At 42.7% G+C, this 57824-nt stretch overlaps 2 protein-coding genes across 3 annotated transcripts; both read left to right on the forward strand.

Moving 5' to 3' along the window:
* The first annotated feature begins 2849 nt into the window (after positions 1-2849).
* Positions 2850-19022, forward strand: LOC141110395 (phospholipase A2 inhibitor NAI-like). Its single transcript, XM_073601725.1, has 5 exons — positions 2850-3001; positions 6368-6484; positions 8341-8484; positions 15972-16124; positions 17612-19022. Exons 1-5 carry the CDS (start codon positions 2953-2955, stop codon positions 17770-17772), a joined length of 624 nt encoding a protein of 207 aa, XP_073457826.1. The 5' UTR covers positions 2850-2952; the 3' UTR covers positions 17773-19022.
* A 2214-nt stretch (positions 19023-21236) lies between these two features.
* LOC141110396 (uncharacterized) lies at positions 21237-41939 on the forward strand. 2 transcript variants are annotated; one of them, XM_073601726.1, is made up of 6 exons: positions 21237-21679; positions 24614-24703; positions 31564-31680; positions 34456-34599; positions 37005-37157; positions 40872-41939. In XM_073601726.1, the coding sequence occupies exons 2-6, from the start codon at positions 24616-24618 to the stop codon at positions 40982-40984; spliced, it is 615 nt and encodes a 204-aa protein (XP_073457827.1). In that variant the 5' UTR covers positions 21237-21679; positions 24614-24615; the 3' UTR covers positions 40985-41939. The 2 variants fall into 2 exon arrangements, with proteins under 2 accessions (XP_073457827.1, XP_073457828.1); XM_073601727.1 differs by lacking the exons at positions 21237-21679; positions 24614-24703 and adding an exon at positions 26802-26971.
* Positions 41940-57824: the final 15885 nt, after the last annotated feature.

Consider the following 57824-nt stretch of genomic DNA (forward strand, 5'->3'; position numbering starts at 1 on the left):
CTACACTGCACTGCATGCACCAAGTTATATATATTGTATTTGGATGTTGTGTCTTTTGGATTTATAAACTTCTGTCTCAGTGTATTACTGGGCTTGAAATACACAGTCACGTAATTTTGTTACAGATCCTTCTGAGTTCTTATTCCCCCCTCTGTTTCATGGTTCTGTGTTTGTGCTTGGCCTTGTGGATGTTTAAACTAAAGTCCAGTCTGGGTAGCCACAAACTTTCAAAGCAGAATGGCACCAGCTTTTGTTGTGTGCCTTCCAGCACTGTCTACCCTACATGGCACTGGGAGGGACTAGCGGTGACCCCTTGGGTTTTAAATGGGAGGTACAAGAGGGGGTTCCTTTTTATCCTGACACAATAGTGCAACATTCTAACTTTTCAGCTCCAATATGTTTGGCTCAGTCAACTATCCTGGGCGTTTTCATGGTTTGGACAAATTTTTTATCTCACCTACATGTACCTGCCATCTGGTTGTCCCCCTGGCGTCTTTGTGGGTTCCATTCCCACAGCTCACAGGATAAACATTCTTGGTGTTCACTAGTTGAAAACATTGCCATGTGTAATTAATTTATTCAAGCTGATTTCTACTCAGATGTGCATCTACTCCTGATGAAGTGAACTGAAATTCAAGAAACATGTCAAGTTTTAGGATGCATTTTTCTATTGGTATTAGTATTGGTACTTATAACATTATTGTATAAAATATACTATCATGTAATTTTTACTCATTGGCTTGGCATTACATTATATAATTGTATTATTTATTACTTATGTAGTGAGATTCATTTGAGTATGTAGCGAGATTCAAATGAGTGTTCATTTAAGAATAAATCTGTATCTACGTGTACTATGTTGCTGTTGCACCTCATTTAAAGTCCCAAAAAGGACCGACCTTTGTTTTTATAGATATGCGTTTGCAGGGATGGAGACACACCACTGGGTGCACTTGACCACAGTTTACTTATTTCCTGTAGACCCCTCTTTAACATGTAACAAGAAGAAGGGTAATTTATTAAATTTATTATTCTGTACCTCTTCCTGTGTAAAATTATGTTTTTGTCTACTGAGTTTATATATTCACTTAAAGCTCTTATTTCCTATGTTCTAATGTCAGCCCATGTATCATCCACATGCTTGAACCAATTACTTGGTGTTATTCCCCTAAAAGAGTTCAAGTCCTTCTATACCACCCCCATGTAGAGGGTAGCTGCAATGGGAGATATGGGTGATCCCATAGCACAGCCAAGGAATCATCTAATTATCCTTTTACTTGAAAAAGTTGGTGGAACGAAGGTCCAGCATGGAACCTATTTGATCTGGTTTGAGTTATGTTCATCTGTCAAGAGTCTTATCTTGAACCAGATGTTTCCTTACAGTCTTAGTAGCCTTTGTAATTTGTATACAAGTAGAAAGGGGTGTGACATCATAGGACACCATTGTCTGCTGGCTGGAACTTCAATCGATATACCTTATTGACCAATTCTTTAGAGTTTTGAATATGGTGTACCATGTTGCCAACTAAGGGTGATTGGATAATAGCCAGATACTTAGCAATGTTGTATGTAACAAAGTTAACAAAGATGCTACTGTCATTCGGGCTTAAAACTAGAGCATAGTGTTTTCATAACTTTTACACTTCCCATTCTGTTCTTCAAAAAAAATCTGCATCGAACTAGATACATTCCATGGTCATTGGATTAAGGTGTCTTTGCTATATTTGTGCATATAAATCCTGGGGTATGTCCTTGACACTCATTAGATTTGAAGAAGTGGCTTGGATAAGCGTTGAAACGTCAATATTACAGGTTCATTGCAATGTAAGTTACTGCTACTAGCTATACCATGATTTGAAAAAATGAGAACCTTCACAAACATATTGGCAATTTTGGGGTGTATACCTTGAAACTGGTGCAGGAATATGAGAAAACAGCAAAAAAACTTGCAGATTACAGGGGCTCCCTACATTTCAGCCTCAGGTGTCAACATCATGGACTTACCCCTATCAGTGTTCACTTGGTTTCCGCAGTAAAGTTCATGGGGTCCATACAATTTTACAAAGAGCACTAAAAATACTGCTAAATGAATTGGTGAGACAGACTCATTTCACTATTGATGCTTTGAGACAGAACGTTGAAGACATTAAACGGTCTTTGACCTGAAAACTATCTGCTGAAATCCTAGTGGTTACATTTACAGAACAAGCCCAACTCTAAGGCAAAGGAAAGAGAGTTCAACAAATTCACCAACAGGCTACTATAGACCAGCAATAACAAGAGAACAGAGGAGGAAGGGGAAGGATGATAGCGGGACACCTCAAAGAAATATGGAAAAGTGGGTAAAGAACCTTTTAGTCAGAAAGCTTATTTAACCATAGAAGGAAGTTTTAGCCAAGGGAATTAAATTTTCTGTGGCACCCCGACGTGTCTCTGTAGTGGATATCATTTCAGCTACAGAATCTTCCATCCAACCACCTATCAGCAGAAGAGACTATGGGTCTTGGCAGTCTTGTCCAATGCCAAGGCACCTCTTTCCAAGAGAAAGTCCAGGTGAATGTGGCTAATTTCTCTAGCTTCATTTTGCTCCAATTTTTTATAGATTTGAGTATACATTGGGTTAATTTAGAAGAACCAGAGGAAAGAAAAGTGCCTGCGGGATTCCTCATAATAATAATACAAACAGAAGCCCAATTGCAGGACCAGTAATAACGTCTTGTAATTTTGGCAGCACCCGCTCTTTTCTCCAAAGCTAGCTCACAATGTTTCTTTACTGAAGGTGTCTAAAGTCAAGTATATGAAGTCTCGCCAAGAGGAGCATGGTGTGATGCAGGAACAGATAACAGTCCCTCCCATTCTCTTTCCCATGTATAAGAATGCTGAGAGTCACCATAACTTGAGAGAAGAGAGAGAAAATAGAGGTGGACGGATACTTGAGACTATTGACCGACAATGCAGCTTCTAATAGTGTCCTTCTTCTGGTTCATAATATGCACCAGTGGTAAGCATATTTGTCCTATCTATCTATCTATCTATCTATCTATCTATCTATCTATCTATCTATCTATCTATCTATCTATCTATCTATCTATCTATCTATCTATCTATCTATCTATCTATCTATCTATCTATCTATTTATCTTTCTAATTTTTCCTTCTCAGTTTTTTCTTCTTCTCTTGCCCCCTCCTGTCTCTGTCTTTTTTATCCCTCTTTTTTCTCTTCAGCTGTCTTTCTATCATTCTCTCCATCCATATTGTGTCTATTTATATTTCCATCCCTCTTTATATATTTTTGGAAGTTTGGATATAAACTGGTGTGTGTTATACATTCTTAATTATTTGTATAACATATTTAATAAACCAAATTCATTTTAACATTGCCAAAGAAAGTGGGTAAGAGGATAGAGGAGGTGTTCAGAATGTAGAAGCTAATGCCCTGCACACACGGTCGGATTTTCCGATGGAAAGAGCGCGATCGGATTGTGTAGTCGGAAATTCCGATCGTGCGTGGGCTCCATCGGACTTTTTCCGTCAGAATTTCCAACACACAAAGTTTGAGAGCAGGATATGAAATTTTCCGTCAACAAAATCCGATCATTCAAATTCTGATCGTGTGTACACAAACCCGACGCACAAAGTGCCACGCATGCTCAGAATAAATTAGGAGACGAAAGCTATTGGCTACTGCCCCGTTTATAGTCCCAACGTACGTGTTTTACGTCACCGCGTTCAGAACGATCGGATTTTCCGACAGCTTTGTGCGGCCGTGTGTATGCAAGACAAGTTTGGCCCAAAATCCGTTGGAAAAAATACGATGGATTTTGTTGTCAGAATGTCCGATCAATGTCCGATTGTGTGTACAGGGCATAAGGATGTTAGGATTGAGAGTTATGCACTAATAGAATTTAATTCTAAAATTTTTGTTTTAGGAACATTTGTTTGATATTATAATTGTTAGTGGGGGTCAAATCAACATTTGTTTTTGACCACAATGAGAAGGAAATTTGAAGGAGAAGGATAGAAATTTTTTTTCTAGCAAATTAATTTAAATTAGGAAAGCCAATTCATTTTAAAATGTAATGTTAAAAGTAAACGCAATTTTGACCGATCGTGTGTGGGCTTCCCCGGACTTTCAGCGGACTTTTCCAGCCGCAAATCTGACGGACTTTAGATTTGAAACATGCTTCAAATCTTTACGTCGTAACTCCGCCAGACCTAGAAATCCGCTCGTCTGTGTGCTAGTCCGACGGACAAAAACCCACGCTAGGGCAGCTATTGGCTACTGGCTATCAACTTCCTTATTTTAGTCTGGTGTACGTCATCACGTACGAATCCGTCTGACTTTTGTGTGATCGTATGTAGGCAAGTCCATTCGTTAGAAAGTCTGCCGCAAGTCCGCCAAAAGTCCGCCAAAAGTCCGCCGAAAGTCCGTCGAGAGTCCGTCGAAAGTTTGTCGGACTTTTGTAGACGAAAAGTCCGACTGTGTGTACGCGGCATTATTATACCAACATGTGAAATTTGAACAGCCTTTGTAAATTGATAAAAAAGATTATGCACACTTTTGCATTACCTTCGGTACAGCCTTCAGTACATGTTTTCTCCTTCATATATAAAATCTTTCTTTTTGCAAATAAATATTTACTTCTTGAATTTGTAAGACAGGTTGTTGAGCACCTCCAGTTTGCATTTATAAAAGCTTCTTTCTTGTATCATATACTAGAACAAAACCAAAATGCAGTGTTCCCCACGCACACGTTCAAGAAAACCGCCTGTTTGGTGATGCTGGGTGCTGTAATGACCATAGGCTGGAAACCGTGGATAATCAAAGTAAAGAAATGTCAGCAGCACACCAAGGATTCCTCGAAAGGGTCCAAAGCTTTATTCCGTGATCACATGATCAAATATACAACAGCGTTTCGGAGCCACGCAGGGCCCCTTCGTCAGGCGTGTGACCCTTTTCGACGATTCCTTGGTGTGCTGATGACATTTCTTCACATATACAGTAAAACCTTGGTTTAAGACTAACTTGGTTTGGGAGCGTTTTGCAAGACAAGCAACATTTTTTAATAAATTTTGACTTGATATACAAGCGATGTCTTGATATACCCTGTTTCCCCGAAAATAAGACCTAGTGTGATTGTCTGTGATGGCTGCAATATAAGCCCTACCCCCAAATAAGCCCTAGTTAAAGTCCTTGTAGGTCTTATTTTCAGGGTAGGGCTTATTTTTTGGGGAAACAGGGTAGGGCTTATTTGGGGGGTAGGGCTTATATTGCAGCCATCACCGACAACCACGCTAGGTCTTATTTTCGGGGAAACAGGGTACAAGTAGCGTCATGTCAGAACTGAGTATAAAAGAGAAGAGAGGCACTTCCAAGTGAAGCATTATGGTTACATTTAATGAAGGTACAACATTTAGCAACATATTGTTACACTTATGCCGTGTACACACGGGAGGACTTTTTGACCGGACTGGTCCGACAGACCGAATCCGGCGGACAATCCAACCGTGTGTGGGCTCCATCGGACCTTCAGCGGACTTTTTCTGTCGAAAGTCTGACGTACTTTAGATTTGGAACATGCTTCAAATCTTTACGTCGTAACTCCGCCGGACCCAGAAATCCGCTCGTCTGTATGCTAGTCCGACGGACAAAAACCGACGCTAGGGCAGCTATTGGCTACTTCCTTATTTTGGTCCGGTCGTACGTCATCACGTACGAATCCGTCGGACTTTGATGTGATCGTGTGTAGGCAAATCCGTTCGTTAAAAAGTCCGTCAAAAGTCCGCCAGAAAGTCTGTCTGACCAGTCCGGTCGAAAAGTCCGCTCGTGTGTACGCGGCATTAGAGGCTCCTCTCTTCTCTTTTATGCTCTGGAGCTCCTGCTGGATTTTACTTCTAATCCCCCTTTTGGAGGATTCCATTTGTGGATGGACATTTTATGGTTACACAACCGATCACATTGCTATAATCTTTTTATATGGACTATAAACTAAAGGACCTATGAATAAATGGTTGTGGAATGAATCATATGAGTTTCCATTATTCCTTTGGGGAAATTTGCTTTGATATACAAGTGCTTTGGATTACAAGCATGTTTCTGGAACGAATTATACTCATAATCCAAGGTTTAACTGTACTAGAACAACACGTGACGCATATATATGTGTATTGCTGTAGTAAAGGGGTTAATTCATCCCCTGGAAAAATAACATTTAATATTTGTGGCCAGATCAGATCTAATGTGTATGTGACTGGTAAAGACACAGCCGCGCACACATTTCGGTCTCTCCGATTTTCTCATTGTCTCTGTTCATCCCCATCATCCTATATTATTTATAGTGATCTCTTCCTCTTTGTGTCCCAATAGAAGCCCTGAAATGCAAAAGCTGCTTAGATCGATACTCGCATCTCTGCGCATCTGAAGAGACCATAGATTGCAGCGAAAGCGAAGGGTGTGGTGCAGCGTCTGGCTTTTTTCAGATAGGTAAGTGCCAGTATATTATGTTTTTTTATATACTCTGTTTAAATTTTTTTTTTTTCCAATGGAAAGTGAATTTCATTGTATACAGTGTCATTTCAAGGAGGATACTCTATATGGTGAATTAAATGCCAGAGATCCTATTTGTTATCTGCCCCTTTGGGTATAAACACATCTAATCCACAGAATTCGGGGCTCTAAAACGGCTTAACCAGTTGCCGACCGCCGTACGCCGATATACGTCGGCACAATGGCAGCGGTGGGCAAATGGGCGTACATGTACGTCCCCTTTAAGAGCCGGGGATAGCATGCGCGCGCCCGCACGCCGCGTTCAGCGTGACCGTGCCCGCGGGACCAGCGGACTCGAAGTCCGCCGGTCTCCTGGCAATTGTGTCATGGAGCCTCAGAACGGGGAAGTGCCTAGGTAAACAAGGCATTTCCCCGTTTTGCCTTGTGTCATGACAGAGATCACTACTCTCTGTCATCGAGAGCAGCGATCGCTGTCATGTGACTAATAGCCCATCCCCCCCTCTCAGTTATGCCCTGTACACACGGTCGGATTTTCAGACGGAAAAAGTGCGATCGGATTGTGTTGTCGGAAATTCCGATCGTGTGTGGGCTCCATCGGACTTTTTCCGTCGGAATTTCCGACACACAAAGTTTGAGAGCCGGATATAAAATTTTCCCGACAACAAAATCCGATCGTTTAAGTTCCGATCGTGTGTAGACAAATCCGACGCACAAAGTGCCACGCATGCTCAGAATAAATGAAGAGACGAAAGCTATTGGCTACTGCCCCGTTTATAGTCCCAACGTACGTGTTTTATGTCACCGCGTTCAGAACGATCGGATTTTCCGGCAACTTTGTGCGACCGTGTGTATGCAAGACAAGTTTGAGCCAACATCTTTCGGAAAAAATCCGGTGGATTTTGTTGTCGGAATGTCCAAACAATGTCCGATCGTGAGTACGGGGCATTAGAATCACTCCCTAGGACACAATTAACCCTTCATCGCCCCTAGTGGTTAACCCCTTCACTGCCAGTGTCATTTACACAGTAATCAATGCATTTTTATAGCACTGATTGCTGTATACATGACAATGGTCCCAAAATAGAGTCAAAAATGTCCGATGTGTTTTTTTTTTGAGAAATGTATAAATTTGAAAGCGAACTGATATAGTAATTATAACCTTAATGAACATCAAAGGCTAAATGTGTATTCAGAGTGACTGTATTTTGTGTATGTATATGTGTTTTGTTTGTATAAAATTGAAGAAAAGAAAAAAAAAAAATGTCCGATGTGTCTGCCATAATTTCGCAGTCCCGATAAAAATCGCAGATCGCCGCCATTACTAATAAAAAAAGAAGAATAATAAAAATGCCATGGTTACAAACCTTTTTTGTAAACGCTATAACTTTTGCGCAAACCAATCAATATACTCTTATTGCGATTTTTTTTTTACTAAAAATATGGAGAAGAATACATATCGGCCTAAACTTAGGAAAAAAATATTTTTTTAATATATTTTTGGGGGATATTTATTATAGCAAAAAGTAAAAAATAATGCGTTTTTTTTCAAAATCGTCGCTCTTTTTTTGTTTATCGCGCAAAAATTAAAAACTGCAGAGGTGATCAAATACCACCAGAAGAAAGCTGTATTTGTGGGGAAAAAAAGGACGTCAATTTTGTTCAAGTGCAACGTCGCACGACTGCGCAATTGTCAGTTAAAGCGACGCAGTGCCGAATCGCAAAAAGTGCTCTGGTCAGGTAGGGGAGCTCCAGTCTCTTCAGTGAAAATTAAAAGTCAGCAGTTACAAAAACTGTCATGGCATTAACAGAAGTCCCTTGTCTCATTACTCCAGGGTTGGAAAGGACAAATTTTTTTTACAAAGGCTGCCGGTTTCCCATAGAATGCAATTCCTGGTTGTGCATTTCCATGAATGGTACCTATCTACAGTCCTACATCACGTGCTGCGATGGGGAGATGTGCGACCTGGATTATTATAGTAAGTAATGTGAGCTGGAGCAGAACCAATAAAAGGTCAGGGCCACCTAGATTTTGATGTGCCCATCACTCCATCTTTGATTTGTTTTGGTTGACGTTTAACCTCAACCTAACCCTGAACCCTAAACTTTGCCTAAACTCCTATACCTAACACTTAAAGTGTTTATTACCCCAACACTTTATATTCCTTATATGTGTACCATATACTTTTATGAGAAAGTCTCCTGTTCTCCTTGTATTGTTTCCTTTATATGAAATCCCTGGTGTTCCTCCCATTCCCTCTGCTTTCCTAGGTAAAACTGACTACACTAAATAGGAGAGCACAATGTGGTCAGTTCTCTAGCTATGCTGGGAACTCAGTGTGCTCTCCTCCAATGATCAGACTTGTCCTGACCACGCCCCCGCTGCACAGCCATTCCCTGGAAAGCCCAGTATTCTGCTGCTTCCCCTGCCTTTCATTTCTAATTTAGACTGAATGGGTTGCTTTACAAGGTGATTGTTTACAATCACTTTAAAGCTGAACTCCAGGAATGATCTGTATTGCATACTTTCATTGGTCCAGTGTACTGTTTAAGTAAGTCTAATATACAGAGTGCAGGAGTCAGGAGTATGTTGTGTACAGACTACTAAACAGAGTGCAGAGGTCAAGAGTATGTTATGTACAGACTAATGTACAGAGAGGAGAGGTCAGGGGTATGTTATGTGCAGTCTACCAGTGTGCAGAGGTAAGGAGTATACTATTTGCAGTCTACCAAATAGGACGCAGAGGTCCGGAGTATGCTATGTACAGTCTACCGTACAGAGATCAGGAGTATGCTATGTACAGTCTATCATACAGAGGTCAGGGGTATGCTATGTACAGTCTACTATACAGAGGTCAGAGTTCAGGAGTATGCTATGTACAGTCTACCATACAGAGGTCAGAGTTCAGGAGTATGCTATGTACAGTCTACTATACAGAGGGGTCAGAGGTCAGGAATATGCTATGTACAGTCTACCATACTGAGGTCAGGAGTATGCTATGTACAGTCTACCATACAGAGGGCAGAGGTCAGGAGTATGCTATGTACAGTCTACCAAACAGGGTGCAGAGGTCATGAGTATGCTATGTACAATGTACCATACAGAGAGCAGAGGTCAGGAGTATGCTATGTACAGTCCACTGTACAGAGGTCAGAGGTCAAGTGTATGCTATGTACAGTCTACCATACAGAGGGCAGAGAGCAGGAACATTCTATGTAAAATTTACCATACAGAGTGCAGAGGTCAGGGTATGCTATGTACAGTGTACCATACAGAGGGCAGAGGTTAGGAGTATGCTATGTACAGTGTACCATACAGAGGGCAGAGGTCAGGAGTATGCTATGTACAGTGTAAACTACAGAGGGCAGAGGTCAGGAGTATGCTATGTACAGTGTACCATACAGAGGGCAGAGGTCAGGAGTATGCAATGTACAGTGTACCATACAGAGGGCAGATGTCAGGGGTATGCTATGTACAGTATAACATACAGAGGGCAGATGTCAGGGGTATGCTATGTACAGTGTAGTATAGTGGTCAGTGTAGTGTAGTGGACAGTGTAGTATAGTGGTCAGTGTAGTGTAGTGGACAGTGTAGTATAGTGGACAGTGTAGTGTAGTGGACAGTGTAGTATAGTGGACAGTGTAGTATAGTGGTCAGTGTAGTGGACAGTATAGTATAGTGGTCAGTGTAGTGTAGTGGACAGTGTAGTGTAGTGGACAGTGTAGTATAGTGGTCAGTGTAGTGTAGTGGACAGTGTAGTATAGTGGACAGTGTAGTGTAGTGGTCAGTGTAGTATAGTGTACAGTGTAGTATAGTGGACAGTGTAGTGTAGTGGATAGTGCAGTATAGTGGTCAGTGTAGTGTAGTGGACAGTGTAGTATAGTGGACAGTGTAGTGGTCAGTGTAGTATAGTGTACAGTGTAGTATAGTGGTCAGTGTAGTGGACAGTATAGTATAGTGGACAGTGTAGTGTAGTGGACAGTGTAGTATAGTGGACAGTGTAGTATAGTGGTCAGTGTAGTGGACAGTATAGTATAGTGGACAGTGTAGTGTAGTGGACAGTATAGTATAGTGGTCAGTGTAGTGTAGTGGACAGTGTAGTGTAGTGGACAGTGTAGTATAGTGGTCAGTGTAGTGTAGTGGACAGTGTAGTGTAGTGGACAGTATAGTATAGTGGACGGTGTTGTATAGTGGTCAGTGTAGTGTAGTGGACAGTATAGTGGTCAGTGTAGTGTAGTGGTCAGTGTAGTGTAGTGGACAGTATAGTATAGTGGACGGTGTAGTATAGTGGTCAGTGTAGTGTAGTGGACAGTATAGTGGTCAGTGTAGTGTAGTTGGCAGTATATTGGTCAGTGTAGTGTAGTGGACAGTATATTGGTCAGTGTAGTATAGTGGACAGTATAGTATTGTAGTCAGTGTAGTGGTCAGTGTAGTATAGCGGTCAGTGTAGTGGTCAGTATAGTGGACAGTGTAGTGGTCAGTATAGTGGACAGTGTAGTGTAGTGGTCAGTATAGTGGACAGTATAGTGTAGTGGACAGTATAGTGGTTAGTGTAGTGGTCAGTATAGTGTAATGGACAGTATAGTGGTCAGTGTAGTATAGTGGTCAGTGTAGTATAGTGGTCAGTGTAGTGTAGTGGACAGTATAGTGGTCAGTGTGGTGTGGACAGTATAGTGGTCAGTGTAGTGGACAGTGCAGTGATCAGTGTAGTGTAGTGGACATTATAGTGGACAGTGTAGTGTAGTGGTCAGTGTAGTGTAGTGGACAGTGTAATGGTCAGTGTAGTGTAGTGGACAGTATAGTGGACAGTGTAGTGTAGTGGACAGTATAGGGGACAGTGTAGTGTAGTGGACAGTATAGTGGAGAGTGTAGTGTAGTGGACAGTATAGTGGAGAGTGTAGTGTAGTGGACAGTATAGTGGACAGTGTAGTGTAGTGGTCAGTGTAGTGTAGTCGTCAGTGTAGTGTAGTGGACGGTGTAGTGGTCAGTGTAGTGTAATGGTCACTGTAGTGGACAGTATAGTGGACAGTGTAGTGGTCAGTGTAGCGTAGTGGTCAGTGTAGTGTAGTGGACAGTATAGTGGTCAGTGTAGTGGACAGGATAGTGGACAGTGTAGTGATCAGTGTAGTGTAGTGGTCAGTGTAGTGTAGTGGTCAGTGCAGTGTAGTGGTCAGTGTAGTGTAGTAGACAGTATAGTGGTCAGTGTATTGGACAGTATAGTGGTCAGTGTAGTTCTCAGTGTAGTGGACAGTATAGTATAGTAGTCAGTGTAGTGTTTAATTGTCAGTAAAGGAATCAGGTTGGTCAGTGTTGAAATCAAGTAGGTTAGTTTAGTGGTCAGTATAGGAATCAGGTAGATCAATACTATTTGAAGGGACTCAGGGAGTGCTAAAAGTCCGCAGGTTAGGGGGCGGAAATTACTTGCCTTGCCCCGGGTGCTGACAACCGACGCTACGCCACTGGTACAGTGTACCATACAGAGGGCAGAGGTCAGGAGTATGCTATGTAAACTGTACCATACAGAGGGCAGAGGTCAGGAGTAGGGATGAGCCGAACACCCCCCGGTTCGGTTCGCACCAGAACCTGCGAACGGACCGAAAATTTGCACGAACTTTAGAACCCCATTGATGTCTATGGGACTCGAACGTTCAAAATCAAAAGTGCTCATTTTAAAGGCTAATTTGCATGGTATTGTCCTAAAAAGGGTTTGGGGACCCGGGTCCTACCCCAGGGGACATGTATCAATGCAAAAAAAACTTTTAAAAACTGCCTTTTTTTCGGGAGCAGTGATTTTAATGATGCTTAAAGTTAAAAAAAAAAAAGTGAAATATTCCTTTAAATATCGTACCTGGGGGGTGTCTATAGTATGCCTGTAAAGTGACGCGTGTTTGCCGTGTTTAGAACAGTCCCTGCACCAAATGTCATTTTTAAAGGAAAAAAAGTCATTTAAAAACTGCTTGCGGCTTTAATGTAATGTCGGGTCCCGGCAATATGAATGAAAATCAGTGAGACAAACGGCATGGGTACCCCCCCAGTCCACTACCAGGCCCTTTGGGTCTTGTATGGATATTAAGGGGAACCCCGCACCCAAATTAAAAAAGGAAACAGCAGTATACAGGCTCTGTACTCTGAACAGCAGTATACAGGCGGTGCAAACAAGACAGGGACTGTAGGTTTGTTGTTAAGTAGAATCTGTTTGTAATTTTGAACTGGTACATTTTTAACGTGTTTAGCTCCAGCCAAAAAAACTTTTTTAAGCTTTTTGGAAAACGTAGGGAAGGGTTATCACCCCTGTGACATTTGTTTTGCTGTCTGTGCTCCTCTTCAGAAGATTTCACCTCATTTTTTGTCCCAATGACAAATGTTTTTTGAAAATTTGGGTTTTTTTGTGAAACAAGGATTGGTGATAAAGCATCAGTGGAAAGGAGAAACGTTTTTCCCATATTAACTCTTACAGGAGAGAATTTCCCTTCCTAGGGGTAGATTTCATCTCACTTCCTGTTGTCTCCTTCCGTTTGCAAGTAGGAGTCGTTTGTAAGTTAGATGTTTGAAAGTAGGGGCCTGCTCTATATACTCTGCAGAAATTGGGGCCTTAGGTGTTGTTGTGGCCACAACACTGTAAGCCCTCACAGGGCCCTGCTGTGAAATATTGGATCAAGAATTGTAATTACATGCCCCTGTTGAACAGGGGCTGAAAAATTGGGCCTTAGGCACTGGTGCTGGTGCCACAACACTGCAACCCCTCACAGACACTCTAGTTGGAACGCAGAAACGAGCCCTGCTGCAAAGTATTGCACCAAAAATTGTAATTACACGCCCCTGTTAAACACTGTGCAGAGGTCGCACTACACTAACTTGTAGTTTTAGCTGAACACTGTGAGCAGGACGCACTACACTAACTTGTAGTTTTAGCTGAACACTGTGAGGAGGACGCACTACACTAACTTGTAGTTTTAGCTGAACACTGTGAGCAGGACGCACTACACTAACTTGTAGTTTTAACTGAACACTGTGAGCAGGACGCACTACACACTAACTGTAAATAGTCTAGCTGCCTGACTGGGGTACTAATAGGATCAAAAGAACACCAGCAATTTTCTTCAGGTAGCTGTAAATACTGTAACAAGACAAGCCTGCCTGTGAGTAGGGAGATAATAGGAACGGATCTAGCTAAACTGAATACAGTGTGTATATATATATATATATATATATATATATATATATATATATATATATATATATACACCGTATTTATCGGCGTATAACATGCGCCGGCGTATAACACGCACCCCAAGTTTAGGAGAGAATTTTAAGGAAAATACTTTTAGGAGGGAAGTTTAAGGAAAAGAAACTTACATTAAAATGCCCATCAATGCAGCTTCATCAGTGTTCATCTGCAGCCTTGTTAGTGTCATTGCAGCCTTTTTAGTGTCAGTGCAGCCTTGTCAGTGCAGCTTTGCCCCAGTGCAGCCTTGTCCCCAGTGCAGCCTTGTCAGTGCAGCCTTGTCCCCAGTGCAGCCTTGTCCTCAGTGCAGCCTTGTCCCCAGTGTCCATGCCTGCCGCCGCCGTCGCCACAATACATATGCTAGTAGTTTTAAATATGGCGCCGCGGAGTTCGGAGGGACTCGGCGCCGGCAGAACTGAACGAACGCCGCCGAGATACACATAGCCGAGGGTTCTCGGCTCTTTCCGGCGCCGCTCACAGTCCCGCCCATTCCCGCCCTATGATGGACATAACACAGGTCCAATGGCGGGACTGGGCGTGACTGTGAGCGGCGCCGGAAAGAGCCGAATATACTCGACTATGTGTATCTCGGCTCTGTGATTTCGGCGGCGCTCGTTCAGCACCGCCGAGTCCCTCCGAACTCCGCGGCGCCATATTTAAAACTACTCGCTATGTGAATGTCGGCGGCGATCGCCGACATTCACATAGCGATAGCGGGGATCGGCGAATAACACGCACCCACGACTTTCCCCTGATTTTAAGGGGAAAAAAGTGCATGTTATACGCCGATAAATACGGTATATGCAACACCTGGGATGCATATATATACACAATACACTGTGAGTGCAGCTAACTCACTGACTGTCCTGCCTAATCTAGCTAACTTAAATGAAATGACACTGTCTCTCTCTCTCTCTCTAAGCATGCCGGAACACACTACACAGGGCCGGCGTGCAGGCGGCCTTATATAGTGTGGGGCGTGTTCTAAACCCCCTGAGCCATAATTGGCCAAAGCCACCCTGGCTTTGCCCAATTACAGCTCTCTCTACCGACGGCGCTGTGATAGGCCAAGCATGCGGGTCATAGTGCATGCTTGGCCAATCATCAGCCAGCAATGCACTGCAATGCCGCAGTGAATTATGGGCCGTGACGCGCCACACGAATTTGCCGCGAACGGCCCATATTGTTCGCAATTCGGCGAACGATCGAACAGACGATGTTCGAGTCGAACATGGGTTCGACTCAAACACGAAGCTCATCCCTAGTCAGGAGTATACTATGTACAGTGTACCATACAGAGGGCAGAGATCAGGAGTATGCTATGTACAATGTACCATACAGAGGGTAGAGGTCAGGAGTATGCTATGTACAGTCTACCATACAGAGGGCAGAGGTCAGGGGTATGCTATGTACAGTCTACCATACAGAGGGCAGAGGTCAGGAGTATGCTATGTACAGTCTACCATACAGAGGGCAGAGGTCAGGAGTATGCTATGCACAGTCTACCATACAGAGGGCAGAGGTCAGGGGTATGCTATGTACAGTGTACCATACAGAGGGCAGAGGTCAGGGGTATGCTATGTACAGTCTACCATACAGAGGGCAGAGGTCAGGGGTATGCTATGTACAGTCTACCATACAGAGGGCAGAGGTCAGGAGTATGCTATGCACAGTCTACCATACAGAGGGCAGAGGTCAGGGGTATGCTATGTACAGTGTACCATACAGAGGGCAGAGGTCAGAAGTATGCTATGTACAATGTACCATACAGAGGGTAGAGGTCAGGAGTATGCTATGTACAATGTACCATACAGAGGGCAGAGGTCAGAAGTATGCTATGTACAATGTACCATACAGAGGGTAGAGGTCAGGAGTATGCTATGTACAATGTACCATACAGAGGGTAGAGGTCAGGAGTATGCTATGTACAATGTACCATACAGAGGGCAGAGGTCAGGGGTATGCTATGTACAGTGTACCATACAGAGGGCAGAGGTCAGGAGTATGCTATGTACAGTCTACCATACAGAGGGCAGAGGTCAGGAGTATGCTATGTACAGTCTACCATACAGAGGGCAGAGGTCAGGAGTATGCTATGTACAATGTATCATACAGAGGGCAGAATCAGGATTATGTTATTTACAGACAACCCTGAAATGCCCAAGACAAATAAGAGCCAAGAGTATGCAATGAGTGAAGATGGCCTTTAAATGATTAAGCATTCTTTTTTGATCCTTCAGTACCCAGCGATGCAAATGAACCATATAATGGCAAAGAATGTGAATCTTGCTACGTAGAAGACACTGCGGATGGATGCAGCTCCACGCAGACACAGAAGTGTAGAGGTGATGAGACGCTGTGTGTGCGTTACGGAGGATATCGCAGGAAACAAGGTAATGAAGTTATTAATTAATGGTAGGGATGAGCAGAGTGATTTTAGTGAAATTTGTGATGGGAACATACATGCTACTTAATGTGTCGGTGTAAAGCTGTCCATGCACTGTTTTGGGCATCCGACATCCTTCAATTGAAAAATGAAGCTGGGTAAAAAATTGTTGGCTGCATCCAATCAGACAATACAGTAGCATAGATAGGGGAATATTTTAGATTTTTTTTTTTTTTTTGTGTGTACGGCCAATCGGACACTTCCAGCTCTCACAGAAATCTCAATAATTTAAATCCTGGCAACTGCTTAGATTTTTGCTTGTGCTTGCAATTGTCTGATACACATAAGCCCCCTATTTCAACCTCTGCTGCAAATCTACATTGTTGCAGACTGAGGAGAGGAGACTGAGAAAATTCTTCCTCCTGCCTGCAGCAGACTGATGGCACCATCTCAGCCTAGGCAGAGTCACTTAAAGTGATACAAAACACACACGGTTTGATTTACATTGCCCCTTCTATTTCTGTATATGGATGGTGGCACTATAATTATTTTAATAAAAAAAACCCATCTAATTATCTTTTTCCTAATCAATATACAGCTGCCACATCACCCAGCTCTCTCCCAGCCTGTCTGCAGGGAAACATAAGCAGGAGAAGCTTGTAGTCCTCTGCTGCTGGTCACATGTTAAAAAAACAAAAAAACAAAAAAAACAGCCTTTGGAATACAGAGTAAAAATAAAGAAATAATGAATAATAATAAACTGTTTTTAATTGTCATACAAATAAAATCTTTATTATTTTGTGGAAATAACATGGTGTGGGCAGATTTCTGCCAGTCACTGGCTGTGTCACGCCACTCTTACCTGTATCTTAGAATAAGAGGGAGGTGAAGCCTCCATCAATCAACATCTAATATCTTGTCCCCATTGTGTTTAGCTGGTTGTGGGCATGGAGGAGGAGGAAGGGAGTGGGCTGTCATTTACCAGAGTGTATAGGCCCACATGTGTGACTCTATAGTCACATGGGCTGCTCAGATGTGATAGAAAGGAAATGCTCAGCATAGAAACTCACTAAAAAACTGAGCATGTGCAGAGCTGCCAACACTGCTCTGCAAAATCCCTAGCTGCATTGGGGACATGGACAGAAGGGGGAGGTAGCGAGCAGCAGGATTGACCAGGTTTTTTTATGCAGAATACAGAAAACTAATCTCATAGTGACTGAGTGAGTATGAACAGCATGCAATACACATTTATTGATAGTTTTTTAATGATGTGGGTTTAGTGACACTTTAATTGGAGATGTTTTTTTTTTTAATACAAATTTGAGCTTTTCTGAATGTTACTGTTGCTATTTGTTGTTTCGTTTTATAAATTTATTAATGAACACTTACATTTACTGAAAGGTTCAGCTAAAGTGGCAGTCACTATTGATTATTATATGTTTGTATGTATTTATTATTTGATTTGATTTTTTTTTTCTCTTTTTCATTCTACAGACGGAGAAGAAACTGCCGTTTCCTTTTCAGGCTGTGCCAATACTTTGGCATATGAAAAGTTTGAGTACTTCTATGGCTTTGAACAAACTGTGATTAAATTCTTTACTGATAACAGAAATCGAAGACCTGTTGGGAAAACCAATGCAGACTGCAGTTTTTAAAAGTGCAGCAATCTAGGAGCTACCGCGTTTCACTGAAAATAAGACCTACCCCGAAAAAAAGACCTAGTACGATTATCAGGGAGGGGTGCAATATAAGCCCTACCCTGAAAATAAGACCTAGTGCGATTATCAGGGAGGGGTGCAATATAAGCCCTACCCTGAAAATAAGACCTAGTGCGATTATCAGGGAGGGGTGCAATATAAGCCCTACCCTGAAAATAAGACCTAGTGCGATTATCAGGGAGGGGTGCAATATAAGCCCTACCCTGAAAATAAGACCTAGTGCGATTATCGGGGAGGGGTGCAATATAAGCCCTACCCTGAAAATAAGACCTAGTGCGATTATCAGGGAGGGGTGCAATATAAGCCCTGCCCCAAAAATAAGCCCTAGCGCGATTATTGGGGAAAATGAGCCCTAGTAAAGTTAATTAAAAAAAAAATGATCCACTTTGTAAAACGTCCCCACTGGCATAAAGTGCAGTGTGTCCCCCCCCCCTGCAACGATCAGGCAAAATACCCCATTGACAGCCGCCGCTGACCCGCCGGAGGTCTTCTCCTCTTTTTTGTAGCCAAAATGAATATAAAACCCTGTCTTATTTTTGGGGAAACATGGTAACCAGATTACAGGTCACTACAGTCAGATCAGTCAACAGACAATTCCTGACTGACTACCAGGAACTTTGCACACCCTCATTGTAATTTACATTGTCTGATGGTATAGGCTGGCTTATTTTTTTTAAAAAGTTAGAAATTCAGAACCAATTAATAGCGATGGCTTATCATTTTCCTGGGAATTGAACAGCTACAACAGCACAAACATTATGATAAAAAAAGAAATTGCTCAGCATCAAATGCATTTTATTATGTCATGACAAGCAACAACGCATAAAAAAAAACAGGACAAGACTTGATCATTAAAGGCCAATTCTGGGCACATTAGGGTTGCCACCTTTTCTTCAAGCCAAACGCGAACACTTTAGCGGCCCACTGCATTTTTTTTTTCTTTTTTGTAGTATACACTATGCATATATTTTGTGATGAAATCACAACGCACAGACACGCACCGGACCCGATATGCGGACGCACATATGTGAACCTGGCCTTAGGGGTTGTACCGTTGACATCCCATGCTTTTACCTGCAAAAGCGTCCAGGTTGCTAGGACACCGGTGATCCTAGCAACCAATGCCTGCAATCTGCAAAGATGTCCATTTACTGTCTGGCTGCTCTGGTGGTGCCGGCAGCTGGAGGGGGGGGGGGGGGGGGGGGGCTTGGTGCTGGTGGGAGAGAGCGCACAGTGAGCTGCAGCATTCAGGCTTGATTAGCCTTGCGCTGCATTGACAGGGGTGAGGGGGAACCGGACCTGGACCGACTCACCACTGTCACCATTCACCAATCACCAGTGGCAGTGAAGCCCTGCTGGGGCGGGGGAAGGAGGGGGGGGGGAGCGTGCTGCTAGCGGGAGAGAGCGCATTCAAGGCAGGCTGCATTTGCCGATCGTCATTGACACATTGACAGGGGGTCGAGGTGGATGGAGGGGAATGCTCACCGCTGAAGCCACAGGACAGGATCCATGGTAGGGGTTGTGGGTGCTGCTGGCGGGAGAGTGTGCATGAACACCTACTTCCCACACTGGCTGGAGACTATGCTGCTGTGTCTGGGTTTCAGGAGGAGAGAAACCCGGGCACAGCTATCAAAACCCGGACTGTCTGGGTCTTTCCCGTACAGGTGGCAACCCTACATACAATGCAGACACAGATGGGAGATTTGGGGAGAAAAGAGAAGCACCAGGGCCTGCTGTAAGTAAAGCAACCTAGTCATTCTACCCCCTAGTCTTAATGAGCATTTAACCCTTGCCCTGAAGGAGTCCTGACTGCAAAGGTTTTTTTTTTGTGTGCCTGGAGTTGGGCTTTAAAGATAATATTATCATTATTATACAGGATTTATATAGCGCCAACAGTTTCCGCAGTGCTATACAATACAGTTACAATACAATTCAATACATGAGGACTTATGCTTATTGCCATTACCTTCTCAATGCTTGGAATTGATACTATGATTATATGTATAAGTGGATAAATAGTATGAGAATGAGAACGGCGCTGCCCTCTCCATTGTTAAATAATGGATACAGGTGTCATAAAATGCAAGCTAACTTTATATAGCTACAGTATATAAAAAAACTCCACCATCAGCTATCATAATAGGGTCCCAAACAAGAAAAACCCATATATTCGGGCATAACCAAAATACTCAAAACACCAGTGATTTAGAAATTGCTAAATAAAACTGCTAAAAAAAAATAAAATATGTCCCCCCCGGTGAAATACAATGTCTGCCAGGGTGAAATATGTAATAAATTAGTGGGAAAATAATGTGGTGAACTATGCAGTAAGTTACGAATAAAAAAATAATAAATTGACCCCAGAGTTCAAAAATATTGAGACAAAATGGCGCCAGAAAAATTTTTTTGAAAATTAAATGTGCATAGTGGTGTCAATGTGATATCCGTGTTAACCCTTCCATATGCGTATACAAAAAATTGAGTGAGGTTGTGATTTGATCCCAATGTTCAAAAGTATTGGGACAATGTGGCGCTTATAATCCTAAAAATGTCTTTATGTGTAACAAATTAAAGATAAAGTCAAACACTCCCTATGCATTAAATACAATAAAATAGGAACATATAAATATATAAATATAAGGATGACGTGCATAAAAGGTAGATTCCAATTATTCTTGTTTATACCAGGTGATGATTAACTACTAAAAAGTATTTTATATATATAGTCCATGCAAAAATGGGTGTTTTTAACCAGATAGGAGAACAGAGTTCAAATGTGAAAGTTGATTATTTCACCCTTAAGGGCTCACCACAGTGACTTCTGTGCGTTTTGTTCAGATGGTGACTTGAAGTGCTCACCCCCCCCCAATGCTACCCCACTCACCAGAGATAATCACCCCTACAGGGGTACCGAGCGACAGAGTGGGTGCCTCAGGTCAGATGATAATGACTCCAGTAATGCTGCCGTTCCTCTACTCTATGCGATCCTTACGGCTCTTCTGTCATCTGGCTATCTGTCAGCTTCCAGCCAATGTGCAGCACTCCAAACAGGTGCCACTATGCACATTTAATTTTCATTATTTTCAAAAAATTTTTTCTGGCGCCATTTTGTCTCAATATTTTTGAACTCTGGGGTCAATTTATTATTTTTTATTCGTAACTTACTGCATAGTTCACCACATTATTTTCCAACTAATTTATTACATATTTCACCCTGGCAGACATTGTATTTCACCGGGGGGACATATTTTATTTTTTTTTAGCAGTTTTATTTAGCAATTTCTAAATCACTGGTGTTTTGAGTATTTTGGTTATGCCCGAATATATGGGTTTTTCTTGTTTGGGACCCTATTATGATAGCTGATGGTGGAGTTTTTTAATATACTGTAGCTATATAAAATTAGCTTGCATTTTATGACACCTGTACCCATTATTTAACAACGGAGAGGGCAGCGCCGTTCTCATTCTCATACTATTTATTCACTTATGCAATTAGACCCCTAGGGGTACTAATTAGGGATAGGCAGCAGCCCTCACATTGTCCTAAGCGCGGATTCATCTAGTTATATGATTATATGTATGTTTATACAGTTTATGAACCAATAAATCTTCCCAATTGCTCAGCAATCTACCTTATTGCAATCATGCACTTCATCTAAAATCCCACCCCGTTTCTCTCGTCATTTTGACTATTACAGGGATGGAAACACATGACCTTACCAGGCCAGGCCATAATTTCATGTAAAGTCCTTAAACCTTCTCTCCTTTAAATACAGGAGGGATCAGAGAGGGCCCTGTTCATTAAAGCTTACAATCTAGGAGGGAGGATCAAGTGATACAAAAGGTAATAACTGTGTGTGTGTTGAGCTGATGGAGAAAATGAAAATACAGTTGTTAGGTGTGGGTAGGATAGATAAACAAGGGGGGGATATTGGGGATTTTTTTAGGTGCAGAATGATTTGCAAAAATATCAAATATGATATTTAAAAGTTTTTTAATTTTTAATTTGTAAACCAAAATAAAAAATGGTTAAAAAGTATAACAATGAGCAAGTACAATGTAACACAATGTTATCAAGACAGCACTGTAAGATGGATTTCCCAACATGTTTCGCCCATATGTCGGGCGGAGGGGATGCTGTCCAGTTTTGAAGTACAAGCCTTCTACCAAGAAAACAAAAACATGTATATATCATAATCAATTAGTTTAGAATTGCATATCGTATATATTACACAGTGCTACATTTATTTAAATACATAACAACATATTACATGCATGTGCGTCTCTAGTGTCAGGGCGATGCCTCTTACCTATGTCTCCTACAATAGATCCAAACACTGCCACAATTTTCAGACGGTGGTCTGCGTCAAGGGGACCATATGTGGAAGGCGGCCACAGGGGGCATAAAAGGACCGGCTAAAAAATATATTAAGATATATCAGGTGATATCAGAGAGGAAACTATATTTCCAAACTGAAAATAAAAGGTGTATTGAAAAGAGTCAACTTACAAAAACAAGTTCTGCAGTGGACTTGGTTCCAAGCGATTGAAAACGCTGTCTGTACCCCCAAGTGTTTTGCCACAGATCAAAAATACAATATGAAAAAGGCAATTAGCTCTCAACAGCCAATAGAAAAAAGGGACATAAAGTAGTTTCACAATAATACAGCAGCAAAAGAGAAGTGCATAAAATGAGCAAACAATGCTTCCAACATAATAAATAGAATAGCCAGAGCTTAGATACCAACAGCACAAGAAAACAGGGGCAAAGCCAAAGTTAGCCCAAGAAAAACGAAGCTTTCAGAAGGTTACCTGGTGTTGAATGACAGCATATCAGTATCCCCAGGCTCCTGTAGCGTGTAATCGCTGGAGCCAGCGGACTTATATACCCCCATCCGGTCCGAAGATCGGAAACGGACGCGTAGACCAGGGGCGGACTGACCATTTGGCCACTCGGGCACTGCCCGAGGGCCCCAGGCCACTAGGGGGCCCCATCAGGGTTGTCAGCCTCAGTAAAAGCAGGGACAGTATGTAAAAATCTGTGTTTTTTTTACATCTGTCTCTGAAATGTCCCTTACCGACATCCTTTTGGTCTAAAAATTAGATTATAGCTGCCCCACCTCTCCAGTACCTTCTCAGCCAATAGAAACATGTCTGTGTATACTGTGTGTACATGTATGTGTATACTATGTGATTGTATACTGTGTGTGTGTGTGTGTATACTGTGTGGCCCCATAATCTCTGATTGCCTGGGGGCCCCATAATCTCCTATTGCCCGGGGGCCCCATGAATTGTCAGTCCGCCCCTGGCGTAGACTGTGCCACGCATGCGCGAGCCACGTCATCTCAGTCAATCCGTCCATCACCGCCGGGTCCACGACTCCAGGAAGAGAGATGGAGTGACTCCCTCTGGTGGTAGAAAGGGAAAACCTCTCATGTTAAAGAACACAGAGAAATCCACGATCGTGGGGAGGGGAGACGGAGCGCACGAAGCTGCACAGTGAATCGGGCGTCCTGCCAATAAGACACGGATGCCCTGGGCGTCCATATGGTCGCCCACAATGCACTTAGGAACCAAAGGCCCAGGGCGTTCCCTTGACGCAGACCACCGTCTGAAAATTGTGGCAGTGTTTGGATCTATTGTAGGAGACATAGGTAAGAGGCATCGCCCTGACACTAGAGACGCACATGCATGTAATATGTTGTTATGTATTCAAATAAATGTAGCACTGTGTAACATATACAATATGCAATTCTAAACTAATTGATTATGATACATACATGTCTTTGTTTCTGTTTTCTGGATAGAAGGCTTGTACTTCAAAACTGGACAGCAGCCCCTGAAGAAGCCCGACATATGGGCGAAACATGTTGGGAAGTCCGGCTTATTTGTACATTAAACCACTTCACCTAGCACACCAATTGCAGGTACACTGAAAGGGATGTACAGCAGTGCCATACCCACTCCTTTTAAAGAATTATTTGCTGACTCTACCTCAGTGGGGGCAGCAGCTTAAAAAAATAATTCTCACAATTTTTTTTTCTTCCTAAGTGAGGAGCATTTCTTCTTTGTTTTGTCCCTATGAATGCAGTTCACACCAGCGCATTGTGTTGTGTTGCTTTTTACCCAGTGCTGGCGTTGGGAGGGACTAGCGGTGACCCCTGGGGTTTTAAATGGGAGGTACAAGAGGGGGTTCCTTTATATCCTGACACAATGGTGCAACATCCTAACTTTTCAGCTCCAATATGTTTGGCTCAGTCAACTATCCCGGGCGTTTTTCATGGTTTGGACAAATTTTTTATCTCACCTACATGTACCTGCCATCTGGTTGACCCCCTGGCGTCTTTGTGGGTTCCATTCCCACAGCTCACAGGATAAACATTCCTGGTGTTCACCAGCTGGAAACATTGCCATGTGTAATTAATTTATTCAAGCTGATTTCTACTCAGATGTGCATCTACTCCTGATGAAGTGAACTGAAATTCAAGAAACGTGTTGAGTTTTAGGATGCATTTTTCTAATTTGATCATGTAATGGTACTTATAATATTATTGTATGTAATATACTATCATGTAATTTTTACACATTGGCTTGACATTACATTATATCATTTTATTATTTATTACTTATGTAGTGAGATTCATTTGAGTATGTAGCGAGATTCAAATGAGTGTTCATTTACCAATAAATCTGTATCTACATGTACTATGTTGCTGTTGCACCTCATTTAAAGTCCCAAAAAGGACCGACCTTTGTTTTTATGGATATGTGTTTGCAGGGATGGAGACGCACCACTGGGTGCACTTGACCACAGTTTACTTGTTTCCTGTAGACCCCTCTTTGACATGTGACAAGAAGTCCAAAAAGGGTAATTTATTATTCTGTACTTTTTCCTGTGTAAAATTATGTTTTTGTCTACTGAATTTATGTATTCATTTAAAGCTCTTATTTCCTATGTTCTAATCTTAGCCCATGTATCATCCACATGCTTGAACCAAGGAGTTATTCCCCTAAAAGAGTTCAAGTCCTTCTATACCACCCCCATGTAGAGGGTAGCTGCAATGGGAGATATGGGTGATCCCATAGCACAGCCAAGGAATCATCTAATTATCCTTTTACTTGAAACAGTTGGTGGAACGAAGGTCCAGCATGGAACCTATTTGATCTGGTTTGAGTTATGTTCATCTGTCAAGAGTCTTATCTTGATCCAGATGTTTCCTTACAGTCTTAGTAGCCTTTGTAATTTGTATACAAGTGGAAAAGGGTGTGACATCATAGGACACCATTATCTGCTGGCTGGAACTTCAATCGATATACCTTATTGACAAATTCTTTAGAGTTTTGAATATGGTGTACCATGTTGCCAACTAAGGGTGATTGGATAATAGCCAGATACTTAGCAATGTTGTATGTAACAAAGTTGATGCTACTGTCATTCGGGCTTAAAACTAGAGCATAGTGCTTTCATAACTTTTACACTTCCCATTCTGTTCTTCAAAAAAAAATCTGCATCGAACTAGATACATTCCATGGTCATTGGATTAAGGTGTCTGTGCTATCTTTGTGCCTATAAATGCTGGGGTATGTCCTTGACACTCATTAGATTTGAAGAAGTGGCTTGGATAAGCGTTGAAACATCAATATTACAGGTTCATTGCAATGTAAGTTACTGCTACTAGCTATACCATGATTTGGAAAAATGAGAACCTTCACAAACATATTGGCAATTTTGGGGTGTATACCTTGAAACTGGTGCAGGAATATGAGAAAACAGCAAAAAAAAAAACTTGCAGATTACAGGGGCTCCCTACATTTCAGCCTCAGGTGTCAACATCATGGACTTACCCCTATCAGTGTTCACTTGGTTTCCACAGTAAAGTTCATGGGGCCCATACAATTTTACAAAGAGCACTAAAAATAATGCTAAATGAATTGGTGAGACAGACTCACTTCACTGTTGATGCTTTGAGACAGAATGTTGAAGACATTAAATGGTCTTTGACCTGAAAACTATCTGCTGAAATCCTAGTGGTTACATTTACAGAACAAGCCCAACTCTAAGGGAAAGGAAAGAGAGTTCAACAAATTCACCAACAGGCTACTATAGACCAGCAATAACAAGAGAACAGAGGAGGAAGGGGAAGGATGATAGCGGGACACCTCAAAGAAATATGGAAAAGTGGGTAAAGAACCTTTTAGTCCTTTAAGCTTATTTAACCATAGAAGGAAGTCTTAGCCAAGGGAATTAACTTTGCTGTGGCACCCCGACGTAGTGGATATCATTTCAGCTACAGAATCTTCTATTCAACCACCTATCAGCAGAAGAGACTATGGGTTTGATTTACTAAAGGTCAACAGACTGTGCACCTTGGAAAGTGCAATTGCACTCTGCAAGTGCAGTTGCTCCAGAGCTTAGTAAATGAGGTAAAGCTTCACTTTGCAAAGAATACCCAATCACATGCAAGGAAAATAAAAAAAACAGCATTTTTGCTTGCACATGATTGGTTGATGAAAGTCAGCAGAGCTTCTGCTCATTTACTAAACTCTGGAGCAGCCGCTCTTGCCATGTGCAACTGCACTTTCCAAAGTGCACAGTCTTTTTGCCTTTAGTAAATCAACCCCAAATGGGTCTTGGCAGTCTTGTCCAGTGCTAATGCACCTCTTTCCAAGAGGAAGTCCAGGTGAAAGTGGGTGGCTAACTTCCCTAGCTTCACTTTGCTCAACTTTTTGGAGATTGAGTATACAATGAGTTCATTTAGAAGAACCAGAAGAAAGAAAAGTGCCTGCGGGATTCCTCATAATAATAATACAAACAGAAGCCCAATTGCAGGACCAGCAATAACGTCTTGTAATTTTGGCAGCACCCGCTGTTTTTTCCAAAACTAGCTCACAATGTTTCTTTACTGAAGCTGTCTAAAGTCAAGTATATGAAGTCTTGCCAAGAGGAACATGGTGTGATGCAGGATTAAAACAGGTAGCAGTCCCTCCCATTCTCTTTCCCATGTATAAGAATGCTGAGAGTCACCATAACTGGAGAGAAGAGAGAGAAAATAGAGGTGGACGGATACTTGAGACTATTGACCGACAATGCAACTTCTAATAGTGTCCTTCTTCTGGTTTATAATATGCACCAGTGGTAAGCATATTTGTCCTAATGTGCTATTATCTATCTATCTATCTATCTATCTATCTATCTATCTATCTATCTATCTATCTATCTATCTATCTTTCTAATTTTTCCTTCTCAGTTTTTTCTTCTTCTCTTGCCCCCTCCTGTCTCTGTCTCTTTTATCCCTCTTTTTTGTCTTCAGCTGTCTTTCTATCATTCTCTCCATCCATATTTTGTCTATTTATATTTCCATCCCTCTTTATATATTTTTGGAAGTTTAGATATAAAATGGTGTGTGTTATACATTGGTAATTATTTGTATAACATGTTTAATAAACCACATTCATTTTAACATTGCCAAAGAAAGTGGGTAAGAGGATAGAGGAGGTGTTCAGAATGTAAAAACTAAGGATATTAGGATTGAGAGTTATGCACTAATAGAATTTAATTCTAAAATTTTTGTTTTAAGAATATTTGTTTGACATTATCATTATTAGTGGGGGTCAAATCGACATTTGTTTTTGACCACAATGAGAAGGAAATTTGAAGGCGAAGGAAAGAATTTTTTTTTTTCTAGCAAATTAATTTCTAACAGTGAATGTGGTTTTCAATTAGGAAAGCCAATTCGTTTTAAAATGTAATGTTAAAAGTAAACGCAATTTTGAAGAACTTTTGAATGGTATTCCTCATGTCCAGGTACTTTGGTTTCCTCTCACACTTCAAAGACATGCTGGTAGGTTAATTGGATCCTATCTAAATTGGCCTTAGTATGTGTATTTGTGACTTAGGGAACTTAGATTGTAAGCTCCTTGAGGACAGGGACTGATGTGAATGTACAATACATGTAAGAAGCACTGTGCTAATTGACGATGCTAAATAAGTACCTGGAATAATTAATAAAAATAAATAAGTCATCAAATGTAGTGAAAATGTTTGTACAAACATTTACACAAATTTTGGTAAAGTTTTAACATTAGGACATGATCAGTAAAAATGGAACATTTACAAGAAAACTATAATGGTTTTGAGCCAATTCAATTTTACTTTTTACATGTAAGTTTGACACTTCATTAAATTTACGAGGGCTGTACCTAAAGTAATGCAAAAGTGGGCATAACCTTTTTTTATTAACTTACATAGGAGCTGGCGTTTGGTTATCCTATGTCTTGTGGCTGGAAGGTTTGGTATGCTTTGAAGGGCCATGGTGGTTTATCTCTATGCTTTACAGCTGTGACGCATGCCAGTCTGTATATACAATACTGAGATTGTTGGGGCTATTCCAGTATATACAGAATACCGAAGGCAGTCACCCTGATGTATTTGCTTGTGGGGCGACCTGTGTTCGTCACCAAGTGACTTCATATAAATTTTCAGTATCGCATTCCTTTTGCGCTACACCTATCCTCCATTAGTCAGACTTTGGTACCCGATATATATTGCAGCAATATACATATACATGCACACCCTGGGAGATATTTATTGGCTGGCTCCTGGGGTTATATCTAGAGCAGGGATATGCAATTAGCGGACCTCCAGCTGTTGCAAAACTACAAGTCCCATCATGCCTCTGCCTCTGGGTGTCATGCTTGTGACTGTCAGAGTTTTGCTATGCCTCATGGGACTTGTAGTTCTGCAACAGCTGGAGGTCCACTAATTGCATATCCCTGATCTAGAGGGTTTTCTCCTTGACTGGGGAATTTCCACTCTCCCAGCGTCTCCTTCCCTTTTTGATGCTCCCATATGTGTCATCCCTCCTTTCTACTCTTTACCATACTCTCCTCTGCATCCGAAGTCATTCAGCACCCACCCAATCAGTCCTGAAGAAGCAAGCAAATCTTGCGAAACGCGTTGACGCTTGAATACGGAGCAACACACCAGCAGCCTTATTTATGTATCTGATTGAACATTGACCCTACTGGTGGATCTCTATGCACTGTGCAATATACCGTGATTTTTTTTGCCTCCCTATCTAATTGGGTACTTGTTGACTCTTTGTTAGATGGTTGGTGCTTCTTTTATCACTTCCCCTTTTTTTATATCATGTATTTTAATGTATATCCAATAAAATGTCTTAATTTTTTTACATACTGTCTCATGCTGTGCCTATAAAATCTGTGGTTTGAGAAGCTGTGGTCACTTACATTGGTTGTTCAAACTTCACATGTTGGTAGAACTGATTTTAGAAGAGGATTGGCTACCATGCAGAGCTGCACCAGACTTTGCACTCCCAAGTCTTAGTAAATCAACCCCAATGACAGCAAATTGCTTCTGCTTCACATCCATTATTTGACTGCAATGAAAAAGAAGAAGAGTTACTATAGAGGAAGAGTTATGCCGCGTACACACAGTCGGACTTTTCGTCTACAAAAGTCCGACGGACGACGACGGACAAAATGCAGCTGACAATCCGATCGTGTGTGGGCTTCCCTGGACTTTCAGCTGACTTTTCCAGCCGCAAATCTGACGGACTTTAGATTTGAAACATGCTTCAAATCTTTACGTCGTAACTCCGAAAGACCCAGAAATCTGCTCGTCCGACGGACAAAAACCCACGCTAGGGCAGCTATTGGCTACTGGCTATCAACCTCCTTATTTTAGTCCGGTGTACGTCATCACGTATGAATCCGTCGGACTTTTGTGTGATCGTATGTAGGCAAGTCCATTTGTTAGAAAGTCTGCCGCAAGTCCGCCCAAAGGCCGCCAAAAGTCCGTCGAAAGTCTGTCGGACAGGCTGTCGGACTTTTGTAGACGAAAAGTCCGACTGTGTGTACGCGGCATTATTATACCAACATGTGAAATTTGAACAGCCTTTGTAAGTTAATAAAAGATTATGCACACTTTTGCATTACCTTCGGTACAGCCTTCAGTACATGTTTTCTCCTTCATATATAAAATCTTCCTTTTTGCAAATAAATATTTACCTCTTGAATTTGTAAGACAGGTTGTTGAGCACCTCCAGTTTGCATTTATAAAAGCTTCTTTCTTGTATCATATACTAGAACAAAACCAAAACGCAGTGTTCCCCACGCACACGTTCAAGAAAACCGCCTGTTTGGTGATGCTGGGTGCTGTAATGACCATAGGCTGGAAACCATGGATAATCAAAGTAAAGAAATGTCAGCAGCACACCAAGGATTCCTCGAAAGGGTCCAAAGCTTTATTCCGTGATCACATGATCAAATATACAGCAGCGTTTCGGAGCCACGCAGGGCCCCTTCGTCAGGCGTGTGACCCTTTTCGATGATTCCTTGGTGTGCTGATGACATTTCTTCACATATACAGTAAAACCTTGGTTTAAGACTAACTTGGTTTGGGAGCGTTTTGCAAGACAAGCAACATTTTTTAATAAATTTTGACTTGATATACAAGCGATGTCTTGATATACCCTGTTTCCCCGAAAATAAGACCTAGCGTGATTGTCGGTGCTGGCTGCAATATAAACCCTACCCCTCATTGTAGGTCTTATTTTCAGGGTAGGGCTTATTTTCGGGGAAACAGGGTAGGGCTTATTTGAGGGGTAGGGCTTATATTGCAGCCATCACCGACAATCACACTAGGTCTTATTTTCGGGGAAACAGGGTACAAGTAGCGTCATGTCAGAACTGAGTATAAAAGAGAAGAGAGGCACCTCTAAGTGTAGCAATATGGTTACATTTAATGAAGGTATAACATTTAGCAACATATTGTTACACTTATGCCGTGTACATACGGGCGGACTTTTCGACCGAATCCGGTGGACAATCCGACCGTGTGTGCGCTCCATCGGACCTTCAGCTGACTTTTTCTGTCGAAAGTCTGACGTACTTTAGATTTGGAACATGCTTCAAATCTTTACGTTGTAACTCCGCCGGACCCAGAAATCCGCTCGTCTGTATGCTAGTCCGACGGACAAAAACCCACGCTAGGGCAGCTATTGGCTACTTCCTTATTTTGGTCCGGTCGTACGTCATCACGTACTAATCCGTCGGACTTTGGTGTGATCGTGTGTAGGCAAGTCCGTTTGTTAAAAAGTCCATTGGAAGTCCGTCAAAAGTCCGCCGGAAAGTCTGTCTGACCAGTCCGGTCGAAAAGTCCGCTCGTGTGTACGCGGCATTAGAGGCTCCTCTCTTCTCTTTTATACTCTGGAGCTCCTGCTGGATTTTACTTCTAATCCCCCTTGTGGAGGCTTCCATTTGTGGATGGACATTTTATGGTTACACAGCCTGTCACGTTGCTATAATCTTTTTATATGGACTATAAACTAAAGGACCTATGAATAAATGGTTGTGGAACGAATCATATGAGTTTCCATTATTTCTTATGTGGAAATTTGCTTTGATATACAAGTGCTTTGGATTACAAGCATGTTTCTAGAACGAATTATACTCACAATCCAAGGTTTAACTGTACTAGAACAACACGTGACGCATATATATGTGTATTGCTGTAGTAAAGGGGTTAATTCATCCCCTGGAAAAATAACATTTAATATTTGTGGCCAGATCAGATCTAATGTGTATGTGACTGGTAAAGACACAGCCGCGCACACATTTCGGTCTCTCCGATTTTCTCATTGTCTCTGTTCATCCCCATCATCCTATATTATTTATAGTGATCTCTTCCTCTTTGTGTCCCAATAGAAGCCCTGAAATGCAGAACCTGCTTAGATCGATACTCGCATTTCTGCGCATCTGAAGAGACCATAGATTGCGGCGAAAGCGAAGGGTGTGGTGCAGCGTCTGGCTTTTTTCAGATAGGTAAGTGCCAGTATATTATGTTTTTTTATATACTCTGTTTACATTTTTTTTTTTTCCAATGGAAAGTGAATTTCATTGTATACAGTGTCATTTCAAGGAGGATACTCTATATGGTGAATTAAATGCCAGAGATCCTATTTGTTATCTGCCCCTTTGGGTATAAACACATCTAATCCACAGAATTCAGGGCCCTAAAACTGCTTAACCAGTTGCCGACCGCCGCACGCCGATATACGTCGGCACAATGGCAGCGGTGGGCAAATGGGCGACTCTGTACGTCCCCTTTAAGAGCCGGGGATAGCATGCGCGTGCCCGCACGCCGCGTACAGCGTGACCGTGCCCGCGGGACCGGCGGACTCGATGTCCGCCGGTCTCCTGGCGATCGTGTCATGGAGCCTCAGAACGGGGAAGTGCCTATGTAAACAAGGCATTTCCCCGTTCTGCCTTGTGTCATGACAGAGATCACTACTCTCTGTCATCGAGAGCAGTGATCGCTGTCATGTGACTAGTAGCCCATCCCCCCCTTACAGTTATGCCCTGTACACACGGTCGGATTTTCCGACTGGAAAAAGTGCGATCGGATTGTGTTGTCGGAAATTCCGATCGTGTGTGGGCTCCATCGGACTTTTTCCGTCGTAATTTCCGACACACAAAGTTTGAGAGCAGGATATAAAATTTTCCCGACAACAAAATCCGATCGTTTAAATTCCGATCGTGTGTAGACAAATCCGACGCACAAAGTGCCACGCATGCTCAGAATAAATGAAGAGACGAAAGCTATTGGCTACTGCCCCGTTTATAGTCCCGACGTACGTGTTTTACGTCACCGCGTTCAGAACGATCGGATTTTCCGGCAACTTTGTGCGACCGTGTGTATGCAAGAGAAGTTTGAGCCAACATCCGTCGGAAAAAATCCGGTGGATTTTGTTGTCGGAATGTCCGATCAATGTCCGACCGTGTGTACAGGGTATTAGACTCACTCCCTAGGACACACTTAACCCCTTCATCGCCCTCTAGTGGTTAACCCCTTCACTGCCAGTGTCATTTACACAGTAATCAGTGCATTTTTATAAATTGATCAGAATCCCAAAACTATACCTCTCACACGTGTACAGATAGAGATAGCGGCGCTAATATAAAATTGTGTAAAATAATGGGTCCGAGCAGCATAATGCCTATGACCCTCTACTTATACATAAAAATAATAATAATAATAGTGTCATGAAAAAAATAATTTTTATCATGAAAAAAATTTCTTTAACACCCAGTGAAAAGTGTCACTATAAATAATAAATTACAAGAAATGAATGATCAAGTTCAACAGTTGTTTTTCAATCTTCTTGTGTGAAAAATCTTCTACTCTTCCACCACACCACCGTGATAGTGACACCACTCCGCACTCACCAGATTGTATAGCCTCCCACTCTCGTGTTCGGCAAAAACAGCAATTGAACCACACCTGGGTTGCATGTGATGAACCGTGACTCCAATCAAGCCGGCTCCATATGTGAAAAAATGAATAAAGTGCTCCACATAGCGTGATACCATTTTGACAGATTTATTAAAATTATTTATAGTGACACTTTTCACTGGGTGTTAAAGACATTTTTTTCATGATAAAAATATTTTTTTTCATGACACTATTATTATTTTTATGTATAAGTAGAGGGTCATAGGCATTATGCTGCTCTGACCCATTATTTTACACAATTTTATATTAGCGCCGCTATCTCTATCTGTACACGTGTGAGAGGTATCGTTTCGGGATTCTGATCAATTTACGTATTTATTTAAGTGGCAGCTTTTTTCACTGTACACTGTGTATGTACACACAATTTGTCTTCATTTACACATCTTTTATATAGCTTTGCACTTTTCTTTGGCGCAGTGGAGTAAGAGAGATTTAGGGGCAGTTTATTTGTATATCTCTTGCTACAAACCAATGCATTTTTATAGCACTGATTGCTGTATACATGACAATGGTCCCAAAATAGAGTAAAAAATGTCCGATGTGTTTTTTTTTTTTTTGAGAAATGTATACATTTTAAAGCTAACTGATTTACTAATAATAACCTTAATGAACATCAAAGGCTGAATGTGTATTTAGAGTGACTGTATTTTGTGTATGTATATGTGTTTTGTTTGTATAAAATTGAAGAAAAAAAAAAAATAAATGTCCGATGTGTCCGCCATAATTTCACAGTCCCGATAAAAATCGCAGATCGCCGCCATTACTAATAAAAAAAGAAGAAGAATAAAAATGCCATAAAACTATCCCCTTTTTTGTAAACGCTATAACTTTTGAGCAAACCAATCAATATACGCTTATTGCGATTTTTTTTTACAAAAAATATGGAGAAGAATACGTATCGGCCTAAACTGAGAAAAAAAAAAAAAAATTTTAAATATATTTTTGGGGGATATTTATTATAGCAAAAAGTAAAAAATAATGTGTTTTTTTTTCAAAATTGTCGCTCTTTCTTGGTTTATAGCGCGAAAAATAAGAACCTCTGAGGTGATCAAATACCACCAAAAGAAGGCTCTATTTGTGGGGAAAAAAAGGACGTCAATTTTGTTTGGGTGCAACGTCGCACGGCCGCGCAATTGTCAGTTAAAGCGACGCAGTGCCGAATCGCAAAAAGTGCTCTGGTCAGGAAGGGGGTAAAATCTTCCGGGGCTAAAGAGGAGCTCCAGTCTCTTCAGTGAAAATTAAAAGTCAGCAGCTACAAAAACTGTCATGGCATTAACAGAAGTCCCTTGTCTCATTACTTCCAGGGTCGAAAAGGACAAATTTTTTTTACAAAGGCTGCCGGTTTCCCGTAAAATGCAATTCCTGGCTGCGCATTTCCATGAATGGTACCTATCTACAGTCCTACATCACGTGCTGCGATGGGGAGATGTGCGACCTGGATTATTACAGTAAGTAATGTGAGCTGGAGCAGAACCAATAAAAGGTCAGGGCCACCTACATTTTGATGTGCCCATCACTCCATCTTTGATTTGTTTTGGTTGACGTTTAACCTCAACCTAACCCTGAACCCTAAACTTTGCCTAAACTCCTATACCTAACACTTAAAGCGTTTATTACCCCAACGCTTTATATTCTTTATATGTGTACCATATACTTTTATGAGAAAGTCTCCTGTTCTCCTTGTATTGTTTCCTTTATATGAAATCCCTGGTGTTCCTCCCATTCCCTCTGCTTTCCTAGTTAAAACTGACTACACTAAATAGGAGAGCACAATGTGGTCAGTTCTCTAGCTATGCTGGGAACTCAGTGTGCTCTCCTCCAATGATCAGACTTGTCCCGACCACGCCCCCGCTGCACAGCCATTCCCTGGGAAGCCCAGTGTTCTGCTGCTTCCCCTGCCTTTCATTTCTAATTTAGACTGAATGGGTTGCTTTACAAGGTGATCGTTTACAATCACTTTAAAGCTGAACTTCAGGAATGATCTGTATTGCATACACACAGTACATTGGTCCTGTGTACTGTTTAAGTAAGTCTAATATACAGAGTGCAAGAGTCAGGAGTATGTTGTGTACAGACTACTAAACAGAGTGCAGAGGTCAAGAGTATGTTATGTACAGACTATTGTACAGAGAGGAGAGGTCAGGGGTATGTTATGTGCAGTCTACCAGTGTGCAGAGGTAAGGAGTATACTATTCACAGTCTACCAAACAGAGTGCAGAGGTCAGGAGTATGCTATGTACAGTCTACCATACAGAGGGCAGAAATCAAGAGTATGTTATGTACAGTCCACCAAATAGGATGCAGTGGTCAGGAGTATGCTATGTACAGTCTACCTAATAGACTGCAGAGGTCAGGAATATGCTATGTACAGTCTACCATACAGAGGTCAGAGGTCAGGAGTATTCTATGTACAGTCTACCATACAGAGGTCAGAGGTCAGGAGTATGCTATGTATAGTCTACCATACAGAGGTCAGAGGTCAGGAGTATGCTATGTACAGTCTACCATACTGAGGTCAGGAGTATGCTATGTACAGTCACACAGAGGGCAGAAGTCAGGAGTATGCTATGTACAGTGTACCATACAGAGTACAGAGGTCAGGAGTATTGTATGTACAGTCTACCAAACAGGGTGCAGAGGTCATGAGTATGCAATGTACAGTGTACCATACAGAGGGCAGAGGTCAGGAGTATGCTATGTACAGTCTACCGTACAGAGGTCAGAGGTCAGGAGTATGCTATGTACAGTCTACCATACAGAGGTGAGGAGTATGCTATGTACAGTCTACCATACAGAGAGCAGAGAGCAGGGATATGCTATGTACAGTCTACCATACAGAGTGCAGAGGTCAGGGATATGCTATGTACAGTGTACCATACAGAGGGCAGAGGTCAGGGGTTTGCTATGTACATTGTACCATACAGAGGGCAGAGGTCAGGAGTATGCTATGTACAGTGTACCATACAGAGGGCAGAGGTCAGGGGTATGCTATGTACAGTGTACCATACAGAGGGCAGATGTCAGGGGTATGCTATGTACAGTGTACCATACAGAGGGCAGAGGTCAGGAGTATGCTATGTACAATGTACTATGCACAGGCCAGAGGTCAGGAGTATGCTATGTACAGTGTACCATACAGAGGGCAGATGTCAGGGGTATGCTATGTACAGTGTACCATACAGAGGGCAGAGGGCAGGAGTATGCTATGTACAATGTACCATACAGAGGGCAGAGGTCAGGAGTATGCTATGTATAATGTACCATACAGAGGGCAGAGGTCAGGAGTATGCTATGTACAGTGTACCACACAGAGGGCAGATGCCAGGGGTATGCTATGTACAATGTACCACACAGAGGGCAGAGATCAGGGGTATGCTATGTACAGTGTACCATACAGAGGGCAGAGGTCAGGAGTATGCTATGTACAATGTACCATACAGAGGGCAGGGGTCAGGGGTATGCTATGTACAGTCTACCGTACAGAGGTCAGGAGTATGCTATGTACAATGTACCGTACAGAGGGCAGAGGTCAGGAGTATGCTATGTACAGTGTACCATACAGAGGGCAGAGGTCAGGGGTATGCTATGTACAGTGTACCATAGCAGAGTTCAGGAGTATGTTATGTACAATGTATCATACAGAGGACAAAGGTCAGGAGTATGTTATGTACAATGTATCATACAGAGGAGAAAGGTCAAGAGTATGTTATGTACAGTCTACCATACAGAGGGCAGAATCAGGATTATGCTATTTACAGACAACCCTGAAATGCCCAAGACAAATAAGAGCCAAGAGTATGCAATGAGTGAAGATGGCCTTTAAATGATTAAGCATTCTTTTTTGATCCTTCAGTACCCAGCGATGCAGTATTACTGTATAATGGCAAAGAATGTGAATCTTGCTACGTAGAAGACACTGCGGATGGATGCAGCTCCACGCAGACACAGAAGTGTAGAGGTAATGAGGCGCTGTGTGTGCGTTACAGAGGATATCGCAGGAAACAAGGTAATGAAGTTATTAATTAATGGTAGGGATGAGCAGAGTGATTTTAGTGAAATTTGTGATGGGAACATACATGCTACATAACGTGTCGGTGTAAAGGCCCATACACACGATCGGACTTTTTGACAACAAACCTGCAAATGAGCTGCTTCTAAGGCAACATCCAACCGTGTGTACGCTCCATCAGACAAACTTTTTCGGTTTTCATGGGACAAATGTTGGCTGTGCGAACAGACAAACTTGGCGGCAACAAAAGTCTGATGTCGGCAAGTTCGATTGTGTGTACACAAAACAATCGGACTTTAGTACAAAGTACAAACACGCATGCTCAGAACTAATGCAAAAGATCAGACAACAGTACAGAAGTTGACCAAAGGGTGGCGCCGGAGAATTGAACATCCTCTTTTGAAGTGTCGTCAGTACTCTGAAACGTCACTACGTTCGTGTTTGTTGCCTAAAAAGTCCTGCCGTGTGTGTATGCTTAACAAGTTCATGGCCAACGCCCTTTGTACAGAAATCCACGGAAAAGTTTGTATAAAGTCTGAGGCTTTAAGCTGTCCATGCACTGTTTTGGGCATCCGACATCCTTCAATTGAAAAATCAAGCTGGGTGAAAAATTGTTTGCTGCATCCAATCAGACAATACAGTAGCATAGATAGAGGAATCTTTTAGATTATTTTTTTTTTTGTGTGTACGGCCAGTCGGACACTTCCAGCTCTCACAGAAATCACAATAATTTAAATCCTGGCGTCTGCTTAGATTTTTGCTGTGCTTGCAATTGTCTGATACACATAAGCCCCCTATTTCAACCTCTCACCTTGTGCCTTGCTACAAATCTACAATGTTGCAGACTGAGGAGAGGAGACTAAGGAAATTCTTCCTCCTGCCTGCAGCAGACTGATGGCATCATCTCAGCCTAGGCAGAGTCACTTAACCACTTCAGCCCCGGAAGAATTTACCCCCTTCCTGACCAGACCACTTTTTGTGATTCGGCACTGCGTCGATTTAACTGACAATTGCGCGGTCGTGCGACGTGGCTCCCAAACAAAATTGACGTTCCTTTTTTTTCCACAAATAGAGCTTTCTTTTGGTGGTATTTGATCACCTCTGCGGTTTTTATTTTTGCGCTATAAACAAAAAAAGAGCGACAATTTTGAAAAAAACGCATTGTTTTTTACTTTTTGCTATAATAAATATCATCCAAAAAAATATAAAAAAACATTTTTTTTCCTCAGTTTAGGCCGATACGTATTCTTCGACATATTTTTGGTAAAAAAAAAAATCGCAATAAGCGTTTATTACAGAATTCAAAAATAATAATGCGCCAACCACAAAGCAAAGCAGCCAACACCACAATCAGACAAATTGTAGGAAGATTAAAATAAAAATAAGTGTGGCGCTAAAAAGAGTGTCCTTTATTGGGCAAAGCCAAACAGAATGGTGTCTGGAGGGCAATATGCACAACAAAGATTATTAAAAAAAAAAAAAAGAGGCTTCCCCATAGTGTAAGTCGGCTAAGAACCAGCTTTATTAAAATAAAGTAATAAAAACACTCTGGCTCTTTAAAAAAACAAACAATGAAAGTAGCGCTAAAATACAAATGGTGGCAAGACAGGCATAACAGACCCTACGCGTTTCGTCCGATAGGACTTCTACTGGGGTATATTAACTTTATCCTTTGTGCAATACACTTGTGATGTGCACAACCCTCACAAATTTATACACAATTTATTTCATGTGCAATATGCTTGTGATGTACACTATCCTCACATTTTCATAGTTTATTTTAGAACTACTCTTCCCTATTGTTGGGTTTTGTGGTTCCTCTTACATCATTCCCCTTTTTTTTGCACATATGTTGGTGTGTATATTGGTTCACCTTATATGCCACTCTACTTTATTTATGATTCACCCATTTTTACTTATCCATTCATCTTGTGGTTTGATTTATTTGTTTTGTTGGTGTCAATCAACAGTCCCTACAGGACTTTTTTTCATTAATAATCTTTGTTGTGCATATTGCCCTCCAGACACCATTCTGTTTGGCTTTGCCCAATAAAGGACACTCTTTTTAGCGCCACACTTATTTTTATAATAAGCGTTTATTGATTGGTTTGCGCAAAAGTTATAGCGTCTACAAAATCGGGGATAGTTTTATGGCATTTTTATTAATAATTTTTCTTTTACTAGTAATGGCGGTGATCAGCGATTTTTATCGTGACTGCGACATTATTGCGGACACATCGGACAATTTTGACACATTCTTGGGACCATTGGCATTAATACAGCGATCAGTGTTATAAAATTGCATTGATTACTGTAAAAATGTCACTGGTAGTGAAGGGGTTAACCACTAGGGGGCGGGGAGGGGTTAAGTGTGTCCTGGGCAGTGATTCTAACTGTCTGGGGGATGGGCTAGCAGTGACACGACACTGATCGCTGCTCCCGATGACAGGTAGCAGACGATCAGTGTCCTGTCACTAGCCAGAACGGGGAGATGCTGTTTACATCGGCATCTCCCCCTTCTTCAGCTCCGTGACACGATCGCGGGTATCCAAGCGGCCATCAAGTCCGCGGGTCCCGCGGGCACGGTCTCGGAGCTCGCGGCATTCAAAGTAACGTACAGGTATGTTACTTTGCCTAGCCGTGCCATTCTGCCGACGTATATGTGCTGACAGCGGTCAGCAAGGGGTTAAAGTGATACAAAACACACACGGTTTGATTTACATTGTCCCTTCTATTTCTGTATATGGATGGTGGCACTATAATTATTTTAATAAAAAAAAACACATCTAAGTATCTTTTTCCTAATCAATATACAGCTGCCACATCACCCAGCTCTCTCCCAGCCTGTCTGCAGGGAAACATAAGCAGGAGGAGCTTCTAGTCCTCTGCTGCTGGTCACATGTTAAAAAAACAAACAAACAAAAAAAAACAGCCTTTGGAATACAGAGTAAAAATAAAGAAATAATGAATAATAATAAACTGTTTTTAATTGTCATACAAATAAAATCTTTATTATTTTGTGGAAATAACATGGTGTGAGCAGATTTCTGCCAGTCACTGGCTGTGTCATTCCACTCCTACCTGTGTCTTAGAATAAGAGGAAGGTGAAGCCTCCATCAATCAACATCTAATATCTTGTCCCCATTGTGTTTAGCTGGTTAGTGGGCATGGAGGAGGAGGAAGGGAGTGGGCTGTCATTTACCAGAGTGTATAGGCCCACATGAGTGACTCTATAGTCACATGGGCTGCTCAGATGTGATAGAAAGGAAACGCTCGGCATAGAAACTCACTGAAAACTGAGCATGTGCAGAGCTGCCAACACTGCTCTGCAAAATCCCTAGCTGCATTGGGGACATGGACATGAGGGGGAGGTAGCGAACAGCAGGATTGACCAGGTTTTTTTATGCAGAATACAGAAAATGACTCTCATAATGACTGAGTATGAACAGCATGGAATACACATTTATTGATAGCTTTTTAATGATGTGGGTTTAGTGACACTTTAATTGGAGATGCTTTTTTTTAATACAAATTTGAGCTTTTCTGAATGTTACTGTTGCTATTTGTTGTTTAGTTTTATAAATTTATTAATGAACACTTACATTTACTGAAAGGTTCAGCTAAAGTGGCAGTCATTATTGATTATTATATGCTTGCATGTATTTATTATTTGATTTGATTTGATTTTTTTTTCTCTTTTTCATTCTACAGATGGAGCAGAAACTGCTGTTTCCTTTTCCGGCTGTGCCAATGAGGTGGCATATGAAAAGTTAGAATACTTCTATGGCTTTGACGAAAGTCGGGTTAAACGCTATACTTTTTAAAAAATTCAAAGACCTGTTGGGACAACCAGTGCAGAGTGCAGTTATAAAAGTGCAGCAATCTGGGAGCTACCGCGTTTCCCCGAAAATAAGCCCTACCCGGAAAATAAGACCTAGTGCGATTATCGAGGAGGGCTGCAATATAAGCCCTACCCCGAAAATAAGCCCTAGTAAAGTTAATTAAAAAAATATAAATTATCCGCTTTATAAAATGTCCAGGCTGGCATAAGGTGCAGTGTGCCCCCCCCCCCCCCCCGCAACGATCAGGCAAAATACCCCATCCACAGCCGCCGCTGACCCACCGGAGGTCTTCTCCTCTCCTCCTGGCTGACGTCAGCGGGAATCTCGGAGCGGAGAAAAATAGCTCAGGCAGGTTACATGATCCCCGAGGGCTGCTGTAAAAAGGTACTTCTCATAAAACAGCCACAAAGGGAGACACACTGCACCCTACACCAGCACAATCCTCCCACAAAACGGACTACATAATCTTTAAAGTACTTTAACAGAGTGTATTTTGGGGGATTAAAATGATTTCAAAATACTGATACCAATAAGACATACCCCGAAAATAAGCCCTAGGGTCTTTTTTGTAGCCAAAATTAATATAAGACCCGGTCTTATTTTCGGGGAAACACAGTAACCAGATTACAGGTCACTACAGTCAGATCAGTCAACAGACAATTCCTGACTGACTACCAGGAACTTTGCACACCCTCATTGTAATTTACATTGTCTGATGGTATAGGCTGGCTTATTTTTTTTTTTAAAGTTAGAAATTTAGAACCAATTAATAGCGATGGCTTATCATTTTCCTGGGAATTGGACAGCTCCAACAGCACAAACATTATAATAAAAAAATAAATTGATCAGCATCAAATGCATTTTATTATGTCATGACAAGCAACAACACCTAAAAATCCAGGACAAGACTTGATCATTAAAGAGGAATTAAACTCTCCCACTCTGATGCTTCTTTTCATTTAGTCCATTAAAATAAGTAATTATCAAACTATAGCCACTGTAATGCAGCGCAAATTGCATATTACTTACTGTTTAAAGAAACTTTAAAAAACTTGTTTCCAGGGGTTAGGCAGCGCCATCTTAAGTATTGTTTTCTGAGTCCGCAGTGGAGTGTATTTCCGCCCTTACATTGAGCACTTCCTGTACTGTTAACCAAGCTTCCCTCTCAGTCCAACGTTTCTATGGCAACCCTGCTTCACTGCTAATAGCTGACTTGTTTTATTTCATAGTATGCACTTGTGCCTGTAATCTAGTGTTTGCCTGTGTCAGTCTTATCAGCTTCAGCTGATAAGGCTGCAGTAATCCTGTCTGATGCCCTGGTTTACATTCTATGTGATGTCACATGGTCACATGGAGTGTGGGAGGAAGCTCTGAGTGATTATGAAGTCTCCTGGGATTGCAGTGGTGTGCGTAGGAAGTCCTGATAATAGATAGATAAGTACACAGAGTGTGCCGTAAATCAGGGGAGATCTGGGCATGCTCAGTGACGTCATTCTAAAGAACATAAAGGATTACAACAATACTAAGCATGTAAGGAGATATCTACAAGCAGTGTTCATTAGGGTTTTTTATGCTGATTTAAATGGGACAAAGTTGTGGGGGAGAGTTTACAACCATTTTAAAGGCCAATTCTGGGCACAAAAAAACCCCAAACCCTTGCAGCGCCCCAAATTGCAAGGTTAAAGCTCATTAAGATTAGGGGGTTGCAGAAGAGGTTGTATTATTTACCTGACTCCATTGATCTGTTCCTCCTCAGCTTGCTCTGTGAATTGTTCCTGGCTGCGGTCACACTCCTGACTCTACCAAATACAATTAGGGTTGCCACCTTTTCTTCAAGCCAAACCCGAACACTTTAGCAGCCCACTGCATTTTTTTTTTTTGTAGTATACACTATGCATATATTTTGTGATGAAATCACAACGCACAGACACGCACCAGCCCCATATGCGGACGCACATATGTGAACCTGGCCTCAGGGGTTGTACCTTTGACATCCCATGCTTTTCCCTGCAAAAGCATCCAGGTTGCATTCACTGTCTGGCTGCTCTGGCGGTGCCGGCAGCTGGAGGAGGGCTTGGTGCTGCTGGAAGAGAGTGCACAGTGAGCTGCAGGCTGCAGCATTCAGGCTTGTTAAGCCTTGCACTGCATTGACAGGGGTGAGGGGGACCGGACTTGGACTGACTCACCACTGTCACCATTTGCCAATCACCAGTGGCAATGAAGCCCTGCTGGAGCGGGGGGAGCGCGCTGCTAGCGCATTCAGGGCAGGCTGCATTTGCCGATCATCATTGACACATTGACAAAGGTCGAGGTGGATGGAGGGGAATGCTCACCACTGAAGCCACAGGACAGGAGCCGCAGTAGGGGTGGTAGGTGCTGCTGGTGGGGGAGTGTGCATAAACACCTACTTCCCACACTGGCTGGAGACTATGCTGCTGTGTCCGGGTTTCAGGAGGAGAGAAACCCAGGCACAGCTATAAAAACTCGGACTGTCTGGGTCATTCCTTGAACAGAACCGTGGGAGAGAGTGTTAGGGCCAGGACACCCTTAGGTAGATGCAATGATAATTGGCAGACTCCGAGACTTCTATAGCTAGAAAGCTATACAGGTGAAGGCCTCCAGCCAAACACTGCTTCTGTATAGGTAGGACTGCTGTCTCCTATGGCAACAATCTTGTAAAATTACTAATGGTAGTCGTATTCAACTATTGGCAACACAAACAGTTCTCCACTTACTCCACAGTCACTCACTGTGGGTCTTCACTCAACAAACTCGCAGTCTTTTACTAGACTTCGGATCCAATAGCCACTGGATCCCCTGAGCTCCTCCACTTTTAGCACTCAGTATCTTTCTCAAGCGTCTTCCCGCTTCCCTGCTGGGTCCCTGGCTTGGCAATCACAGATACTCTTCAAGCATCACCCCTGCTGACCCGCTAGGTCTCTGGCTTGGCACCCACTGATGCTCTGCAAGCGTCACCTCTGCTGTCCCGCTGGGTCCCTGGTTTGGCCCTCGCTAAAGTTTTCCCACTTCTTCACCGTCCCCGGCTGGTGAGAAGACTGCTCTGGTTTTGGCTTCAGCTTACTCACAGTGACTCTGGTAATGAGGTGGATGGTCCCTTAGTGGCGACAGCTTCCTCTTCCACCTCTGACCACAGGTGGTTCTTCATCCGGCTGAATTGGACTACAGGCCAGCAGTCCCAACCCTACGCTGCTCCCCTGCTTCTGGATAGGCCCTCAGACAGCCCAGCAGCCAGATGTCCCTGGGATAGGCCCCAGGCCTCCGTCCCAGCAGCCCGGGGCAGCACAACACATGTCCACCCAGACAGCCACCCAGGCGACTCTCCCAGCAGGCCAAGGGACCAAAGAAAATCCTTGCCCATTGGCTGAGAAACCCCATCCATTCATGTCTGAGCTTGCAAAGCCCCTGTCTTATCTAATGTCACTAGCATAGTGCCACCTAGTGACAGAAGAGAAAGGGTGCAACAAGTCCAGATTTAGAGAGGAATCAATTGATCTCCTAACAATTAGCCAAGGCCACTATCGCTTGGCAACTCAATTTGATAGCAACCATGCCTAAACATCAGGGTGCTACACATATTTTACTTCATATCTTCTGGGAATGCAAACTGCTATGGACGTATTGGGAAGACATGAAAGGATTGTCCCCAAGCTCACATGGTTCCCCTTTGGGGACAATACCACCACCTTTATCATTAATCTCAACCGGCTACCCAGGAAACAATATAAGGATGTTTTACATATTCACCTTTTAAATTCAGAGAGATCCTGCATACCTCTAAAAGGAAGGAGTACTGACCTTCAGTGGTGGCTGGTGTTTTGTTTTTTTTCGGGGGGAGGCAACAAACAACCCCCTCGGGCCGCCGGTGGAGCAGCACTACCCTTCCCGCAGCACTAACACAGTCCCCCACCACTGCCCGCTGTCCTTACCTTGGATGCGGGCGGTGAGATCTTGGCGGGCTCGGGGAAAGCTGCTCCGGGGTCATCTCCTGGAGCAGCTTCCGCCGTGTCTCCTCTCTCCTCCCCCCAGCGCTAGGCGCCCGATAGGATCGCCAGACATTTTGGCCAGTCGGGAAACAGGTTTCATATCTGCTTCCCAATTGGCCTGGGAGGAGGATCAGTGTTGAAACAGCATTTTTCATTCGTTGTTGCAATACACCTGGGTGGGCTCCAAATGCAATGCTCTGCGTCCCGAGTCCACCCTATTTTGAAGCCTATTAGAGCCTATGTAATAAGAATATTCCTGCGCTACCCAATTGGAAAAAGAGAAGAAAACAAAAACTCAGAAAAAATTGTAAAAACGCACGTATGCGACTGGACAGCTGCATGCACCGAAGCAAGGGTCAGACATAAGCCCAAAATCAAACTGAGGTATAGGGGGGGAGGTGCTGCGCTAACCAGAAGTAAGCTGTAAATCTCTGTCTGTGGTCAATTAATAAAATGACTTAAAATCGCATAATAACATAAATCGCATAAATAAGTGTTGACACCAAAAACATTCAAGTCTTAATGATCAGCATTCATTTTTTCACATACACAGGATGCTGATCATTAAGACTTGAATGTTTTTAGTGTCAACACGTATTTATGCGATTTATGTTATTATGCGATTTTAAGTCATTTTATTAATTGACCACAGACAGAGATTTACAGCTTTCTTCTGGTTAGCGCAGCACCTCCCCCCCTATACCTCTATTAGAGCCTATGGCTCTAATCAGTGCTTCAAAAAAAAAAAAAAAAAAAAAAACACTGGCCGCTGTAATCTATGTGCCTGGTGAACCGAAAGGGGCCGGACACATGAATAAGGGGCAGCCATGGTGGCAGTGGATAGATTCATGCCTCCTATTCTATGCCTGCTATTCCTCCCACTGACACCAATGATGGGGTAATTACAAAAGGATAAAAACCACTGGAATCCACCTATATTAAAGTGTCAAAAATTATGATAATTATGATTGATCAGCCGATACGTCTGGGACTGCAATCAATGGGGGAGTCACAACGGAATTGATCACAATCACTAAATCCTTGCTGGTACCTGATACCAATGATGGGGCACCATTCCTCCCACTGATACCAATGATGGGGCGGCATTCCTCCCGCTGATACCAATGATGGGGTGCCATTCCTCCCACTGATACCAATGATGGGGCGCCATTCCTCCCACTGATACCAATGATGGGGCGCCATTCCTCCCACTGATACCAACGATGGGGCGCCATTCCTCCCACTGATACCAATGATGGGGCGCCATTCCTCCCACTGATACCAATGATGGGGCGCCATTCCTCCCACTGATACCAATGATGGGGCGCCATTCCTCCCACTGATACGAATGATGGGGCGCCATTCCTCCCACTGACATCAATGATGGGGTGCCATTAATCCCACTGATACCAATTATGGGGCTCCATTCCTCCCACTGACACCAATGATGTGGTATTGATCTACCCACTAATACTTATGATAGGGCACTACTCCTCCTCCTGTTGACCAGGCACTATGTAATTTTTTTACTCTCACTGACCACCAGGCCCAAGACAGTGTCTACATCCACATGACATTGGGGTATTTTCTACTCCAACTGGCCACATTCTGGCCCTCCTAAAGTCTGAAGGACAGTAAACTGGCCCTTTGTTTAGAAAGTTTGGAGACCCCTGCCCTAGATGGAGGACAGAGATGGACCCCTGCCCTAGATGGAGGATCATCTACCTTTTCCTTTTTTGTTTTTCCTTTCCTTTTTTTCCTCTCTTCTTTCCTCTTTGCCCCTTTCTTTTATTCCTTACTGTTATTTTAATCACTAAATTCCCTTCCCCCACTCTTACCATCCCCTCCTCACCTACCACACACACACACACACACAATCTGTGTACATCCACAGAGGACTATAGGAAAAAAAAAAATTAAAAAAAAAATATTTTCATATTACATTTAGCCTGTTTGCACATTCACAATACTGGGATATTTTGCGTACTGAAGTATCTCTGCAATGGTTGATACATGTATGACGTATGTTTATACCATATGCTATTTGCATGTACGTTATTTGAACCTCTTTTGTACAACAACCTTTGGTAAATCATTTCAAAGTTTTGTAGTATTGCAGCTGGTGACAACGCTATGTCAGGCACCTCATCCCTGGAGTGGTATATATAGAATAGGTATGTGATGGGACTATAACGGTGCCATAAATCAGAAAAGCACAATACATGATAAAAAACTTACAAAATATATTTGATACATAGTTAAAAAATACCATTAAAAATGATATTACACATGCTGGTTATATGTTCACAATTGTATGTTGAGTAGATTCTCGTGGTGTAGTGTCTGATCCCAACATGTTTCGCCAGCAATGGCTTCTTCAGGGGATTTGAAGATCACTACTATTTAATTGACTAAAACAAAGCAAAAACATATATACATAATATTCATATATTCATAATATTATCATACAGTGCATATCAATGCATTTAGTAACATTATTCAGTTTTGGAATGAAGGACACTGTGGTATCAGAGGCATTTACTGAAGAGCTTTTGGTGTATGGGACTGCACACTTGTTTTCACAGACATTGAATCACTTATTTATGGACTGTAATATATATATTTAAAAATAAAGATGGACTCACGTAAATTTATATATTATATATAGATGATTTTTACACTGTTTTCAGGTATTTATTTATGCACTATAATTTGAGTGCGCTTTATTAAAGGAGAGCGCTACACCTTTTTTGTGCCTATTTTGGAAGATTGGCTGCATTCGTTTTAATGTGTTAATTCATTATTTTGGGAGATTACTTATCCACTCTAAAACCGTGGAAAAGAAATGAACACTGCGCTGCTGCATGGATAATGTAAAACAAAACGAAACCATGCTATTCGTAAAACACATATTATGCCATATTTGAACATATATTAACAACCACTGCAAAAACAAAACAAAAAAAAAACAAGAATGCCATAAACAGTAATTGTGACCAAAAAAAGTCCAATAGTGTTCCTTTGTAAATGTGCTGACAATTTAAGTGCTCATGCTCTTGAAAAGCATGATAGGTGCTCCACTCAAAAGTGCTCCAAATGCCCCCACATGGACTTCCACTCCCCATAATGTATTAACCTCCTATTGCTGAGTAGGTCACTCTGCGCTTTTTGGGGTACCCCCGTACACTTGTGTCACTGTCCACTCTGCACCCAATCCTCAGGAAACATGGACCTATTCTCGTTAGGCACCTTCACTCATAAAAGAAAATACCAGGGGGGAGATCTTAAAGCGTAAAACCATTCACTCTTGATTAAAAAAAAAAACATATGCAAGAAATATACTCACTTGGTAAAGTGCCTATATGAACCGACTCTGGGTGTATACAGCATGTATACATCAGCGCCCATCAGTGAAGGAGAAAAATTACCTGTTTGCAAAATATTATAAAAAAATATGAAAAACTTTTTTTTTTTTTTCAAAATTGTCTTTTTGTTTGTTTGTTTAGCAAAAAATATATAACCCCAGTGGTGATTAAATACCACAAAAGAAAGCTCTATTTGTGTGAAAAAAAATTATAAAAATGTCATATGGATACAATGTAGCATGATTGCGCAATTGTCATTAAAAGTGTGACAGTGCTAAAAGCTGAAAATTGGCCTGGGCAGGAAGGGGGTATAAGTGCCCAGTAGGGATGAGCCGAACACCCCCTGGTTCGGTTTGCGGCAGAACATGCGAACAGACCAAAAATTCGTGCAAACACGTGAACCGTTTTAAAGTCTATGGGACTCGAACGTGAAAAATCAAAAGTGCTCATTTTAAAGGCAAATATGCAATTTTTTGTCATAAAAAGTGTTTGGGGACCCGAGTCCTGCCCCAGGGGACATGTATCAATGCAAAAAAAGTTTTAAAAACATCCGTTTTTTAGGGAGCAGTGATTTTAATAATGCTTAAAGTGAAACAAAAAAATGTAATATTCCTTTAAATATCGTACCTGGGGGGTGACTATAGTATGCCTCAAAAGTGGCACATTTTTCCAGTGTTTAGAACAGTCCCTTCACAAAATGACATTTCTAAAGGAATAAAAGTCATTTAAAACTGCTTGCGGCTGTAATGTAATGTTTGCCCCCCCCCAGCCCAAGGATTGGTGATAAAGCACCAGGGGAGACACCTTTTTCCCATATTAACTGTTACAGGAGAGAATTTCCCTTCCTAGGGGTAGATTTCCTCTCACTTCCTGTTGTCTACCTCCGTTTGTAAGTAGGAGTTGTTTGTAAGTCGGATGTTCGAAAATAGGGGACTGCCTGTATATACTATACGGCTTGCCCTATACATTGCGGAAAATTGGGCCTTAGGTGTTGGTGGTACCAGAACACTGTAAGCCCTCACAGTTACTCTTGGTGGGCGCTGGAACGGACCCTGCTGTGAAATATTATATCAAGAATTGTAATTACATGCCCCTGTCAAACAGGGGCAAACAAATTGGGCCTTAGGCGGTGGTGGCACAACACTCTAAAGCCTCACAGATACTTTTGTTGAGCGCAGGAACAGGCCCTGCTGTGAAATATTAGATCAAAAATTGTAATTACACGCCCCTGTTATACAGGGGCAGAAAAATTGGGCCTTAGGCACTGGTGGTGGTGCCACAACACTGCAACCTCTCACAGATACTCTTGTTGAGCGCCAGAACGAGCCCTGCTGTTAAATATTTGATGAAAAATTGTAATTACGCGCCCCTGTTAAACAGAGGCAGAAAAATTAAGCCTTAGGCAGTGGTGGTGGTGTCACAACACTGCAACCCCTCACAGACACTCTTGGTGGGTGCTGGAACGGGCCCTGCTGTGAAATATTATATCAAGAATTGTAATTACATGCCCCTGTTTAACAGGGACAGAAAAATTGGGCCTTAGGCGGTGGTGGCACAACACTGTAAAGCCTCACAGATACTTTTGTTGAGCGCAGGAAGAGGCTCTGCTGTGAAATATTAGATCGAAAATTGTAATTACAATTTTTAGGGCGGCACAATGGTGTAGTGGGTAGCACTCTCACCTAGCAGTAAAAAAGGTCGCTGGTTTGAATCCCAACCACGACACTACCTGCCTGGAGTTTGCATGTTCTCCCTGTGCCTGTGTGGGTTTCCTCCGGTACTCCGGTTTTCTCCCACACTCCAAAGACATGCTGGTAGGTTAATTGGCTTCTGTCCAAAATTGGCCCTAGTATATGAATGTGAGTTGGGGACCTTGGATTGTGGGCTCCTTGAGGATAGGGACCGATGTCAATGTGCAAAGTATGTGTGGAGCACTGCGTAAATTGACGGCGCTATATGGGTACCTTAAATAAATAGGGATACACTGGTGATGGTTGCTGGAACCGATCAGACCTGGGCACTGAGGACAGAAGAATTGCCTGGAGGCATTGGTCAGCCGGCCACCTTCTCCACCTCTTTTTCTGTGACTGAACGAAGCCTCAGCAACACGTTGTCCAGCACCATGAAACTGTAACCTCCCAGGCTCTGGAAACGCATTGCACAAACCTTTCTGCAAGGCCTCCCGAAGATGTTTCATCCTCTGCTCCCTCTGCGAAGGCTGGATAAGTTCTTACCCTTCTAACGTGGATCAAGAAGGGTTGCCAGCCAGTAATGATCTCTCTCCTTGATGCCACGAATCCTAGGGTCCTTTCGCAGGCTTTGCAGGATCAGGGAGGCCATGCAGCGTAGGTTTGCAGAGGCATTCGATCCTGAGTCCTCTGGGTCACTAGGGATCACATGATCCTCAACCACCTCCTCCCAACCAAGTACAACTCCATGGGTTTTTGGGGACTGAAAACGATCCCTTGACGACTGCTGCTGATGCTGAGTGTTATCCTCCACCTCCATGCTGACACATTCCTCCTCCTCTTCCTCTTCTTCTTCCTGTGTGATTGGCGGGCCTGCAGGATCACTAGTATCTGGATAAAGGGGGCCTTGAGAGGTAAGGAAGTCCTCCTCTTCCTCCCACTGTTCTGCCTCATATGCCCTGTCCATTATTCCACGAAGCGTGTGCTCCAACAGGAAGACAAGAGGGACAGTATCACTGATGCATGCACTGTCACCATCCTCATGGCCTCCTCAAATGGTGACAGGACAGTGCATGCATCCTTGATCAGTAGCCACTGGCGTAGCAAAAAAAAGCCAAGCTCCCCTGACCCTGTACTGGTGCCATACTCACACAGGTACTCATTGATGGCCCTTGCTGCGTGTACAGCTGCTGCAGCATTGCCATGTTGAGTTCCACCTGGTGGGGATGTCACAAATGAGGCGGTTCTTGGGCAGGTTGCTTTCTCTTTGAATGTCAGCCAGCCGAGCGCTGGCATTATATGACTGGCGGAAATGACCACAGACTTTCCTGGCCTGCCTCAGGAGATCCTGTAAGCCCGGGTACCTGCTCAAGAACTGCTGCACCACCAAATTCAGGACGTGAGCCAAACAGGGAACATGGGTCAAGTATCCCTGTCGGAGGGCAGAGAGGAGGTTGGTGCCATTGTCGCATACAACCATTCCTGGCTGAAGCTGGCGTGGCGTCAACCACCTCTGAGCCTGCCCCTGCAGAGCTGACAGAATCTCTGCCCCAGTGTGGCTCCTGTCCCCCAAGCAGACTAACTCAAGCACCGCATGGCATCTTTTTGCCTGAGTGCTTGCGTAGAAGCTTGAACGCCTACGTAGCACCGCTGGTTCAGAGGAGAAATCTGCAGAGGAAGAGGCCATAGAGGAAGAAGTAGAGTAGGAGGTTTAGGAGAGAGCTGTGGCAGAATTACCACTAGCATTTTGAAGGCGTGGTGACGGAACAAACTCCAACAATACTGCACCCTGTCCTGCATCCTTCCCAGCTGCCAGCAGAGTTACCCAGTGTGCCGTGAAAGAAAGGTAACGTCCCTGTCCATGCCTGCTGGACCATGAGTCAGCAGTAATATGCACCTTACTGCTGACCGCCCTGTCCAACGAGGCCAAGACATTGCCTTCCACATGCTGGTAGAGAGCCGGAATGGCCTTCCGTGAAAAGAAATGGTGTTTGAGAACCTGCCACTGAGGTACCGCACATTCCACAAATTCACGAAAGGGGGCAGAGTCTACCAGCTGAAAAGGCAGCAGTTGCAGTGCTAGAATTTGGCCAAATGAGCATTCAGATGCTGAGCATGTGGATGGCTTGGACCGAATTTCTTTTGACAGTTTAGCAACTGGGGTAGGGAAATTTGCCTGCTAAAATCAGATGGAGGTGTACTGATAGCAGATTGGCTGCAATGACTTGGGACACCTATTGCTATACCTTCATTCCTCTCAGTGCAGGTTTCTGAGAGGACTGGAGGTGTAGTTTGGTTGGAGAACCCAGCTGATGAGGAGCAAGAAGAGGTCCGCCTTGTTCTTTGATGTGGGTCTTTTAAGTGCTGTTGCCAACGTACTGCATGGGAGGTCGTCATATGTCTGGTCAAGCATGTGGTGCCCAAGCGGCTGCTGTTTTGGCCACGCTTGATACGCTTCAGACATATGTTGCAAACAGCAACGGTGCGATCTGCTGCACACGTGTCAAAAAAGATCCACACCAAAGAAATTTTCAAAATATGTGGGGAGTCAGCAGCGTCCTGCACCTGCTTAGCTCTGTGGTGTGATGCAATAGTGTGGCTGCCCTTAAGCTCCCCCCTTGAGGGCATCCTACCTCATTGGTGATGTGCCTCCTCCTCCTCCTCTCTTCTATCAGGCACCCAAGTTGAGTCAGTGACCTCATCATCCCCTCCCTCCTCGTCACTGGAGCAAACTTGGCAGTATGCAGCTCGGGGAACATGACTGACAGTTTTTTGACCCTTTTGGGCACCCCCTCTCTCTAGGCTCATGTTACTCCCGTCCTCAACCTGGGTACCATCAGCGAAGCCTTCAAATCGCTGCGCATCCTCCTGCAGCATGTATCCAACACTGTGGTCGAATAGTTTGGGGGACTCCTCTGTGCATGATGGTGGGGCTAGGGAAGGATTGACTGTTGACATGGAGCCGATGGAATAGGCCGCTTTGGCAGCTGCATTGGCAGGCAAACTACTCTGAGCTTGGGTGACAGAGGATGAGGAGGATGAGGACGGCTTTGTTATCCATTCCACCAACTCTTCTGCATGTTGTGGCTCAATAACACGGCCAGCTGCAGGAAAAAAGGACAAGCGTGCCCCATGGCCCCACACAAAGCCTGCTTGCCCTCTTTTGGTGGCCTGTGAGCGTCTGCCTCTCCTTGGTGGCCTTCCAGACATGCTGTAAATTTTGTTTAGCAAAAAAAAAACTACACTGTATTGTATACTGTGTACATCACCAGGAAAGTAGTAGCAACTGCACTAGAGGTGCACGATACTGTGTAGGCCACCAGGAATACATACAGTGGGTACACTGTATGTATTGTGCACACCACCAGGAAAGTAGTAGCAACTGCACTAGGGGTGCACGGTACTGTGTACACCAACAGAAGTGTAATAACAACTATGGGTACACTGTATGTATTGTGTACACCACCAGGAAAGTAGTAGCAACTTCACTAGGGGTGCACGGTACTGTGTACACCAACAGAAGTGTAATAACAATTATGGGTGCACTGTATGTATTGTGTACACCACCAGGAAAGTAGTAGCAACTTCACTAGGGGTGCACGGTACTGTGTAAACCAACAGAAGTGTAATAACAACTATGGGTACACTGTATGTATTGTGTACACCACCAGTAAAGTAGTAGCAACTGCACTAGAGGTGCACAATACTGTGTACACCACCAGGAATACATACAGTGGGTTCACTGTATGTATTGTGTACACCACCAGGAAAGTAGTAGCAATTGCACTATGGGTGCACGGTACTGTGTACACCAACAGAAGTGTAATAACAACTATGGGTGTGCTGTATTGACCACCAGAAAAGTATGAGCAATTGCACTATGGGTGCACAGCATTGTATACTGTGTACATTGCCTGAAGTATATTAGAAACAGTACACCAGGAACAGCCTGCAGTCAGATATAGCTAAACTGGATACAGTGGAGATATATATATATATATATATACACACGAGACTATCTGTATATATATATATATATATATTAAATACACTGCAGCTAACTGAAACACCTGCCTGCCTGAAGTATATTAGAAACAGTACACCAGGAACGGACTGCAGTCAGATCTAGCTAAACTGGATACAGTGGATATATATATATATATATATATATATATATATACGAGACTGTCTGTATATATATATTAAATACACTGCAGCTAACTGAATCACCTGCCTGCTCTAAATGAGACTCTCTCTCCGTCCTCGCCAACACACTACACGAGGTCGACGTGCAGGCAGCCTTATATAGTGTGGGGCGTGGACTTAGTCCCCCTCAGCCATGATTGGCAAAAGGCACCCTGCCTTTGGCCAATTATGGCTCTCTTAGCTGAGGGCGCTATGATTGGCCAAAGCATGCAAGTCATGGTGCATGTTCTGGCCAATCATCATACAGCAATGCACTGTGCTTCCGCAGTGCATTATGGGGCGTTACGCGCCACTCGAATTTGGCGCGAACGGCCCATAATGTTCGGTTTGCGATGAATAGGTGAACAGCCAATGTTCGAGTCGAACTCATATTCGATCCGAACAGAAAGCTAATCCCTAGTGCCCAGTAGGCAAGTGGTTAAATATAAATTTCAATTAGTAGACTGAAAAAAGGAAAACATCTCCCTTGGGACTTGGTTGCAGCCAAAGAATAACAACAATATATATAAAAAGCAAACTTTTATTTGTGTAAACAAGTATAAAACTGAATGTGAAAAATCTGGTCTCTGTGCATGTACAAGATTCTACCCTCACAATATGGGCCTGATCCCACTCAGTTGTGTGACAATAGTGAATTAATTTTTGCTATTATTTTTACACTAAATCTCCTCTCCGCCAATCAGGAAGCGGGTCGCGAGACCTGTTTCCCAATTTGCCAAAACGTCAGGCGATCCTATTGGATGCCTCGGAGGAGATGCACGGCGCTGCCGTGCTGGAGATGAGGACACCAAAGCCACTACCCGCCACCTAGATCGGGTCCACCTTGCTGGAGATGAGGACATCGGAGCCACTGCCCGCAGCCCACCACTCAGATCAGGTCCACCATGCTGGAGATGAGGACACAGGAGCCACTGACGGCAGCCCGCCACCCACCCTCTAGTTGGGATAAGTGCAGGACTCGGCAGACAGCAGGCAGGTGGGCGGTGGTCGATGGTGCTGCCCAGGGGGGGGGGAGGTGGTTGTTTTCCGCCCCCGCCCCCCCCCCCAAAAAAAGACCCACCAGCCGCTACTGTTCAGGGTGTAACATGTAACGAATGCGCCGGCCCCAATCTGACAGCCTGCAGGGTTCTTCTCCCTCCCCACTAACTGTCGCAATTTTAAAAAAATGCGTCCTAGTGGGACTCCGCATCACTCATCTACAGTGTCCTGTGCATGGAAAACTTTGCAGCTGTCGGCTTGTAGTTTTTAATAAACTACCATGGCGCTGGGAGCATTGTGGTAGTTCATTGAGTCTTCCTGTCAGAATGTACCAGCTTCTTCATACATGGTATGAATGACAGATCTGCAGGAGACCTGCATGGCTCCTAAAACAAAAAATAATAAATGCAAAAAAATTTCCATTTATTATTATTATTTTTTTAAATATATCCTTTAATAGCAGCAACAGAACAAGTCGTGTAAGTTAAAGTCTTGGCATTTTGCCAGCAGTGGCTCCTACACATTAATTACAAAATTTCTTTACTGAAGGATCATAAATCTGTCATGTGAAATCTTTCCAAGAGGAACAATATGTAAGAAGAGTCAACACAGCTGTGAATCCGCAGATAGAGAGAGAGAGACACCTGAGGATATTGGTCAACTATGCAACTTCAAATATTCTTCTTCTTCTGGTTTATTGTATGTGGCAGTGCTAAGAACATTTTTCAAGATTTTCTTTTAGGCTCCGTGCACACTAGTGTTTTTTATTTAAGCTCCTAGAAGCTGTTATTAGCATTTTATGCTGCTCCTAGGAGCTAAACAGTTTTATCCTATGTGTCCTTGCACACTACATTAGGCTATTTGCGTTTTTTGAGCTTCAGCATCTAGGAGCGGAAAAAAAAATGTTTTTGTAGAGTTTTTTGGAGCGTTTTTCTAGCAGAAAAAAAAAACACTGAATGCTCCTAACTGCTTTTCTAAATGCTACTAAAATGCTACTAACTTTTTTTCTTCATGTACTGCAAAAAATGCTAATAAAATGCTTATGCTCCTAAAAGCTACTAACACACTACTAGAAGCTGGCACAAAAATGCTATCATCAGCGATTTTCATCCAGTATTTTTTTCTAACTTTTTTGGAGCTTATGGAAAACGCTAATGTGGATGGAGCCTTACCCAGAATTATACAAATATTTGATACTATTATGTGCTAATCTATCTATCTATCTATCTATCTATCTATCTATCTATCTATCTATCTATCTCTCTCATTTTTTGCGATATGACCCTGCGTTACTTTAACTGGCAATCGCACGGTCATGCAACGCTGTACCCAAATGAAATTGATGTCCTTTTTTTCCCTCAAATAGATCTCTCCTTTGGTGGTATTTGATCACCTCTGTGTTCTTTATTTTTTTGCGCTATAAAAAAAAAGACTGACAATTTTGAAGAAAAAAAAAACAAAACAAAACAATATTTTTTACTTTCTGCTATAACACACATCCAAAAAAAAAAAGTCTTCAGAAAATTTTTGGTAAAAAAAAAAATCCCAATAAGTGTATATTGATTGATTTGCGCAAAAGTTATAACGTTTACAAACTATGTCATATTTTTTTTTTTACTAGTATTGACAGTATTACAACAGTTTGTATATGTGCCTTCCACTTTTTAAGGGACCAAAAGTAATTGGACAATTGGCTGCTCAGCTGTTCCATGGTCAGGTGTGTCTTATTCCCTCATTATCCCATTTACAAGGAGCAGATAAAAGGTCCAGAGTTCATTTCAAGTGCGCTATTTGCATTTGGAATCTGTTGCTGTCAACTCTCAATATGAGATCCAAAGAGCTGTCACTATCAGTGAAGCAAGCCATCATTAGGCTGAAAAAACTAAACAAACCCATCAGAGAGATAGCAAAAACATTAGGTGTGGCCAAATCAACTATTTGGAACATCCTTAAAAAGAAAGAACGCACCGGTGAGCTCGGCAACACCAAAAGACCCGGAAGACCACTGAAAACAACTGTGGTGGATGACAGAAGAATTCTTTCCCCGGTGAAGAAAACACCCTTCACAACAGTTGGCCAGATCAAGAACACTCTCCAGGAGGTAGGTGTATGTGTGTCAAAGTCAACAATCAAGAGAAGACTTCACCAGAGTGAATATAGAGGGCTCACTACAAGATGTAAACCATTGGTGAGCCTCAAAAACAGGAAGGCCAGATTAGAGTTTGCCAAACATCATCTAAAAAAGCCTTCACAGTTCTGGAACAACATCCTATGGACAGATGAGACCAAGATCAACTTGTACCAGAGTGATGGGAAGAGAAGAGTATGGAGAAGGAAAGGAACTGCTCATCATCTAAAGCAGTGGTCATCAACCCTGTCCTCAGGGCCCACTAACAGGCCAGGTTTGCAAGATAACTGAAATACATCCCAGGTGATATCATTTGCTGCTCAGTGATTGCAGTATTTTAGTCTGCATCTCCCCAAGATAATACATAAAACCTGGCCTTTTAGTGGGCCTTGAGGACAGGGTTGATGACCACTGATCCAAAGCATACCACCTCATCAGTGAAGCATGGTGGTG

Source organism: Aquarana catesbeiana, linkage group LG10, assembly GCF_042186555.1.
Source record: "Aquarana catesbeiana isolate 2022-GZ linkage group LG10, ASM4218655v1, whole genome shotgun sequence".
In the NCBI taxonomy this organism is placed as follows: domain Eukaryota; kingdom Metazoa; phylum Chordata; class Amphibia; order Anura; family Ranidae; genus Aquarana; species Aquarana catesbeiana.

Coding starts and splice junctions, on each gene's coding strand:
- LOC141110395 (XM_073601725.1), top strand. CDS start 2,953: ATGCAGCTTCTAATAGTGTCCTTCTTCTGGTTCATAATATGCACCAGT. Junction 3,002..6,367: donor GTTCATAATATGCACCAGTG/GTAAGCATATTT, acceptor GTGTCCCAATAG/AAGCCCTGAAATGCAAAAGC. Junction 16,125..17,611: donor AGGATATCGCAGGAAACAAG/GTAATGAAGTTA, acceptor TTCATTCTACAG/ACGGAGAAGAAACTGCCGTT.
- LOC141110396 (XM_073601726.1), top strand. CDS start 24,616: ATGGAGACGCACCACTGGGTGCACTTGACCACAGTTTACTTGTTTCCT. Junction 31,681..34,455: donor GTCTGGCTTTTTTCAGATAG/GTAAGTGCCAGT, acceptor CATTACTTCCAG/GGTCGAAAAGGACAAATTTT. Junction 37,158..40,871: donor AGGATATCGCAGGAAACAAG/GTAATGAAGTTA, acceptor TTCATTCTACAG/ATGGAGCAGAAACTGCTGTT.